A 72089-nucleotide genomic window follows, 5' to 3' on the forward strand; every position below is an offset into this window, starting at 1 on the left:
ATCCAACCATTGTCCAGATAGAAAACTCAGGTCAAGGGTGTGACCCGCCCCATGAGTCAGGCCCTGAATTACTTGGGTCAGCTCCATGGCCATCATGGAAGCCATGAACTCCCAAGCTAACTCTGACAACTCTCCCAGGGAAGGCAGGTTGAAGTCACCCAGAACTATAAGTCTGGGAAACTCCACCGCCAACCCTGAGAGGGTGTTGAGCAGCTCAGGCAGGGCCGTTGCCACACAGCTGGGCACCAGGTATGTTAGCAGCAGGCCCAACTAAACCCGAGGGCCACATCTCATGAGAAGGGACTCACTCCCGCCTATCTGGACAACGGTGGTCTCCCGCGGACATAAGGTCTCCCGTATAACCACCGCCACCCCACCGCCCCTGCCCTGAGCCCGAGGCTGGTGCAGCACACAGAAACCCGGAGGGCAAAGTTCAACCAGAGGGACACCACCCTCTGGGCCCAACCAGGTCTCCGTAATGCATGCCAGATCCACGTGTTCCTCCTCGATCAATTCCTGGACGAGGGGAGCCTTGTTCACAACGGATCTGGCATTAAAATACACCAGTCTGAGCTCAGGGTCCTGATCCCCCTCACCCCCGGATACAAGGGTACTAACCGGAGGGTCGGAACATGCCACCGCTCGGAGACAGTGGGGGCGCGGTCCTGGATATTGATACGGCCCTCTGTGTAACCGCCTGCTGCCATTCCCAATCGTTGTGGGGATTTTTAACCCCACCCCCATACCAACGGAACCAAAAGCCCACGCCCCCAACCCCATCTCACCGGGAACTATTATAGGCCCAGACTACAGGTGCAGGTGCAGAGGGAGGGGGCATTAAAGCTTGTAACAAAGACTGCTGCACCGGAGAAGCCCCCGCGCTTCTAGGAACTTTAGAGGATTTGGCAGCCATTTTCACCCACTATTGCCTACTACGCACTTTCACTTTCAAACTCCACAGAGTCCATTGAGTTAAAGATCATACTGTAAATTCACTTTCACCTGGATCTCCTGTATCGCTCTGCCTGCGTCCAGGTTCTCAAAGGTTCTTTCTTGCTGGCAGGGATGGTTGCGGACGCCCTGCTCTGCTCTAAAAACCCCGGAGCAGAGGCGCCCCGCAGTCCGGAGCAAACTCAGGCTTCGGGGGGGCTCAATCCTTCAGCCGCCAGAACTTTTAGCTCTGGCAGCCCCGGAGAGCTCTACCCCTACCTGAGTGCTCAACCCCTCCTCTTCTCCCAAGGAGGGGGCTTCCGAGCTGCCAAAACAGCTGATCGGCACTGTTTTCGGCGGCTCTACGGAGCCGGCGGGGCTGACAGCCAGAATGGCTGCCTGTGGCGACGCCTTGCCACCCGGAAGTCCCAACAGACCATGATTCTCTTTGAATGTCTCTAAATGGTTGACTTCAGCAACCAGCCCCGCCCACACCTTCCCCTTTTATTATCAGTCCCAAGGCATGGCTTCTCACTGCCTTCTCCTTTTTTCACTGAGTTTCCTCATTGATTTTCTCTGCTCTGCTCTGCTGGATTGCCTTCTGCTTCTAGCATCTCTGAACAGAATCAGCTGTGACTCCTCTGAGTCTGACACCTCTTTCTCACACAGCTGAGCCTCATGAGGAACACGATTGGAGGGGCCAGGCTGAGAGTCCTGCAGTGCATCAGAGCATCCCTTGGACACCAAAGGCTCTCCAAACCCCTCCTCCTCCTCCTCCTCAGATTCATCAGACTCAGCTGCTGGGAGCACAGGCTGACAACGAATCACAACAACATCCTGGAAACTCACTGAGACAAAACAACACTGGGCTTTGTGGGAGAAGGAAGTGTACACTGTGAGATGGTCATTACTTACGTGACGCCATTTCCTTGAAGGGAATAAAACCCCTTTTCAGCTCACACCTAAGCAAGCCTGCTGCTCCCAGCACGTTCACCACTTTTGGTTTGGTTTGGTGCAAACACTTGCTGGGGGAAAAGAACTTCCTGGGAGATGCACTGTCTCGCATGACCCAATATAACACCACGTGAGCCACCGGTTCTAAACCACTCATGCCCAAACCACAACTGGCAGTGACAGTAACCACCAGGGCCCAAGCTAAAATAAAGCCACAGCTGAGTAGCCAAACTGGAATCGAATTCCAGAAAACTTTAGAAACAGATGAATGGTTCCAGAAAAATAGACACGTGTGCATGATCAAGGACAGACTGCCATGGGCGGGGGAAAAGTTATATATACCAAACACCCAGAGGGTGGCATGATACAAAATCAGCAGGGCATTTTGAATTTGTAAAAATATTACATTTAATTAAAAGGCAATTTTGGTGGCCATCCATGAAAAAGGACACAGAAAGCTATGCGGCCAGCTGCCCAACTTGCACAGCTGCTAAGAGGTTGCAAGGGAAATCGCCCGGACTGCTACAACCAGTGGCGAATCCCTCAGCCCCCTGGAAAGAAATATCCTTCGATTTTATAGTGGAATTACCAGAAAGCAACGGAAACACTGTCATCTGGGTGGTTACGGACTTGGTTTCAAAACAATTGCACTTTATCTCTTGCCAAAAGATCTCCACCGCAAAAACCTTAGCAAAACTATTCATGCAGTACATCTACAGATTGAATGGGGCACCCCAACACATCATATCAGATAGGGGAATGCAATTTACATCAGAATTTTGGAAAGAATTTTTATCCCTCTTAGGAACCACTCAGAGACTGTCATCTAGTCATCATCCTCAGTGCAATGGATCGATGGAACGTTCGAACTCAGTACCTGAGCAATACTTAAGGTGCTTTATTAATTTCCAGCAAACAAATTGGACGGACCTACTCCCTTTTGCAGAAGTTGCTTAGAATAACGCAGTCCACTCCAGCACAGGCTACACTCCTTTTCAAGTAGCCACCGGTGAAAGTTTCAACCCTATGCCAGAATTAACCCCAAATGAACCGGCAATCCCATTGCTGAAAGAATAGATATCCCAATTACAAAACACCAGTGGTTAGGAAAGCCTTAGTCGAAGATAGACAAGCACACAAAGCAGAAGCAGATTCACTGTAGGAGAAATGGTATATTTGTCTACAAAATACCTAAAATCCCTACAGCCCTGTAAAAAACCTGGTCCAAAATATATATAGAATCATAAATCCAGTAAATTAGAACTACCCAAGAATGTCAGGCAAATACACCCAGTTTTTCACTGCAGCTTACTGAAATGAGAACAGTCGCCCTTATGGCCAAAAATCCCCAATTATGGTTGAAGGAGAACAACACTTTGAAATCCTAGATTCTAGGAAGTATCCTAGATTCTAGGAAGTATCATGGGGCAACCCAATATCTAGTACCATGGAAACACCTTCCCTCCTCACAGAACGAGTGGGTCCACAAATGTCACGTCAGAGCACCCAAACTGCTAAAGAAGTTTCATACAGAATATCCCAACAAACCAGACTAACCTCTATACCTGTTTTGTTTTCTCTACAGGTGGATCTCTCCTATTTTTAAGGGGGGCAGGATGTCAGAACCCATTCCTATTTAATTTCTATCTATCCCCTCTGACCCAAATCAAATCTCACCTCTCCCTGCATTCTGCCATACTCACAAAGGGGAGAGGGGATGTGCCCGTGAGTTTATTGCCTCTGCTTCCTCTATCTGCTACAATGTAATCTCTTGCTTTTGTTTATTACCTCTGTGTCCACTACTCCCTACAATGTAATGATTTTCTTCCTGCGTTATCTCTCTCTCTGAACTTTATCTCCCTAAACTGTCAGCTAGAACAAGCAAGGGAATAAGGAATGTATTCTCAGTGCCTGGTTTATTTCTACGCGCGCAGAGGAAGGTGTGAAGAGCCACCGACCATCGCTGCATGAACTGGAGACGGGCTGATGTTATCTCCCCTTTTCCCATGATGGACCTAACACCTGGGGATTGGCCGTCCTATAACAGCTGGGCGGGTTATGGGGTGGAGTCTTACTTGGGGATACTTTAATCTATTGTTCTGCACGGGAAATCTCAGATCCTATCTATTATGCCTGCTATCAACTGCTCTTAATAAAAGTTCCTGTTGGAAGAAATTGTTTCCAAGAGTTCTGCTTTCTTAAGATGTGGGATTGAAGTGAGTCCTGACAGTATGTATGAGCTGAAAACTGGGGCCATGTAGTATAGGGGTCCAAAAGTGGGGGCTGGCAGATGGGGTGGGCTGAAGCACCTTGTGCTTATAAATGAGATGGAGCTGCCAAGCACCAAACTTTGATCATGTGACTGTGGAGGTGCTGCAATAGTTATAGGTCTGAGGGCCAGTTATAAGTCTCTTTGTCAGCACCACCATAACTGAACAAATAGTTATATGTTGAACATTACCTGTATATGAACCTCATATGAATGAGATTCTGGAGTGGTAGAAAGTACCGTATATACTTGAGTATAAGCCGAATTTTTCAGCCCACTTTTTGGGCTGAAAAATACCACTTCGGCTTATACTCCAGTCAACAAAAAAACTTACCGAGGACTTGTGCGCAGCCGAGGCTTTGGTGCTTCCGGGATCGCGCGCACCTCTCCCAAGCCACCGCCGTCCGGAGACCTGCCGAAGTTTGGGGAGGTTTGGGGAGGTGCGCGCCTCCCCAAACCTCCCCAAACGTCGGCAGGTCTCCGGACCTCCGCGCCCTGCCTGCCTGCTTCTTTCCGCAGCGGAAAGAAGCAGGCAGGCAGGGCGTGGAGGTCCGGAGAACTGCCGACGTTTGGGGAGGTTTGGGCACCTCCCCAAACCTCCCCAAACTTCGGCAGGTCTCCGGATGGCGGCGGCTTGGGAGAGGTGCGCGCGATCCTGGAAGCACCGAAGCCTCGGCTGCGCGCAAGTCCTCGGTAAGCTCCGGGCGGTCACTTGCTTCGCGTCTCCTGAGGGAAGGGGGGGGCGACTGGAGCGGGCGTGTTTCCTCACCTGCTGGGCGCCGCGATTTGCCCGGGGAACGCGCGGGCCCCGAATGGCAGCGTGGAGCGAGGAAGCGGACAGCCAGGGCTTCCCCGAGAGCCGCGGCCACACAGGGTATTCCTGTGTATTCAGGCTTGCAAAATGGCGGATCGAGCCTCTGCTGGCGGCAGAGGCTTGCAGAGCGCGGATCCAGCCTCTGCCGGCGGCGGAGGCTTGCAGAACGGCGGATCGGCTTATACTCGAGTCAATAACTTTTTCCAGTTTTTGGGGGTGAAATTGGGGGTCTCGGCTTATACTCGACTCGGCTTATACTCAAGTATATACGGTATTTTGTGTTACACATCAAAAACAGGTATAAATGCAGTTCTTTTGGAAATAAATGCCATCTGTTACTCATCTAGTATGTTTGCTAAGAGGTTCTAAATGAAACACTACTGAATGGGAGATCCCGGTACCCACTGCTGCTTGTTTAGTTGGTGACTATGGCAAAAGTGGGATTATTTGGTCCAAAGTGACATCTTGGTCCAACTGTCCATTGCTTCTCTCTTAACCTTAATCAATGGGAATTGATAAGCATATACAACTTTGGGTCTCTTCTGAAAAATTAACTACTCCTAGAGCCAGTTCAGGATCTAGCAGTTTCTTGATTTTTTTTTTTGGAATCCTTAATCTTCTCTTTAATGTCAGAGAGTGGACCTGGAGTTTCCTTATTTTTTCTGATCTTTAGATGGTTCTTTTCCTTTTGTACTGTTAATATAATCAGAGTCACTTATATACAGTGAGATGGACAGTGTATAAATTTGATTAATATATAAATCATATGTTGCTTATATTCTATCAGAGCAATAAACTACAATAAATGATTTCACAGCAGCTGTTTGGACTCCAGCTCCAGGATGTTTCACCAAGCTTTCCAAAACTGCTTTGGTTCAGAGAGGTTTCCCCTCAGGGCATGTAGGCTTCTAAAAGCAGGCCTCCAACTCCTATGAGGAGTTGGTGAGGGGAGCCAGTAAGGGCATTGCTGCTGCTGTCTCTTCTCCCACTGTTTAAGCCCCCATATATTTGAGATTTTGCACATGCCCTCAGGCCTGAGAGGCTGGGAAGGTTGCACACTGGCCCTTAATAGACAGCTGTAAGATTGAGCTGAGCTTTTTAGCTCTCTAAAATTGAGAGTAAGAATGAATCTCCAATGATACAAACCCATGAGGATTCCCAAGAGGGAACATGGGTAATAATATATCTCAGTCCCACTACTTTCCAGTGGTGGTTCTATATTATAGTGACATTCTGGCCTTTGAGGTTTTGTTCTTTGATTGATATGCATATGAATATTAAGTACTTTAATTAACAAAGTGGAGTGTGACCTTCAGTGATTTGTGAAACACCAGTAAATCAGTATTTAATTTGTCTACCTAAAATCACCGAACAAAATATCCCTGCCTTTGGGATACAGAATTCTTTTCATTATTGCATGATTCACTAGACGTTTGCCTAACAGAAGTCTACTATGCCTAAGTATTTTTTATCACAAAATAACTGATTGTTTAAATCTTTTCAGGCATTCATACCATCTAAGCTCCGTGTCAAAATGAATGTCTACAGACATGATTCACATTTTCTTTGTACATAGTAAAACTGAAAGTAAAACAAGAAGTTATTGATCTATGTTTGGACTTATACCTTAAATGCAATTCACTGAAGTGCGTTCCTGATTTAAAACCTCTCTTTGATTTTTAATTTGTGATACCCTTAGCTAACATTAACATTTGATTTCATCATGTTTCCAGTAGTGGGGTCACTAACTACATTTCATGGATTTCTTATAGGATTACCTCAATTCTCTGCTCAAATTCTGAACCAAAACCAACCTGGTTTTAAGGAGAAACTTCCTGACAATGAGGACAATTAACCAGTGGAACAGCTTGCCCCCAGAAATCATGGGCACTCCATCACTGGAGATTTTTAAGAAGAGGCTAGTCACTTGTCTGAGATGGTATAGGTTCTCCTGCTTGAGCAGGGGGCTGGACTAGAAGACCTCCAAGGTCCCTTCCAGCTCTATTCTATTCTATTCATTGCATTATGAATAGTGCACTGCATTAGATTAAAAGGAATGTGGTTTTGGTTTAGAATTTGGTCAGAGAATTGAAATACAGTAATATCTCAACTTCTCCCTTTAATCCTCTGATTAGTAATATAAACTCCCCTCTAATAAATCAGAACCCCAATTTTCTTCAGCCTTATTCTGGCTTTCTTCATATGCCAACTAGCCTTCCATGTCAGTGCTTTTAGATCATCAGATAGATCTCCCCCTTATTATATATATTATTTGAAATAAGAAAGACCATTTAGTTGCCATTTTTTGGAAGGGCTAGCCCATTTGTATTCATTAAATCATCTCCCTATTATTCCAATTCCCCATGATTGTCCTGATATATTTATCTTCCATTCAATCTGTTCTTCTTTCTCAAAATTCTTCTGATTTATATGGTTGTAGTCAAAATTTGGGTTTGTGTATCTAAGCTGGCATCTTGTTCTTTTATGTTGGGTCTTATTTTGTCACAAGCTGAAAGAATGGTTTCATGTATTGTTTTCAACATGGAAAGAATCTTTTCCTGGTCTTCATCCACATTCTCTTAATAATGTGTTGAGGACTTTAAAATCATATGTTAAAAATAATTTTATAACTAGCTATGGGACCTCTATTTTACGTGTTTATAGGTAGTCTTTATAGTAGAAGTCGTTTGTCAAGTAAAATTTTATAGTCCAAGGTATTTCATCATCTCATATAATAACCAATGTTCCTCAAATGAAGAGATAGGAAAGCAATTCCCAAAATATAACTCTGAAAGTCAGTAAAGATTTACACTCATAGTTCAAGCAACCCAGTTATGCCACATAGAAGTTCTCTTTACAGCCGAGTTTCTCACAGGTGATATCAAGGTCGATAAGAGTTTTATCTGAAGTCTGAGCTTTAAACCAAGTCTCTTTTAGGCTATAACAAGTTGTAATACCAAACTTCACCACAAGATGTCACCGACGCTGTTTAAAACTTTTTAAATCCCCTGTTTTTATAATAGTTTTTCAAAGTTTATTTCTTTTCTTTTTAGGTAAAACTCAGCATATCCAGTAAAAATACGAATAAGAAAACTTTTAGGAAAACTTTTTAGTCCAGAAATTTCAAAAGTATATGCATCCAATTAGATTAATTGCTTTATTTAATTGCTTTAATTAGATTAATCCAATTAGATTAATTGCTTTATTTTCCCTGGGTAGTCAGTCACTGCTGATCTTAGAGGGCGGCGCAGAAATTCCCTTCCCTTTCTCCTCACAGGGGAAAAAATACTTAGAGCAGCTTTTGCAGGAAAGATATTTAGAGTCTTAAAGAGAAGATCAGATCTCACCAAGTTTCATCCATGTTGCTATAAAGGTGCTTGGTAGTAATTTTGACTTCAGCTGTCAGCAGCTTAATGACAAGCCGTATTGCTGGTGCTGGTTTTTCCCCTGCTGGTTTGGAGAGCTGCCCTGGATCAAGCGGAAGGGCTGCCACTCTCCCACAATCAAGCGGGGATCCCCTCCTCACTCGTCACCCCTACAGGGCGACTTTAAACCCTTTCCAGGGTACCCCAGTGGGATGAAATTGGATGCTGAAGATGGAGTTCGCCTCCATGTGTCCCGGGCAATCCTCTTCGTCCTCGCTGAGACAGAGAGACCTTTCCATCTCCTCCTTCCAGCCTGGTTGATGACTGCCCCGTCTGAGTGTCACCTTTCTGGCCTTCTTCTCTCAGTCTTCCTTCCTTCCAACGTCCATCAACCACTTGGGCTTGTGGTGGCATTCTGTTACCATCTCCTCTTCTGAAGAGCTTGAGGATCCGAAGCTGGAGTATTTGCAGGTCTGCTTGGTGGGAGGCTCCCCCCGCCACATGGCAGGTTCCTCTCTATTCCATTGTCTGACATGATTTGCCAAGTCCCCAAGTAAAGGCTTTCTTTCTGGGCTGACTATTACTGTAGATCCCATCTAATGTCAGGGGCCACTTCAAAACCTCATCCCAAGAAAGCAGAACTTGTTGAAGCAGTTTCTTCTAAAAGGAACTTTTATTAGGAGAAGCTGATAGCAGGCATATTAGACAGGATCTGAGGGTTTCCCACTCAGATCAATAGGTTAAAAGTGTCCCAAGCAAACCCCACTCCAATAGTTCATCTGGTCAGTTCAAATGGGCCAATCCTCACATGTTAAGTCCATTGTGGGAAAGAGCTGATAATGCTGGTCTTTCCCAGGCTTGCAGTGTTGTTCGCACCTTCTCTTCCGAAAGCAGAGATAAACCAGTTGCCCGGAGGTGCATTCCTTTCTCTTCCCCCCTTCAAGCTGACATCAAGGTGAGCAGTATACTATAAATAGATCACTATGAAGATTTTCTTAACTAAGTTCAGTAACTGCTGATGATAGAATTTCATGCTCACTGAGGATCCTCCTTTATGGTGTTCTGTCACAATCCTTTTTTGCCTTTTCAAATAAATTATGTCAGTGACAGCAGATTATGAAGGTAGCAATGACATCTATATGTCACACTTTTATTTAGAGGGCAAAGACTGTGATGGGGAGAATGTATTAAAAGTAGGGTCATCTATGATAATTAGTTACATAGGAAAGATTTCTAATTATGCTGAAGGCATTAAGACATTCTGAAAAATTGAAGCTTCCGGTTTGCCAATGCTGCCATTATGGACGCTTGGAGGATGGCTCTCATCCTCCATGTCCAGTTTTGCATCACTGGGGGATTCTAAAAGGGCTAAGAGTCGCCCTGGAGGGGCGACCAGCAAGAAAGGGCTTTTGCAGAAATGCAGGGGAGCCGCAACTCTCCCAATAGTGCCTGCATTCCCTTTGAACCAGCAGACGAAAGCCCAGCCATAGCAATTCTGCTGGTCACTAGGCTGCAGACAGCCGAAGCCACACTTACCACCAGGCTACATTAAAACAGCGTGGAAGAGACTGGGTAAGATCAACCTCTCTTATACTGCAATCTTCTTCTTTTCACCTAAATAAGCTGCTAAGTACCTTCCCCCCTGCGGAGAGGAAGGAGGGATTTCAACCCTCCATTCAGAATCAGTGGTGATTGAACCTCCAGGGGTGATTTAAAAAGAAATGTTGAAAAAAGGAATTGGACCTCAACTAGAACTTTATTCCTTAAAAAAACTTGTGGATTAAAAGCTTTTGAGTATTTATTCCTTACTTCCTATCCTTATTTGAACATTTGGCTCTGTTCTTCTAAAACAGAAGAAACAATTGAAAAGAGATTAACAGGCAGTTTCCCTAAAAGAAAAGAAAAGAATTTTCCAAGTACTTGGGAGACACCCTGTGGCTAAACCTGAAATTGCAAGCTGACACTCTTTAAAAAAAAGAGAGAGAGAGACTTGGCTGACACTTTAGAAAACAAGATAAGACTAACCTTGAACACCAGATGTGAGAGTCCACCGTGGAAGAAATACAAAAACAAATTTATGCTATGATGAAAATAACCTGCCAAACTTATCAGTTCCTTACCGCAGCCGGGGATGAAATAAGAGCTTTTGGAAAAAAACTAGAAAGTGTCTTGGATAAGCAAACGCAAATTGTGACTATAACTAACAATTTATTGGGACAGAACATAAAAGAAGAAATTGAACAATCAAATACTCTGACAGAAGATTTAACTACTCAACAAGCACAGACAAGAGAAAATTTTGAGAAAAACCTGACAAAATGGATGGAGCAAAAAATTTGTTACATAAAGCAGAAGAATTATAATGAAAACAAGAATATTATATTGTATTATTAACCTGTTGATAATGCAGGTAGATAGATAGATAGGATGTGTACCTAGATTATTAGGAATTGGAGAGAATTGTGATAAAGGGAAATGGGGTCACCTAGAAATATGAAAATGAGAAACTTCAAACATTTAACTTTAATATTAATGCAAATTAAAGCTGGGAAAATTTATAAGGTGATTGATGCCTTAAAGATGAAATGTTAAAATAAATAAAATATATAAAAGTATTGACAAATGCAAGGAAACCATTAAATAATTGATAAAATAAGTATGTTGACTTCTTTTTTTTATAAATGAATTTTATTTACATTTCGTGTTAAAAACACACCATACACCAACAAAGACAAAAAAAAACATTTACAATATACAAAAAACGAAGAAATCAAAAAATTAAAAACCATTTCAAAAATTTCACATTATATCTACTTCTAAACTAACAATTATATTCCACTCATTAAGTCTCTTATAACTATTCAACTCCAAAGCTTATTCATTAACAAAGACTATATCACTTCATTTTTGACCAACCTCCAAGCCACCCTCATTTCTTTAATCTTTTATCCATCCAAATATACCATTTATTCCATGATAGAAATGCTGGTGTCTCTTCTTTACCCTTCAACTTCTTGGTCAATGTGTCTGCTTCTGCACAATCAAGTATTCTCCTAATTATAACTTCATCCGGCGGGGTATGATTTGCCTTCCAAAATTGAGCATACCCCATCCTTGCCGCCGTTAAGATATGTAAAACCAAATACCATATTTCCTTCTTAATATTTCCAGGCCTGGAGCCAAGCAGATATGTCTCTGGTTTAAGATCAACTAAACACCCTGTGATTTCCTCTATCCATTTTTGGATCCTCATCCAATATCTAACCACTTCTGGACATGTCCACCATAAGTGATAGTATGTGCCAATCCCTTTACCACACTTCCAACAATCGGCCGACAATCCGGAGAACATTTTGGAAAGTCGTGTTGTGATTCAGGGTCAGCCTGTGGGTTCGGCAGTTGGGTCGGACGACTCAGAGGAGGAGGAGGGGAGTGTTGAAGAGCTTGCTGATGATGGCCTTAGGCTCCGCAGAGCCCTCAGCCGGGCCCCTCCCACCTGGTCACGATGGAGACCCAGCTGTGTGAGCCTGACAGCATGGATGAAGATGACCCACAGCTGGCCCTGTTCAAGGACGCCCGACGCAGGAGGCAGTCAATCAGGAGTAAACAGAGGAAGGCAATGGGGCACCTCGGAAGGAGGCAGAGAGAGGCCACGCCCTGAACTGTATTTAAGGGGAATGTGTGGGAGGGCTGGTTTGCTGAAGGCAACCGCTTGGATAGTTCCTGTTTCATAGCTCCTGTTTCATGGTTGGTGTCTTGTCTTGCTCTGTTTTATGTTAATAAATTTTGATTCTGAAAGAGATTCCCCCAGGAATTTTGAGAAAAAGGAAAGATTTTGTTTTTCTGACAGATGAATTAAAAAAACAACAGCTTCAGTTCAGATGGGAGATACCAATGGGGACTGTGGTGAATTATGCTGGAGTAAGATATTGTCTTAATACAGTCCTGAAGGCACGTGATTTTTATTCTAATGTATTGAAAGCAGGTTCACCGCCATCTTCAGAAGTTAAAGGAGGAAAAGAAGAAGTTAAAGGAGGAAAAAAAGAAGGAGAGTGACAGGTACAAGAAGTACAGCAAATTTCAGAAACTGTGCAACCCCTGGTTTTATTAGAAGAATCTAAGACTCAAAGAGTGACAAGGGCTGCATCTAGACGTAAGGAACAATAACAACAACAGAAGCAGTGTTCTATAACTACAAGTCAGGAATCTACTTCTAGTGAAGCAGTGGGAGGAGCTAGGCCAAAGAGGCAGATGTTTGTGGATCTGCAAGAAACGCTCCGAAAGCTTCAAGTCGCAAAAGATGGCGACAAAGTTTCTAACCTGGAATGTTAATGGATTAAATTCACCACAAAAGAGAAAGAAAGTATTTCAGTATTTGAAACAATTTAAAAATGATGTTATATGTTTGCAAGAAACGCATATTCGCGTATCTGATCAAAATATTTGATAAATAGAAGGCAAAAAAACGCTTCTGGTTGGATTATATGCTCCTAATCAACAACAAGCAGACTTTTATAGTTTACTACACAGCAAGATCACTCAGTTGGATTACAAATCTTTTATTTTTATGGGAGACTGGAATGTACAAATGGACAAGAGTGGATGTACAAATGGATGTACAAATGGATGTACAAATGGACAAGAGTGGTTCTTTTAGAAGTACTCCAAGTCATGCTAAATTGCCTAAATCCTTTTTTGAGATGAAAAAAAGTGTCTAAATGAGAACCTGTTTAGAAATCAGGAAAATGTGGAAGAATGTAAAAAACAGATGAAGGTTTTTTTTGAAACTAATATGAATAAGGGTACTTCTATGGAAATGGTTTGGGACGCTAGTAAGGCTTACATGAGAGGTGTGTTAATATATATGAATAATAAATACAGACATAATTTGGAATTTAGGAGGAAAGAATTAGAGAATGAAATTAGGGAAAAAGAAAAGGCCTTAATTTTGAATCCATCGGATGTGAAGATTAAAGAGGTTATTAATTTATTAAGGGGACAGTTTGATAAGTTAATGGCTGATCAGGTGGCAACTAATCTACGGTTTGCTAGACATAATACTTTTTGTAATGCCAATAAACCAGGTAGATGGTTAGCTTATATGTTAAGGAAGAAGCAAAGGGCTTCTAATATAGATAAAATAGAATACAAGGGTAAGGTAGTGTATCAACAGAACCTTATTAAGGAAACTTTTGTTGATTTTTATTCTAAATTATATGCTAGAGATAAGATTAATGAAGCAGATATTGATGTATATTTGAGGAATGCTAGTATTCCGGTTCTTACACAAGAACAAAAGGAAAAGATGAATCAATTGATAACTGAGGAAGAAATTCTTTTAGCAATTAAACAATTGAAAGTGGGTAAAGCGCCAGGAACGGATGGATTGACTGCTGTGTATTATAAAAATTTACAGTCTGAGATGATAAAGCCATTAAGGGAATTGTTTCAGACAATTCAAATGGGAGGAGGGGTGCCTCCGTCTTGGAAAACTGCTTTCATTTCTTTGATTCCGAAGGAAGATCAGGATGTCACTCAAGCAAGAAATTATAGACCACTATAACTTTTGAATACGGACTACAAGATATTTGCTAAGGTTTTAGCTAATAGATTATTGAGGGTACTGCAACAGGTAATTCATGGTGACCAAACTGGGTTTATGAGTGGTAGACAAATGAAAAATAACGTGAGGCATATAGTTGATTTGTTGGAATTTCTGGAAAGAAACAACCATATCCCTGCTGCGCTGATCTTTTTGGATGCTGAAAAAGCTTTTGATCAATTGGATTGGAAATTCTTGATGAAAGTATTAGATAAAATGAATTTTGGGGATAAATTTCTACAACCAATCAGGGCATTATATCAAAAGCAAACAGCCCGTATAATAGTAAATAATAGTTTGACCGAAGCATGTAATATTGAAAAGGGCACAAGGCAAAGGTGTCCGTTATCACCTCTATTATTTGTTTTAACATTGGAGATATTATTGATTAAAATACGGGATTCAGAAAAAATTAAGGGAATTCAAATAAGAGATCAGGATTACAGATTGAGGGCGTTTTCAGATGATCTGGTTGTTACGGTGACCCAGCCAGAAAAGTCTGTTGTAGGACTGATGGAAATAATAATGCAATATGGGAAAGTTTCTGGATTCAAGGTTAATATACAAAAAACTAAAATGCTGTATAAGAACATGACAGTATCACAAAAGGCTGTTTTAGAAGGGTTAACTGGATTTGAAATTGTTAAAAGGGTTAAATATTTGGGGGTATATTTGTCACCCTCAAATGCAAAGTTATATAAAAATAATTATGAAAAGCTATGGGGAAAAGTTCAAAAATAATTGGATAGCTGGAAAAAATTACAATTGTCTTTATTGGAAAGAATTGCAGCAGTGAAAATGAATGTCTTGCCGAAATTTCTATTTTTATTTCAAATGATACCTATTCTTAAAAAGGATTCAAACTTGGAGGAATGGCAAAAGGGTATTAATAAATTTGTTTGGGCAGGGAAAAGGCCATGAGTTAAATTTAAGATCATGCAGGACACGCGTGAAAGAGGTGGTCTCAAAATGCCCAACTTTAAATTATACTATGAAGCTGCTGCTTTGTCAGCGATAAGTGATTGGATTAATTTAACACAAGGAAGATTATTAAATCTTGAAGTTCATGATTTGTTATTTGGTTGGCATGCATATCTATTGTATGATAAGAAGGTGGATAATGTGTTTAAGGTGCATATTTTAAGACATGCTCTGTTGCGAGTTTGGAAAAAGTATAGACACAAGTTAAATTATAAGATACCTCTATGGGCAATACCGAAACACGTAATAGAAAATATAAATGTTGGGTTTAAACATGATGTGACTACATATAAGGAAATTTTAAGTTTGGAAAGGAATGTATGGCATTTGAAGCCGTATAACCTTTTACGAGAAGAAAAGATTGTTCAAACCTGGTTTCAGTATGGGCAACTACAGGCCAGGTGGAAAGAAGATCAGAAAATTGGTTTTTCAATGACTGATGAAAATTTGGTAAAGCAAATTAGAAATCAGGGTCAAGCACATATCAAACGGATATATCTTGCATTGATAGAAATTGATTCAGAGACAGAACTTGTTAAAGACTGCATGATAAAGTGGGCTCAGAATATTCAAGAAGTTATTACAATGGATACTTGGGAAAAGATTTGGGTGAGAAATGTAAAATTTATGCAAGCCCAAAATTTAAGAGAGAATTTTTATAAAATGTTTTATAGATGGCATTTAGATCCCAAAAAATTAGCAAGTATGTATCCGAACTACCAGCCTAAATGTTGGAGGTGTGGTGGTGAAGATGCAACGTATTTTCATATATGGTGGACCTGTAAAAAGGTTAAAGCTTTTTGGATCAAAATTTGGTGGAATATGCAGAAGATATTTAAGAGAAGGATAAAGTTTTCTCCGCAATTGTTCTTACTGGGTATTATTACTGATACTACTGTTGTGGACATTAAATTGATGTTGAATTTAATTACAGCAGCAAGACTTTTAGTAGGGCAATATTGGAAGAAGGAAGAACTACCGACTATAGAAGAATGGACTCTAAAAGTTTCCAACCTGGCGGAAATGGCAAAGATTTCGGCGTATTTGAAGGACCATTCGCAACAGAGATATATTGTGGAGTGGAAAAAATGGATTGATTACATCCAGAATAAATATGGGACTAAAAAGTTTCATTTAGCATTTGAATAAGTATTGATGTGATATTTATATTGCTTGTAGTCATTTTACAAGAGTTAAAGTGCGGTAGACTTAATAACTCATTGTTGTTAGCATATGGTAGATTATGATTGTTTCTACTTTTATACCTTGTATTTAGCTCTGGGAAGTCGGGGAGGGGGGAAGGGGAGGGGGAGGGTTGGGTTGGGTTGGGTTGGGAAGGGGGTGGGTGGGTTGGGAGGGGTTGTTTTGTTAAAGATAAAATGTATTGAAAAACCTTTCAATAAAAAAAAATATTTGATAAATTCTACTGGGTATACAATTTATTGCATCTGCTCCAGAGAAGAAAAATGGAGTAGTTATCTATGTAAAGAAAGACTTAACAGCTAATTTATTTGAAGATAAACAAGGAAGATATATTATAATTGAACTATTAATAGAAGGGAAGAAAACACTTTTAAATGGAGTATATGCACCTAATCAACAGCAAGGAGAATTTTATAAACTGTTACATAACAAAATAATTCAATGGGATTATAAATCGTATATTTTAAAGGGGGATTGGAATGGAGTGTTGGATACTCAGAAAGATAAAAAAGGATCTTTTAAAAATACTCCAAGCCATGCTAGATTGCCAAAATCTTTTTTTGATTTGAAAGATGACTTGGAATTGCGAGATGCCTGGAGAGAACGAAATTTGGAAGAAAAGGATTTTATTTTTTTTCTGATTGACATCAATCTTTTTCTAGGATTGATTTTGTATTAACTACTAATGCTTTTTTTCTAGGATTAAGAAGATTAAGATATGCCCAAGAACTCTATCAGATCATAGTCCAGTTTGGATTGAATTGGACAAGGGCAAGGGGGAAAGAAGATCATGGAGATTAAATGAAAATTTGTTTAGATATGAAGAAAATGTAGTAGAATGTAAAAAGCATATGCGAGAATTTTTTATTATGAATATGCATAAGGGTACTCCCATTGAAGTGGTTTGGGATGCAAGTAAAGCTTATATGAGAGGAGTTCTAATATATTTGAATAATAAACATAGATATAGATTGGAATATAAGCGTAAAGAAATAGAGGAGGAAATAAAGTTGAATGAGAAAGCTCTTATTCTGAACCCATCTGATAAGAGGTTGAAAGAAGTAATTAACTTGCTAAGAGGACAGTTTGATATGTTAATGGCAGATCAAGTGGCAACTAATTTACAATATGCCAAACATAACACTTAATAATGCTAATAACAATAATGCTAATAAGCCAGGTAGGTGGTTAGCTTATTTATTAAGGAAAAAACAAAGATCATGTAATATTGATAAGATAGAATATAAGGGTAAAGAGGTGTTCCAGCAAAATCTTATTAAAAAAGCTTTTGTTGAAATTTATTCTAAATTATATGCTAGGGATATAAAACAAGGTTTAGATATGGATAGTTATTTACAGGATGTGAATATCCCAATACTTACACAAGAGCAACAGGAAGGGATGAATCAATTGATAACTGCTGAAGAAATTATTTTAGCAATTAAACAATGAAAAGTGGGTAAGGCACCCGGTACAGATAGTTTATCAGCTATTTATTATAAAAATTTACAATCAGGAATGGTGGAGCCTTTAAAAGAATTATTTAGAACAATTCAATCTGGAGGAGAAGTGCCTCCATCGTGGAAAACAGCATTTATAACTTTGATCCCAAAGGAAGGTCAAGATCTTGTTCAACTTAAAAATTATAGGCCTATATCGCTTTTAAATAATGATTATAAAATATTTGCAAAGATTTTAGCAAATAGATTAATGAAGGTTATGCAGCAAATGATTTACTCTGATCAAACAGGATTTATAAGTGGTAGGCAAATGAAAAATAATGTGAGACATATTGTAAATTTATTAGAATATTTGGAAAGAAATAATCAAGTCCCTGCAGCGCTGATTTCTTTGGAGGCTGAAAAAGCGTTTGATCAATTGAATTGGCAATTTTTATTTAAAGTTTTGGAGAAGATGGAGTTTGGTGATAAGTTTTTACAACCTATTAGGGCAATATATCAAAAACAAACAGCTCAAATAATAATTAATGGTAGTTTAACAGAAGCTTGTAAAATTGAAAAGGGTACAAGACAGGGTTGTCCGCTGTAGCCATTATTGTTTGTTTTAACATTGGAAATATTGTTGATCAAGATACGTGATTCAAAGAAAATAAAGGGAATCAAAATTAAAGATCAAGATTATAGATTGAAAGCATTTGCGGATGACTTGGTTATTACATTAAGTCAACCAACTCAATCGGTTATAGATTTAATGGAAATAATTTTACAATATGGACAAGTTTCTGGATTTAAGGTAAATAGGCAAAAAACTAAAATATTGTCTAAAAATATGACTAAAGAACAAAAGGAAGTTTTAGGAAAACTAACGGGATTTGAAATAGTTAAGAAGATCAAATACTTGGGGGTATATCTTTCAGCTTCAAATGCAAAATTATATGAAAATAATTATGACTTGTTATGGTTAAAAATACAAAAAGAATTAGATAGTTGGAAAAAATTACAATTGTCCTCATTGGGAAGATTTGCAGCTGTGAAAATGAATGTTTTACCTAAATTCTTATTCTTGTTTCAAATGATACCTATACTTAAAAAAGACTTGAATTTGGAGGAATGGCAGAGAGGTATTAATAAATTTATTTGGGCAGGGAAGAGACTGAGAGTTAAACTTAAGATAATGCAAGATGTACGGGAAAGAGGTGGTCTTAAAATGCCCAATTTTAAATTATATTATGAGGCTACGGCATTATCATCAATTAGTAATTGGTTTAATTTAACACAAGGGAGATTATTGAATATTGAAGGATATGATTTGTTATATGGTTGGCATGCTTAATAAATAAGCATGACAAAAAAGTGGATGTTTTAAAGACACATATATTAAGATATGCCCTGTTGCGAGTTTGGAAAAAATATCATTATAAGTTGAATTTTAAAATTCCAATTTGGGCAATAACTAAACATGCGATAGAAAATATAAATGTGGGATTTAAGCATGATGTGATTACATATAAAGAAATTCTTAGATTGGAAAGAAATATAAGGCAATTAAAGCCATTTAATATTTTAAAAGAAGAAAAGATAGTACAAACTTGGTTTCAGTATGGGCAGTTACAAGCTAGATGGAAACAGGATCAGAAAATTGGTATTTCCATAGTAGATGAAAATTTGGTTAAACAAATTAGAGATCAAAGTCCTGCACATATAAGAAGGATATATAATGCATTGATAGAAATAGACTCAGAAACGGAACTTGTTAAAGATTGTATGATAAAATGGGCCCAGAATATTCAAGAACCAATAACGATGGATACTTGGGAAACAATCTGGGTCAGAAATGTAAAATTTACACAGGCACAAAATTTAAGAGAATTTTTATAAGATGTTTTATAGATGGCATTTAGATCCTAAGAAATTGGCATGTATGTATCCAAATTATCAGCCTAAATGCTGGAGGTGTGGTTGTGATGATGCAATGTATTATCATATATGGTGGACTTGTAAAAAAGTTAAAGCTTTTTGGATTAAAATTTGGTGGAATATGCAGAAGATATTTAAGAAAAAGATAAAGTTTTCTCCACAATTATTTTTGCTGGGTATTACTATAGACTGTACTGCTATAGAAAATTGATGTTGAATTTAATAACGACAGCAAGACTGGGTCGAATACAAAAAATTTAAGGGGCCCCTAGAAGTCCTAATAACCCAAGGAGACCGCACCAATTTAATAGGGCTGAACTGGTTCAGCCCTTTGGGCATCGCCATCACCGGCGTAAACTCTGTACAGGCCGCAAGCCTCGAAGCCGTCTGCAACAAATATGCAGACGTCTTCGACGGCTCGCTGGGAAAATATACAGGCCCCCCCATCTCCTTAAACCTTAACCCGACCATCCAACCTGTCAGGATTAGGGCCAGGAGGGTTCCATTCACCCTCAAGAAAAAAATTGAGGACGAGCTGGAACGCCTCGTGAAGCTGGGGGTGTTAGAACCTACAGAAGGGGGAAGCTGGGAAACCCCTATAGTAACCCCCGTTAAACCTAATGGGGAAATAAGACTATGCGCTGACTACAAAGCCACCCTAAACCTAGCGCTAAGTCCCCACACTTACCCAGTTCCAGCGGTGAGAGACGTCCTCGCCTCCATCCGCTCCGGCGCCATCTTCGCGAAACTTGACCTCACGCAGGCGTACTTGCAATTGCCTGTAACCAATGAAACCGCGGATGCACAGACGATCGTCATGCACCGCGGGGCTTTCAAAGTAAAAAGATTACAGTTTGGCATTTCGGCAGCCCCGGGAATATTCCAAGGCATAATGGAGAAAACCTTAAAGGGAATCCCCGGGGTCTGCCCATATTTTGACGATGTACTCATCGCCGGAGAAACAGAAGCCAACCTAGCTGACAGGCTGTCAGCTGTCCTGGACCGGCTCAGAGCAGCCGGTCTCAAACTAAAAAAGGAGAAGTGCTCCATAGGCGTCACTTCTACGGAATTCTTGGGTTATAGGATAGACGCCCAGGGCATCCATCCTACCAGCAAAAAACTAAAAGCCATTCAAACAGCCCCCAGCCCCAAGAACAAACAAGAACTCCAGGCGTTCTTGGGGCTATTAAACTTTTATCACGCCTTCCTACCCCACAAAGCTACAATTGCGGAGCCTCTCCACAGATTATTAGATAAGGGCACACCGTGGTCCTGGACTAGGACTCATGAGAGCAGTTTCCAATCACTCAAAAACATTATTTGCAACAGCTCGACAGTCACCCTATTTAAAGAAGAGGTCCCCGTATGCATCGCTTGCGATGCTTCTCCTTACGGAATAGGGGCAGTCTTAAGCCACCTGGACAAGGACGGCACACAAAGACCAATCACTTTTTATTCCTGTACCCTAACTAAAGCCGAAAGAAACTACGCGCAGATTGACAGGGAGGCTCTAGCTATTGTTGCAGGCGTGAAAAAGTTTCACGACTACTTATACGGCAGACCCTTCACGATCTTCACCGATCATAAACCTCTCTTAGGCATATTCACTTGGGACAAGGCAACCCCCCAAATTTTATCCCCGAGAATCCTGCGCTGGTCAACCTTTTTATCAGCACACTCTTACAAGCTGATACACAAACCGGGAAAGGAACTGGGACACGCCGATTGCCTCAGCAGGCTTCCCATACAAACAAAAGACTCAGACCCAGCCCCCGCAGGAAACATATTGGCAATTTCAGAGCTGCCAGAGTGTCCACTCTCCGCTAAAATCATAGCCAGCAACACCGCTAAGGACAAAATCCTTAGCAGAGTCCTGCATTGGGTTACCACGGGATGGCCGGCCAAATGCCCGGAACCTGATTTCCGCCCCTTTTTTACCAGACAACTAGAATTGACATCCCATTTAGGATGCCTCCTATGGGGAAACAGGGTGGTGATACCCAACAAGAACATACTACAAACACTTGACACACTACACGAAGGACACCCCGGGGTGGTAAAAATGAAATCCCTAGCGAGAAGCTATGTATGGTGGCCAGGCATTGATAAGGACATAGAAAACCATGTAGGGTGGTGCTACCCTTGCCAATCAACAAGAGGTGAACCTCCCCACGCCCCAGTCCATAAATGGGAGACCACGAGAAATCCATGGTCCCGCATCCATTTAGATTTTGCAGGACCAATTCGGGGACAAAGTTTCTTAGTAATCGTGGATAGCTACTCAAAATGGCTCGAGGTAATTCCCCTCAAGAAAACCACAACAAACTCCACCATACAGGCACTTAGAAGGGTTTTTGCCACACACGGCCTCCCAGACGTCATAGTTTCCGATAACGGACCACAATTCACTTCTCGTGAATTTCAGATGTTCGCTATGAGACTGGTCACATCGGCGCCTTTCCACCCATCGACGAACGGGATGGCAGAGATTATGGTTCATTCCACCAAAGAAGCATTAAAAAAGTTTATAAAGGGGGACTGGCACCGACGACTCAGCCAATTCCTCATGGCCCAACATACCACACCATGCACCACAACCGGCAAAACACCAGCAGAACTCAGGTGGGGCAGGAGGCTGATAACAAGACTGGACAGGCTGCACCCCGACAGAGTCGACACTGACCCAGAACTAACCCCCCACCACAAACATTTACACCAGGCCAACTCGTCTGGGCCAGGAGCTACTCCAGAGGCAACAAATGGGTCCAAGGGGTCATAATACATCAAACAGGACCCATCTCTTACTTAATACACACCACCTCAGAAGGAAACCTACGTCGGCATGTAGACCAGCTCCGCCCCAGAAAACCGGAAAATGCACCAGACCAACATGCCCACCCTACAGCCAATGACACAACTCCACCCTTCGAGGACATACTGCCTACACTACCGCAGGGGGAAGGGGAGCCGGAAAATGAAACGCCCCCACGACGCTCCAACCGCACCAGGAAAGCACCTGCCTACCTCCAGGACTACGAATGGGCAGGAAGCAACAACCAACAACAGGGGGGTGGAGGCAATCCAGGGGAAGGGTAAGGGGTGTATTATATGTAAATAAGTTATTACTATTGTTAAACCTGTTAAAGTTATGAGGTAAGCCGTCTGACAGAAGAACACGCGGGAATTTTGACAGCTGTCAAAATTCCCCGGCAGAGCGCAAGCGCAAACCGGTTGACATCTCACGGCTGTCAAAACAACGCAGAACAGCCCAGCCACGAGGAGAAAGAACTGTCAGAGGCGGCCGAGACGATTGGAGGAGAGAACAGTGGCGCGAAAAGACTAAACCCTGATTGGACCGGCCGGCCGGCTGCCGGCTATAAAAGCCGAGCCAGCTTGTACCTTTTTGCTTTTGCTCTAAATAAACCTCATTAATGAGCCAGCTGTCACTGAGTGGTCCTTCAGCCACTTCACCCTGGATGCCCTGCCCTTGCATCTTGCCATGGGACTACTCACCCTGGCCGACTTGCCAAGTGGGACAATTGGCCATGCAGAAAATTTGCCAAATGCCAGAGGCAAGGAAGAACCTCCTACTCCTTTCTCTCCCTCCTCTTAAAAGTTTATCTCTCACCCTTTCTCATTAGCACAAAGGGGGAAGAGGCAGCATGTTGTTGTCCCTCATTTCCTGCCCAAATGTTTACAGAAATAGAGTATTCTTCTCTAAGGGGAAGGAAGTCTCTACACCCTTTCCTCCCTCCCCTCCATTTACCCACTGGATCTCTTCCCCAAGTTTATCTTGGCTCTTAGCAAGTGTGGAGGGGCGGGGGGGGGAGGGGAGTCCCATCCAAAGACTAATCTGTTTAGATTTCAGGTCATGGGTCTTCTCGTGGTGTCCCCACTGAGGACAAACCTGCTTATCTTCCACTTCCTGGATCTCCCTGTTGTGTCCCATCCAAGAATCTAGATGGTTGCTTGCTATTCTTAGCACTGATTCTATACTGGTATTACACAAACATGAACCTTAATTTTCTACAACAGGGACACACAATTGGTAGCCTAACAAAGCCTGGAGTGTAGCTTACAAATTTTCCCCAAAACAAAATTTTAATGTGATAGAAGGAAAACATTGTATCAAAAGCATCATGTTAACTGAACTTATTTTGTTTTGTAGTATTTTGCTCTAATGGCAGAAAGTGAAGAGGAACTAAAGAGCCTCTTGTTGCGAGTGAAGAAGGAGAGTGCAAAAGTTGGGTTGAAACTAAACATTAAGAAAACCAAGATCATGGCATCTGGCCCTCTCAATTCCTGGCAAATAGATGGGGAAGAAATGGAGGTAGTGACAGATTTTATTTTCCTGGGCTCCAAGATCACTGCAGATGGGGACTGTAGCCAAGAAATTAAAAGACGCTTGCTCCTGGGGAGGAAAGCCATGGCAAATCTAGACAGCACACTAAAAAGCAGAGACATCACCCTGTCAACAAAAGTGCGTATAGTCAAGGCTATGGTCTTCCCAGTTGCAATGTATGGCAGTGAAAGTTGGACCATAAGAAAGGCTGAGCGCCAAAGAATTGAAGCCTTTGAACTCTGGTGCTGGAGAAGACTCCTGCGAGTCCCTTGGACTGCAAGGCGATCAAACCGGTCAGTCCTAGAGGAGATCAACCCTGACTGCTCTTTAGAAGGCCAGATCCTGAAGCTAAAACTCAAATACTTTGGCCACCTAATGAGAAGGAAGGACTCACTGGAGAAGAGCCTAATGCTGGGAAAGATTGAGGGCAATAGAAGAACGGGACGTCAGAGAATGAGGTGGCTGGATGGAGTCACTGAAGCAGTAGGCGTGAGCTTAAATGGACTCCAGAAGATGGTAGAGGACAGGAAGGCCTGGAGGAACATTGTCCATAGGGTCGCGATGGGTCGGACACGACTTCGCAACTAACAACAACAACATTTTGCTTTGTTTTACAGTAATTAAGTTTCTTTCTTAACAAGATGGCAGTGCCTGGATTGGCTGCAGCTGCATTAGCTCTCGAAGGTGAAAGGTTTTTGGAGGGATATAAGGGATATAGGCCTCATGGTCAGGAAAGTGTTTGAGCAAGGTAGTGAGACTAAGCTAACATACAACCAACAATCTTTGCTGGCACGGTGAGTTTTTAGCTGACCAGCTGGCCACTGTTCTCACAGACATCCTCAATATCTCATTGTATCAGGCCATGATTCCATCATGTTTTAAGACTGCAATTATTGTACCACATGCCTTAATGATTACCATCAAGTTGCACTCACTTCCATTATGATGAAATGTTTTGAGACTGGTAAAGGACTATATGGATTCACGCCTTCCCCCTACATTTCACTCATTACAGTTTGCCTATTGGAAGAAATGCTCTGTAGAAGATGCACTTTCCTGCATGCTTCACTTTAGCTTGGTGCACCTGGAGGGGAAGAATACTCATGTGCGAATGCTGTTTGTTGATTTTAGTTCAGCATTCAACACTATCATTCTTCAGTATCTGGTGAACAAACTGGGCCTATTAGGTTTTAATACTCCTTTATATAATTGGACACTTGATTTCCTCATTGAAAGGCCCCAGTTTGTGCAAGTTGGAAAGAAAGTTTCCAACTCCGTCTCCTTGAGTACAGGTTCCCCACAGGTTCTCCTGCTTGAGTCTCTTCTTATAAAGCTCCAGTGATGGAGCATCCACGATTTCTAAAGGCAAGCTGTTCCACTGGTTAATTGTCCTCACTGTTAGGAAGTTTCTCCTTAATTTCAGGTTGCTTCTCTCTTTCATGAGTTTTCAACCACTGTTTCTTGTCCTGCCCTCTGGTGCTTTGGAGAATAGCATGACCCCCTCTCCTGACAGTGAGACAATTAACCAGTGGAATAGCTTGCCCCCAGAAATCGTGCATGCTCCATCACTGGAGATTTTTTAAAAGAGGCTAGAGTGTCACTTGTCTGAGATGGTATAGGTTCTCCTGCTTGAGCAGGGGGCTCAACTAGAAGACCTCCAAGGCCCCTTCCAGCTCTATTCTATTCTAAATACTGGAATACTTATGTCACCCCTATTTCTTCTTTTCTTTAGACAAGCCAAACCCAAGTCCTGCAGCTGTTCTTCATATGTTTTAGTCTCCAGGCCCTGAACTTTTTCCAAGGTCTCAACGTCTTTTTTTGTAGTATGGTGACCAAAATTGGTTGCAGTATTCCAGGTGTGATCTTGATTCTATGCCTCTGTTTATGCAACCCAGGATTGTATTAGCTTTTTTGGCTGCTGCACCTGCACATTGCTGGCTCATAGTAAAGTGATCATCCACTAGGTCCCTCTTACTGTTTTTGAGCCAGGTCTCACCTAATCTGTACTTATATCTTTGATTTTTCCTGCCTAAATGTAAAACTTTGTTTTTCTCCACCTTGAAACTAATTTTGTTGGATAGGGCCCATTGTTCAAGTTTGTCAAGAATTTTTTGAATCTTGAGCTTGTCTTCTGGGGTGTTGGCTATTCCTGCCAGTTTAGTATCATCTGCAAATATGATGAGTTCCCCTTCTATTCCCTCATCTAAATCATTGATGAAGATTTTGAAGAATATCTTCATGCAGCTGTAGAGGTGGTCAACAGTATTAAGTATCTGGTGATGCAGATATCTAAGAATCTGAATTAGTCTCTCCACATCTCATCTTTAGTGAAGTGTGCAAACCAGCATCTGCATTTCCTGCATCAGATGAGGAAAGGACATTTCTCTCCTCCTCTCCTGGCTACTTTTTACAGAGGCACGATTGAGAGCATTTTAACAAATTTCATCATTGTCTGGTTTGGTGGTGACAGTGCCTCAGACAGAAAGTCCATACAGAGATTGGTAAGGATAGCTGAGGAGATCATAGGAAGCTCACTTCCTGGTATTCAGGATGCTACTTATAACTACTATGTGCTTAAAGCTCAAAGCATTGTTAGATTCCCCACACACCCACTTAATGGTCTGTTTCTGTTCCTACCCTCTGGGAGGAGGTTTTGAAGTATTTCTAGCAGGACTACCCAATTCTGTAATAGCTTTTTTCACAAGATTTGTTTTTCTCGCCATGCACATGTACACATAATCCGAACTAGACTGTGTTGTTTCTCTGTGTCATATAATATATGTGGGTATACCCATAATTCTATATGTATGTATGTATGCATGTAAAGTATATTGGAGGTGGTGACCCTTTGAGAGCTGTATGCAAGGAAATTTCATTTTAATGTATGCCAATTAGTGTACATTCAAAGTGACAATCAAGCTATTCTATTCTATTCTATTCTATTCTATTCTATTCTATTCTATTCTATTCTATTCTATTCTATTCTATTCTATTCTATTCCTTGTTCTGATTTCTGCCACCACTCCTGAAAGTTCTGCACACTTCTGTTAGAAATTTGCCCTTATATGGTGGTGGGTACAAACTTTCATCCATTATTTAGAAACACAGGACTGGAGGGAACCTTGGAAATCTAATCTAACCCCCTGTCCAAGGCAGAAGATCTAATTCATCCCAGACAAATGACTTTTCTTTAAAGACTTCCAGCGATGGAGCATCCACGACTCTGGGAGGCAATATATTCCATTGAAATCAGAATTTCATCATTTGCTGCAAACTAAGGCCTGCATTTTTATAGATTTTTAAAAATGAATTGATACATTTCTATGAAGGCAAGACAAGAACTAACAGATGGAAGCTTAACAAAGAGAGATCCTACCTAGAATTAAGGAGAAATTTCCTGTGAGTGAGAACAATTAATCAATGCAACAGCTTGCCTCCAGAAATTGTGGGTGTTCCATCAACAGAATTTTTAAAGAAGATATTGGACAGCCATTTTTCTGGAATGGTAAAGGGTTTTCTGCTTGAGCAAGGGGTTGCACTGGAAGACCTCCAACATCCTTTCCAACTCTGATATTCTGTATTCTGCCTTTAAAAACACTGTCACAGGATTAGATTAACAGGACTGTACATTTGGAAACTGGAGTAGTGTTTTTAGCTCCCTACAGAAATTGCCAATGTGGTTGTCATAACCACAAACATGTTTAAACCTTGAATTATTTATAAAAATAATAAGAGTGGAAATATTTACGTAAATGCTTGAGAAAAAGTAATAAATACATTTTTTAAAAAATGCTTTCCTGATCTTCTCTTTAATACTTAGTAAATTGCTAGAATTTACCTTAATTTTCTTCATCTAGGCTACAAAAGATTGAAGTATGTCCTTCACTTGTATCATGACGTCATTTATTGGCCTTGTAAAATGACACAGCAAAAACAATAACAAAACCCAAGTATAGCTTCAGTACATTTAGCGTGCTGTAAACTTTATAGATTTGGAGATAAGGCCTCTATTTTCAAATATTATGATTATACTAAGGTTGTGTTAGGATAATATGAAATTGACCTGATCTGTGTCCAGATCCTAAACTCCTAAACTGCCTGGAGTCTATACTCCCTAGCGAGTCGCACCCAGGCCTAGAAGCGCAACGCCCCTGGTCAGGGTGAGGCTCTGCAACCGCGCGCGTCAGAGCGGGCAGGCCGGCGAGTGGAGGAGAACCCTGCAAAGAGCTCTGCCGGCATCTTTGGAAGCTTTGGGAAAGTTTAGCTGGGGTTTTCCCATCCAGGGGACAGGATGCAGGTGATCGTGCCACGCACGTAGATATCGGGGGAGGGGGGGGGGGAGAAACGCAACTCGCTTCTTCGGCGCTGCTCCGTGCAAGCTCCTGGGCGGCAACAGCAGCAGGAGTTGATTAGCCGAGCTGCCATCTAGAGGCGTCTCTTCGAAGCGAGTCCTATATAACTGGCGAGGGAGCGGGTCAGAGGAGGCAGTCGCTTGCCAAGCCAACCGCGAGAGGAGGAGCAGCTCCCTGCGCTGGAGAGGAAGGAAAAAAGCGATTCCGCGGTAAGACAATTGCTGGGGCCTCCAGGGCAAGAAGCGCGCTGAGCCAGCCAAGATGCCGGGCGGCGAAGTGGGGCTAAGCCGCGCTAACCGTCTCGGTGAAGACGACAAGAGGCTCAAGGCTTTGGGCAGGCGGGCGAGCGAGCGAACAAAAGCCTCCCAGGAGGCCAGCATTCCTGGCTGTTTTTGTATCTGGGGAGGAGAGGTCCACTTTTCGGCAGATCCATTTTCATGATCTTTGTCAGTTTTGGACGCTGCCCATTTCGAAGTCGAGTCTTGGTCGCCTCTGTCGGGATTAAGAAGTCCCGCTTTCGAAAAGAGATCCTTAGCCCTTGACCTCCCTTTCTTCTATAGGGCTCCCGTGGCAGTAAAGGGGCGCCTTCGCTTGTTCCGGGGCGAATGCCGTGACTTGCTCAAATGGCCAGACTTGTCTGAATCGTTCTTTTCAAGATATTTTATTAATTTATTTACTATTCCTTCCCCCCCCTACTCTTCATTTAGCTCTACAAGCAGTTTATGGGCATATTTATTGCTTTTCAAGTTCTCTCTGTCTTTCAGTATCTTAAGCAAGCTATTCCTTACTTGACCGTTCGCAGTTCTGCAGCCTGACCCCAAGTGAGTTACAGCACTTGCTTAATTCAGACTTTATGGTGCAGTGGAATGCAGGCATGCTTTTGGAATTACAATTTTATAGGGATGCACTGTTAAATGAATGCTCCTATAACTGTTAAAATAGGATTTACTTTAGAATTGCATTTGGTCAGGCTACCCAACTTCATTGCTAAGCTTACATATTGAAGAATTGTGCACATTAAATATGCTGAAACTTTTGACCAAACTTTTTTGACCAAGTTTTCTTGAAATGTCACTGAATGTTTAAATAAAAGGAATCTGACAGAGGGCAGCCATAGCAAATATCTTTTTATTCTCTGTGCAAGTTTGGCCAATTCTTATAACTTTCTTAATAACATAGTTATGTCAGTGATCCAATAGTTTAGTTTAGTCAAATGGTAGAAAATCAGCCCCATCACAATTCTGAAATCCCAGGCAGCACTACCAAGAGAAGTTCTGCTGAAGATCTTGGAGCTGATGTCAAACCAAAAATGCATTTAAATCAGATCACAGACATTTGACAAGTGAGAAACCACCTTTGCCTATGCCCTGCAAACCCCCAGTATCTACCAAAAAAGAAGATCCAGGTTTGCGCTGTCATCTGCTGGGACAGGCATTCCTTGCTGACAAAGCATTCAATCACAACAGGAGTAGAAAGGGTAATAAACAGTTTCCCATGCAACTTGGAGCAGTAATGAGAGTTGTAAAGTTATTCTGTTAGTTGTTAAAAGCAGAATAATAACAGTTTTTAAACAGAATAGAGTAGCTCATTAAATGGTTTATGGTATTTTGAAACTATTTGGGGATATTCCCCAAAAACTTTATTCTACAAAATTATAGGGTTAGTTATCGGAATGTTGGATTTCTTTAATAAGTTGGATGCAGTCGTTACGTTTATAGAACAAGTGACATTTGTGCAAGAAGAAAATTACCCAGAGAAATGTTCCTCTCTCCTGAACTTGCTATCAGCAGATGCTGAGTTACTGATCTCTGGAACAGCCTTTTTTCCATGGAAAAAGAAAGGGAGTCCATTCGTACACTGCATACTGCAAATGATTGTTAGCCTTCTGAGCTACAATTAATAAGCTATATAAATGAAATCCATGCATGAAAAATATCACTTCATTTTTGTAAGAACACTTTTTCTTTTATAAGCCAATATATAGTTTTAAACTAACAGGATATTAATTATAGTTAATGACACCATATAAAGAATGGAGAAGCACCACTATTTTAAAACATCTAATGCCATTTATTAATAGCCATCAGCACTGCCTATAAATATTTTATAATATCTTAATAGTATCATTTGGGACACAGGTCTCTTTGTTACTCCTATTTTCATTTGCAGAACCAAAATCTGGATGCAGTTAGTTTGATTGCTCTGAGAGCAAAAAGTGTTGAAGGAATTAACTTAAGAGGTTCGTGGTTAATACTTTGGTTTTGTGCATGCTTGTTTATTTAGAAGATACTGAGCAGTTCTCTAGCTTGCTGTTTAGCTAAGCTGTATGTTTTCTGGCAACATGGTAGAATTCCAAAACAGACTTAATGTGCAGGATGTGCTGGACTATATTTTGTAATCTCCTTTGTGAAACTTTTTTCCAAGATGATTAGTGCAACCTCTGGGTATATAAGCAAATGTTGCTATTATTACTTTTGATTTCTCCAGAATTATTATACAATAAATCTAGTGCTGCTTCTCTGCTAAAATATTATTGCTTTTAATTCAAAGGTGCAAAAAGAGCAGATAAACCAAGATATTTCAAAGCTATTATCTTTTAAAAATGATTTTGTGATAATGGATTGAACTCTGATTATGATACATTCTGAAGTTTCAAATATTAAAAATATTACTAAAATCCAATCAAAATTAAATGGCAGTTAAAATTCATTTATGGCATGGATTGAACAAAGTGTGCTCAATTCTGCATATTTAAAACCAGTGATATTTAATGTTTACCTTTGACAGAACTCGTATCATTCACATCACCTCTTGACCAGTATTTTGTCTTTTTATATTTTCTCCTTCCACCAGTTAAGAATTTAAAAGCTATAACAACAAAAGCTATCCTGATAGCATTTTGAGTTGGGAGCTGCCCCAATAGCATTTTGAAATTCTCTTTTTATGTGCCAAGTACTGGACTATCTAATTAGTGTTAGTGCATCAACAAATGTTTTGTGAAGCATTTGTCAAGCATGTCCCGTATGAAATATTTGTGTGCAGTCAATTGAGCTAGATGTGTCTGTACATTTAGTAAAGAAGGCAGAAAGAATGGTATATTCCTTTCTGGAATGCAGCGTTTTGCACAACATTGGAAATGATTATCCATAATGTTTAGAGTGGTTTGAATTTGTCAGGATAAAGTTATGTAATCTAAAAAGAATATTCCAGAAGTATTTTAAATTTGTTAGCCAGGTATTATCAGATCAGGTCATCCCTACACTTTATTTAATAACATATCAAGATGGACAAGGTGAGTTATTTAACTACTGTATACAATTTGGTGAGGGCAGTAGCCTCCAGGTTCAGTAGTATAATTTCTATCTGTAGAAAAAGAAGAGGGAGAGAAGCAGGTGAGGTGCAAAGTAACTTTATGAGCCAGCAAGGACTGATGTGTCTGGAGAAGGAAATCAAGGAAGATGGGAAAAAAATACGGTAGGTATGTAACTTTCTTTAGAGATCCTGACACAATAATTCAGCAACCTGACTTTTTCTGGTTATTCAGCTCTTTTGTTTCTTTAAATACAGCCATACACCAGTACTTCCTGCCATTTTCTCCCAATTTTTCTAAAAAGGAACTTGAACACAGAAAAGTAAAATAGGCTTCACTGCCCCAGCCAGATACCTGGCTCTGATTTCTTGAATAATCCCAGACAATAGCTAGACTAGAATTCTACTTCAGTAATGGCTGTCATTGATCTTACATGTTGATAGCTAATCCCCCTGACAATCGGAATATCTCATTTTTCTGGCTGTGGACATTTTTCACTGGCATGCAAACCATATTTGTGGATTTGAATGTTCAAGTATGTCTAGAATTAAAGCAGGCTAGGCAATGCAGGAGGATGTAGTGATAATGTGAACCTCCCAGTCCCACAGGAGTTACAATTGCATTGCATTCTGTTTAGCTGGATCACTGAACTAGGCTTTTTTGCTATTTTTGAGATGAGCCCAAACCAGTTTATATTCTCATCTTTTAAAAGTTCCTCTTCTGTTCCATTGATGGGAAGAGAGGCATGTAGTTTGCTAGAACATAGAAATTCATTTAATTATTGATTTCACTGACTGTCGCTCCTGATGGCACCATTGATCAGCCCAAGGACTTTTCTGAACACATTTGTTAATATTCACTCTGCAGTTCTCTTACATCAGTAGGAATGGGATGCTTTTAAAGGACACTTTAAATGTAATGATCTGTTGATTCCACATTAATAAACCAAGTTAAGTGTTAAATGTGCTTGACTAAATTGGATTATTAATTTTCAGTTTCTATTTCAGTTATGATGACAACCTAGTTCTGCCAGCTGCACTAAATCAGTTTGTGCAAATCAAAAGATAAATGATAAGTCAAATATACATTCAGATTCCATTTTAAATGTTTAAATTTAATTAAAAATAAATAGAATATCGAAGGGGAAAAAACTTACAAATACTAAAAGCAAAGAATATGAGGAAATGAAACCTTGGGATGTAACTTTTAAGAGAACCAAAAATATTAACATCTATGTAGAATATTATTAGTCTAGTGCAGGGGTAGGCAACCTCGGCTCTTTTATGACTCATGGACTTCAACTCCCAGAATTCCTGAGTCAGCTATTCTGAGAGTTGAAGTCCATGAGTCATAAAAGAGCCGAGGTTGCCTACCCCTGGTCTAGTGTAATAAAATTAACTGACTTTTCCCCCTTATACCTTTCCTTTCCCCAGATGTTAAAGCTGTATGTAAGCAAGTAGAATAACAGAATTGGAAGGGTCAATTTAGGTCAGCTAAACCCACCACCACCTGTTCAATGCAGGAATTCATGTTTTTCCTAACATTCAACTGGAATGTGGTGAAATTTATACTTCTGTGTTCTGCCCTTTGGGATGATAGAGAACAGACCTTGGTCTTTTCTTTCTTGTGTTTATAATATACCTATAATCTTTTATAGATTACAATATGCCAATAATCTTTATTAAAATCTTTTCAAGGCTAAATATGCCAAACTCCTTCAATCTTTCTTTGTGGGACTTAATTTTTAATCACTTGATAATCTTTAATTGGTCCATCTTTTTTAACAATTACTATTGTAAAGCTAGATATCTCCCATTCACTACATGTATGTTTTCTTTATTTCTTAAATGAACCACCTTACATTCACCTTTGTTAAATTTCATTTTGGTGTTCTCAACCTTTTGCTCTACCCTATCAAGATTGTTTTGTATTTTATTTCTTTTTTTCTGGGGTACGGGCTACCTACGGAATGTACTGTTATATGTAAGATTGATAAGCATTCTCTTCACCTCCTAACCTAAGTCATTAATAAAACTATTTGATCAGTAGAGGCTCCAGAGTGTGGTACCCTGATCAATGTCTCCTTTTAGTGTGATGAGGAACTATTGAGGAGCATTGTTTGAATATTATTTTTGAGCCAGCAATATATTCACTCGGTTTTTATGCCATTCAATGCATAGATAATTAGCTTGTTGATAGGAATGTCATGGGATCCTTTATGAAATGTGTATTATGTCAGTAGCATAATAGACATAATACAGTAGCTTAATACGCATGAGTTTAGTCTGATGAGACCTTTCTTGAGAAATCTATTCTAACCTCTAATAATTAGAGCATTAAGTTAGATCTTTTTCTATTTGAAGAGAAAAATAACCCTCTTTCAGATGTGTCTTCTTCAAGTTTTCCTTTAAAAAAACATTTGGTTCCTCCTGGAACCTTCAGATGTATACAATTATTAGTTCTTTTTTGACTGGAGAAAAAGGTAGACTACTCAAAGTAGAACACCAGGGACAGCAGCACCTTTTTTAACTAAGGAAATTTTAATTCAGCAAATACTAGATGACTAATACTATATGTAAACTTATCATGAGTTCCTCAGAAAAAGAAGAGAGTAAAAATAAATACTCTTTTTTTCAGTCTTTTTTCACTGTTAATAGGATTACAAATTTAATAGGTGGGATTGTTGGCAAAGAAATTATTTCTTATGGTTATAGCTATGAAGTATTATAGCCTCCCTGATTCTGGGATTATAAATTATGTCTTTGTTTTTTGCCAAGCCTCCAGAGTTATTACAACTGATGTCATACAAATGGATATTACATAAATATGATTTTCTAGTGTCAACATTAGATTTTGTAGAAAGCATAATGATATTGTTTCTGACTACCAGACATGGATATATGATTTAAATATCCAAACCAAAAGGCATTAGCTGATTTTAAATTATATTCTCTGAGTTTCAGGCCTCCTCAGTTTGACATATCTATCACTAGAGTATAACACTAATCCTGGCTTTAATGTTGGTAAATAGGATAAATAATAATAATAATAATAATAATAATAATAATAATAATAATAATAATAATAATAATAATAATAATAATAATAATAATATGATGATGATGATGATGATGATGATGATGATGATGATGATGTTGAAAGGGTCCTTGGAGGTCATCTAGTCCAACCCCCTGTTCAGGCAGGAAAGAGCCGAGGTTGCCTACCCCTGGTCTAGTGTAATAAAATTAAAAGACAAATGGCTGTCCAGTCTTCTTAAAAACTTCCACATTTACAGCTTCTGGAGGCAGGTTGTTCCATTGGTTAATTGTTCTAACTGTCAGAAAATTTCTCCTTAGTTCTAGGTTGCTTCTCTCTTTGGTTAGTTTCCATCCAATGCTTCTTGTCCTGCCTTCAGGTGCTTTGGAGAATAGCTTGACTCCCTCTTCTTTGTGGCAGCCCCTGAGATATTGGAACACTGCTATCATATCACTCCTTGTCCTTCTCTTCATTAGACTATATATACCCAATTCCAGCAACCGTTCCTTATATGTTTTGACCTCCAGTCCCCTGATCATCTTAGTTGCTTTTCTCTGTACTCTTTCTAGAGTCTCAACATCTTTTGACATCATGGTGACCAAAACTGGATGCAGTATTCCAAATGTGGCCTTACCAAGGCATTGTAAAGTGGTATTAACACTTCATGTGATCTTGATTCTATCCCTCTGTTAATGTTGACTCCTGGGTAGAATCTAATGATAGGCAGATATACATATACATACATACACACACACACACACACACACACACACACACACACACACACACACAAATAATAATAATAATATAATAGTAGTAGTAGTAGTAGTAATCTGGAAACACGGATCATGAGACTAAAACTTTTTATTAAAACTGAGCTTTTGTCAGCACCTGCTGATGTCGCCAGAGTGTAAGCCAGGATTGGGAAGCTCGTTTTTTTAGTCCCTGAGAAGTTTAGCTAATGAATGCATTACGGGTCTATTTAGCCCCCACCCTCCTGCAATCAATTCCATTGATCCTATTTCCATCGGGCTGGCTGACGTCTGTTTAAATTTTGGCGGTCTGTCCCTCTCCACTCGCCCCATCCGCTGGGAGTGTCCATCCTGTCGCACGCAATTGCCCTGCTGCCCAGGTGATTCTTCTGCATGCTCTGTCACTGTCTCAGCTCACTGCTGCTCTGACCTGCTGGCACCACTGTTCTTGTTGGTCAGATATCTTCTCTTGAAGTCCATGGGTCCAGTCTGCTTCCTCGTCGTCTCTTTCTGTGTTGATGTATCAGCTGGTGAGCGGTTATGATCCTCTGTTCTGTTCGCACAGGGAGGAAGTGATCATTGGTTCATCCATTCAATCTTCCTACATGATGATTCATGTTGGTGCAACATCTGGTAAGCCGGTAATAACTCAATATGCCGGTTAACGGAGTGTTGATTGGATAGCCAAGCCTCCTTTAGCAGGCGGCCACCCTTCATTGTATTGTAGGCACTAAGTCTGGCCCCCGCAAAATTGAAGGTATGGTTATAATCAATAGTGTGAGCTCATACCTGAGATAGTTGTTCATTGCGATTAACGGCCAGTTTGTGCTCATGCAACCTTGTCTGGAGAAAGAAGGACTCTTGGAGACAAGGTTGTCCAAAGAGGAACTTTTACTAAGAAATAGAAGATAGCGGATACAATAGACAGGATCTGAGAAATCCCTTCACAGATCAATATTTTTAAATGTCCCCAAGCAAGCCCCACCCCACAGTTCATTCAGTCAGTTCCAGATCAGCCAAATTCCAGGTGGTAAGCCCCTCATGGGAAGAGGAGAAACATCAGTCCATTCATAGCAGAATCATTTCCACTCCCTCACATTCCATCCAGAGAAACAAATCAGATTCCGGAGGGTTTCATTCCACCCCCTTTCTTAGTTGCCCATAAGATGACAGGGAAAATGCCTAGTGAGAGAGTAATTGATCTTACGGTGATGGATAGCAGGCAGTTGGAATAAACAATTACATTTGAGGAAGGAAGTGAAAGCAATAAAAACCCATGCTTGTTCCCTCTCCTCCTTGGGAATGGCAGAATACACACACACAAACACACACACACACATACACACACACACACATATACACATACACATTCACATACATATACATATACATTTATAGTAAAGGTGAAGGTAAAGGTTCCCCCGCACATGCGTGCTAGTCGTTTCCAACTCTAGGGGCCGGTGCTCATCTCCGTTTCAAAGCCGAAGAGCCAGCGCTTGTCCGAGGATGTCTCCGTGGTCATGTGGCCAGCATGACTAGACGCCAAAGGTACACGGAACGCTGTTACCTTCCCACCGTAGTGGTCCCTATTTTTCTACTTGCATTTTTACGTGCTTTAGCAGGCGGCCACCCTTCATTGTATTGTAGGCAATAAGTCTGGCCCCCGCAAAATTGAAGGTATGGTTATGCGGCACTCGGGATTCAACCCGCCAAACTGCCAACCTTCTGATCGACAAGCTTAGCATCCTAACCCACTCAGCCACCACGCCCCTCATATATATATCTATATCTATATATCTATATATCTATCTATCTATATATATATATATATACACACACACACACACATACACATATACACGTATACATATACATATACATATACATATATATGTATATAGAAAGGAATCAAGCACCAGGATACAAATATAAACACAACTGTTTAATATACAAATCCACTTAGCTTTCGTCAGCTAACTGCCATCGTCAGAGTGAAAATGGGAGTTCTTGGAGTTTGCTTATGTAGTTTTTGTTTTTGCGCCCTGCTCATTGAGAGGGTCACCAGTCTACCCGCCCCGATCGACCGCAATGTTCCTAATTGTCCCGTACCTGTCTGCATGTTTGCAGATTCGAGAGTTGTTTTTTTGCTTGTAGTCGCTCACCTGGCGCACGTGCAAACGTCCAAGGGCCGGTTGTCTGGCCGCTCTTGTTTTGTGACCCCCCTTTTTTTAGCCGAACCCGAACGCCTGTCCCAAGATCTAATTCGGTACACTGGGGATTCATTCTTCCTGGGGATTGCAGTTGTTTCACCTGTAGCTAGGCCATTCTGATCCTGCAAGGAGTGGACTCGTTGTGCCCGTCATGAGTCATAGCGCTTTTCCTCCCACCCCCTAGCTCCTGATAAGCAGGTAAGAGGTCTATATGACGATTGATTGAATTTTCATCAGACAGCCAGGCCTCCTTGAGCAATCAGCCGCCCTTGGTGGCATCTCAGGCTCTGGCTTCAGCGTTGGCAAGATCAAACATGGTCATGACTGGCCATATGCGCCCATACTTGTGAGCATTGCTCTTGTCTTCTGATCGCCAACTCATGCTCGTGGATCCTGGTTTTGAGCCTTTTAGTTGTTTCCCCAACGTAATTGCATTGGCAATTCTTGCACTTGATTCTGTATATTATTGAAGATCTTTCCTCGTTGGGGAGCAGCTCTTTGGGATGCCTTATCATGGCACTCAGTGTTCGGTCTGGTCTGTGGCAACATTGATTTTGAAGGGAGCTAGCAACCGTGCAGTTGCCTTGGACACACCATTAATATATGGGAGCGTCGTTTGTGTACTCAGTGTTGTTGGTATGCCAATGGTGTGGACTACCACGGGGTTCGTATGGTCTGCTGTACCTCCTAACGAACTCAACCAGATAGCCGTTGTACCTGCAAATATGGTAAAGATGGTTCTTCTCCTCAATCCTGGCCCTACCTGTGTTGCAGTGTGAGCTGACCCACTTAAACAATGTCCTGATGCAACTGATCTTATGTGCCACGGGATGGTTGCTCCTATAATGTAAAGTTCTATCAGGGTATCTCACAGATATTCTGGCATAACCTGTTCAGTCTAGCTTTGCTTTAGACTGAGGAGTCTAGGCCAGGGCTTTTCAACCTTATCACAGATTGTACCACTTTTAGGACATGACAATATTTGAGTATCACCAGTGCTTAGCAAGGTGTCAAAAACTTGATGGCTTAAAAAAAGGGGGGGATTTTGGGTTTTACTGATTAGATTCATTTGTTGTTATAGAAATGGCTAGTTTATAATATTATGGAAAAGTAAAAAGTTGAGGTTCAATGTTAATACTTCCTTCTACTGCAACAGAGGAAGTCTGTTCTTTTTCTCTTCACCTCACTTTCCCCCCATTTTTCCTCCCCACTATGTCCTAGTATTTGCTTTTGTATTTTTGTATTTTATTCTGTAATCTAATAAAATATTACAAACTGTAGAAAAAAAGGAAAAAGATACCAGTGTTAATTTCTTTGGCTGTTCCTTTGTTGAATCACTTTCCCTTTGCACTGATAAATGTATGATGAGTTTGTCCATTTTTATTAATATGCACCACTGCCAGCTATCTCAGGGGTCTTCAAACTTGGCACTTTTAAAACTTGTGGATGTCAACTCCCAGAATTCCTCAGCCATCATGGCTGGATGAGGAATTCTGGGAGTTGAAGTCAACAGGTCTTAAAGTTTCTAAGTTTGTAGACTCCTGAGGTAGCTGGTTGGCCCTTCTTAGTTCTCCCTCCACAGTATAGTAAGAATGCACACACACACACACACACACACACACACACACACACACACACACCATCCCTTCCCTGTACCCTTAAAGACACAGGAATCAAGTGCAAAGCAAGAAAGGTTCACAAAATAAACACATAAACTCTGGGTTTTTTTTCTTTAAGCTGTCTCAGGTGTGTCACAATGTTGCAATCCCAGAGGAAAAGCTTTAGCTTTAAAATTAAACCTGTTTACCTTCATAGAAAACTTTCTAAAAGCCATAGACAGACTCAAGATAAGGGGGTAAAACTAATTACATTTGTTTAAAGGGATTAAACCTATGGAAGTCAACACTTTGTACTCATTGCTAGCCTAAAATACAGGCTAAAATATTCCAATAACCAAAGCACACAAAGGAACCTCTGAATTACAAAACACTGTAAAAACTGTACAAAAATCCTTATGGTAACCCAATCAAGCTGCCAGCTGATCCAGAACTAAATAAACCCACCTTCTTTCTGACATGCTGGCTTTTCATTTCATCATGCTATTTACATTCTCCTAGCTGGAGAAAATCAACCGGGGTGCCTTTTCTTCCAGCAATAGCTGCTGCTTCTGTGTCCCTGTTTCCTTCCTGCCGGCCTCTCCTCTTTCCCCCCCTCTTTTCTTCAGTTCACCTCCAGTTCCTGCTGCTTCCAGCAGCACCAATCAGCTGGAGCCAATCAGCTTGAGCCCTGGCCAGCTCCTGGGGCTTCTGCCAGAGCCCAAACAGCTCATTCCCCTCCCCTGCTACACTTGGCTAGCAGTCACGTACCACCTGCCACGTGGCAAAGTACCATAGGTGGTACACATACCACCAGTTGAAAAGCCCTGGTCTAGGCTGCCTCAAATTTTTTAGGATAAGGCATAAGTAAACATGCACAAATCTCGTGGACAGGTCTTTATTATAGATTTTGTACAATTATTCATGTTGAATATACACTATGGCTTCTGTCCAGGGTCCTGAGCCTGATGTATAACACTGCCTCACCAAATGGCTGGAGGGCAGAAAACTAAGTGAATTGTTTCAGGGCCAAATTCATATGAAAGCAAGCAACCTTTTCTCCAAATTTAAGAGCAAAAAAAGCATGAGGGACAAAACCATGGAGCCTTCTCACAGGTCACTTATTTTCTTATTGCTTCTATCCTTGGTTTTCTCTTGAGTATATTTCCATCTGAGGAGAATTGAACCTCAGGAAATAAACCAACAGTGCTGCAAGTGCTCCAGCTGTGTAAATGTATAGTTCAGACTAGATTGTGTCAGGGTTTGGTTCAAACACATTTTTCTCCTATTTCTACTTTTGCTCCTCGGATAGAACCAATAATACAAAAAAAACCATTTGAAATCTCCACACTTTATTTACTTATTTATTTGGAGAGATGGAGGGAAACCTTGGGAATTGTGTGCAGTTCTAGTCATCTTACAAAATAGATGAGTTACAGTTGAGTAGTGGTTTTAAAAATTACAAGATGCAATCTTTTTATGCTCAAAGTTGAATTGGGTGGAAGTATATTTTAAAATATAATCACTGATTAAATTAATCAATTTAAAGCTACAATATAAATATATTGTAAAGTTGAAGTAGGGTAAAGTAGATTGAGATGGGTAGCTGTAGAAATTGAGTAAACAAACGAACATGTATTTATGTCCAATAAATACAATGTGCAATTAATCCTAGTCCACGGAACAATTCAATCAACAATCAGCTCAGCAGTCCAAAGTTTTATAGAAGAGTTGTTTTGATAAACTCCTTGATAGAAAAAGGAAACTGGCTGGATGTGTCTCCTTTAGTTAGGAAAAGATACTGCCACTAAAGAAGTCTTGGGCTGTCAACCTTTTTATCAGGTAACATTCCTAGTAGGACAATTCCCTGATAAGAAGGAGCTCCTTCCTGACTACATAAGACCTTTAACAATTAAAGCCACCACTTTACATTTAGCTTAAGATTTCTTTCATTGCCAAAGTACTGCTTTAAATATTGCTACTGCAAAAACATTAATTAAGCCCTTGTACTGTAGTTTGCATTATTGGCACTTTCTCAACCTGTTGGAAGGCTGATCACAGCTTGAACTAAGACATGGTTAATTATTTCCATCTCTTTTTAGCAGGATGTCACAGAGGAAATAGATATTTCATACGATTCAATTAACTTGAAGATAAGAAGGTTGATTCTGTAATTTTATGAATTATGGTAGGAAGCAAAAGAAAATGGCTGGTGTTGTTTGGAGTTTATTCCTCCTAACTACCCACCTCCAACCAGCTATCCATCAACTTGTTTGTACTTTTCCTGTTTGAGTCAAAAGATTCTTACTTGGTTTAAATATTGCTTAGATCCCTCCCCCCATCCACCAACCCAGAACATATACATTTGTAGCAAGGTATTATTATAAACAGTGTTTATAATTATTATATTTATTATATAATTATATATTATTATAATTATAACAGCGTTCCGTGCGCCTTTGGCGTCTAGTCATGCCGGCCACATGACCACGGAGATGTCCTCAGACAAGCGCTGGCTCTTCGGCTTTGAAACCGAGATGAGCACCGGCCCCTAGAGTCGGAAACGACTAGCACGCATGTGCGGGGGAACCTTTACCTTTCCCTTTATTATTATAAACACATAACACAGTCATTCAGAACTCTTTCTGAAATCTGGAATCTCCTAGCCACTTAAAAAGCCTAAGGCTTTTAAATGGTCCCAATTTCCTTTTTCATCAAGTGACAAGAGAAAGCTATTTTAGAATCTGCACTGTTAGTGCAAATCCAGCACTGAAGTAACGATAGATTTTTTTTTATTTCAGTAACTACAGTGAAGACAGTATATGGGAAATAAGAGAACCAAATTATTGTGTGTGTTATGTATAGCAACCATTAGTCTGCAAACAAGGAAATAGAGGACAGAAATGTGAACAAAAGTGAAAGCACACAACTGCAGAACACTTCTGAAAAGAAACACTCTCCCCTTTTATGCTTCTGCTTGTGCTTTCTCTGCTGGTTTTTCTCTTCTGGTTCAGCTCCTCCTGAGCTTTTGAGTAGAGGACCTGAGTCACAGACCTATTCTATATTCAGGACCTAGGGTCATCTAACTGCAGAAAAAGTGACCTCTAGCTGCTTCTTGCAATCTGAATCACAAGGCTACTTCTCATTGGAAGAGGACAGTATCTTTATAAAACCATTGGATATTTAAAATCACCATTAGGCCTGCAGGTTTATCACTATATAATACTGCTTTGAATTCACATAATTGTAACCCTTTGATACCGACAGTATAAAATGGGGTGTTTGAGCTAATGAATAATTTTCTTTGTTTTCTAGATTTTTGCTAGAAACATAGTTAATAATCAAGGCTGAATTTCCATTATGACAGACCAACATTTGTGTAGGAATTCAGAAATGATTAATTTTGGGGCTAGAAATGTGTGTTTACTCAGGGCTTGCCATATTAGAACTGCAAACATCTGGGCATTGTGTTTAATCATCATTGACCATATGTGTTTAAAGAGAAAAAATAGTTGCTAACATTCCAGTGAATACAATAAGCTGCTTTCTATATGCCAAGGAAGAATGATGATTTGGAATTCATGCTTGCAAGGATTGTTGAGCGTGGATAAATGGTAAGGGGCAATGTGCTATAAATATTTGAAAGGTAGTACATTGCCTGGTTTTGGTCTGTAAGATCATCATGCCTAAGCTGTCTGTAACAGGAATGGTTTGTAATTTAAAGATCTAAAGGTAATGTCTTTTCTTTTGAAGAACAATGGAAATCCCAGGCTGTAGTTCAAACAGGGAAATAAAAAGTGCCACATTGTCAAAAAGTTGCCTGCCATGCAGCTTAATTTCAGGAGTGCAGGGGGGATTTGAAACTTGGACTGCAAATATAGGTAGCCCTCGACATACACCAGTTCATTTAGTGACCATTCAAAGTTATAATGTCATTGACTTATCATTTTTCACACTTATGACCTTAGTAGCATCCCTATGATCATGTGATCAAAATTCAGATACTTAGCAACTGATTCATGACCATTGCTGTGTCCCAAGGTCATGTGATCACCTTTTGCAACCTTTTGACAGGCAAAATCAATGGGGAAGCCAGATTCACTTAACAACAATATTACTAACTTATCAGTTTTGATGATTCACTTAACAACTGTGGCAAGAAAACTTGTAAAATCGAGCAAACACTAACAAATGTCTCACTTAACAACATGAAGTTTGGGCTCAATTGTGGTTGTAAGATGAGGACTACCTGTATCTGGAAACCCATCACACAGCAGGAAATAGTTTTCTACATCTCTGCCACCACCTGGTGCCATCTGAATTTCTGCAGCTCAAGTATCTTTCTAGAAATCCCCGTCCAGCACACCAGATATTTTCCTGTCTCCAACACATCTTTCCTGATTCTTTCTCAAATAAACATTAAACTTTCCTGATGTAATCTCCAATTTATTTCAACATTTGACAGTAAAAAATCTTAGCAAATACTACACACATGCCTTGAAATATGCTGGCTACCAAATGGAAGTTTAATAGGTGAAAATGAGAGACATTATCAGCTAAAGATGGAAAATTATTTTAGCTTATGGTATAAAGAAGGAAGCTCTTGTCTGACATTATACCACTGCATGCCCCTTTCCACAACTTTGGAAATGTCATCCTTTGGAAATGTGCACAGGAGGCCACAATAAGAGCTGGCCTGCAGGAACAGCTTGTTGAAGACTCTTGATCTTCTAGTAATTCAAATAGTTTACATTTGATACATAACATAGTTTGGGTCTTCTGTGGGCATAAGATGAAATAAGTGGCATACTTTGAAAGTCACTATAGTGACTATAGTGTCAGTCTCTACTTCCAAGACTTTTTTTATTAAAAAATTAAAAATTTCTAAAAATTAAGTATTTCTCCTGTTGTGAAGTATAAGTTTATAATAGTTTACAAGAATTCTTTGTCTTTTGTTGTCTGTCTTGAAAGATTCATCACTCTCTTCCCTGTTTTGAAGTGTCTATTATTTTTTCTCTTGGATCATTAAGAATTTAAACATTTCTAAAGAATTAAAATAAGTAAACTTTTTTCAATTTTTTAATTGAAAAAGAAATTGAAAATTGAAAAAAAATGAAAATTGAAAAGGATTTTAAAAATTTAAAAAATAAAATTAAAAATGATATTTAAGATTTGAAAAAATTAAAATTTGAAAAAAATTGGAAAAAGAAATTTAAAAAAAATAAAAGGTTTTTTAAAAAAAGGAATTCAGAGATTTTAAAAATTTAAGAATTTAAAAAGGTCTTGCCCCTTTATGAAGTAATACACATTTCTTTTTAGTTGGAAATCTCAGGCTGTTTTCTAGGATATGCTTTGCTCTTCACCCTCTACTCCCTGCCTTGAAAGTTTATTCCTTTACCTGTCCACAATTGTTTTGTACTTATCCTTTTTCTCCCTGCTCTCTTTGGTTGCCTGGCCACTACCTTGGTTTTCCGGTACAATGTGCTGATGTGGGTACTCTGCTCCACTTAGCTGGTCCTCCACGCTGCTCTCAGCTGCTGCTGGTCTGCTGCACCGCTCTCAGCTGCTGCTATGGGTGCTGCTACTCCCATGGTCCACAGCTCTGTTCTCAGCCACTGCTAGTCTACCGTGTTGCTCTTAGTCAATGCTCTGGGTGCTTCATTCCTCTGCCACTTAGCTTCTGCACCACTGGAATTTTCTTAAAATCAATTACATTTAAATATCTAAAACATTTCCTTTATATTGATCATCCCAAACATTTTTTAATTTCTCATATCAAAAAACAAAATCGGATAGGTATTCTCTTACCATTTTCTTGCTTATTTTAATTTTTGTTTCTAGTTTGTCTTTCGCAGTAATTTTTTTGGTATGTTGTGCTATAATTTCTTTTTGTGTGAAGACTGATGCAAAGAATGAGTTAAGCAGCTCTGCTTTCTCCCGATTGCTTGTTACTTTCTTGCCATCTTCTCTATTTACTGGACCTACAGTTTCCTTGACCTTTTTCTTGTTATTATTATCCTCGATTTCTGTTGTAAGACTTTGTTCATTCTGAGCCTTTGATTTCCTGACTTCATCTTTGCATGTTCTGGCTGTCTGCTGGTAATCAGCCTTAGTTATATGTCCCTCCTTCCATTTTTTTGTACTTGTCCTTTTTGTCTTTCAGTTTGTCAGAGAGAGCTGTGTGCAGCCATGTTGGTTTCTTCTTGACTTTCTTGTTTTCCTTTTCAGTGGTATTGTGCTGGATTGGGCTTTTATGATAAAAATTTTTAGTTTCCTATGCTTCTTGAGTTGTTTTCCCCTTTAGGGAAATATGAAGTAGTAATATGAAATAGAGAGAAAGCAGGATTTTCATCCATGGAAATCAATCCATGGAATCTTTCCTAGGTTCTCTCTGAATTTGTTAAAATCAGCCTTTTTGAAGTTTGAGACACTAATTGAATTATTTTCTATTACTAGTGTTTGCATTATATTTAATTCCAGTATGACATCGTCACTTTCCCCCCATGGTTCTGGCAACTTCAACTCCTTCCATCACTTCTTCTCTATTAGTAAGAATTAGGTCCAGTATAGCTTTACTTCTAGTTCCATCCTCTATCTTTTGGATGACAAAGTTGTCAGCTAGGTTGGTTAGGAATCTGTTTGATCTCCCACTCGCTGCAGAGTTTGTCTCCCAGCTGATATTTGGGTAGTTGAAGTCTCCCATTACTATTGTGGTATGCTTCCTATGTACTTTTGTTAACTGGTTGGCAAAGAGTCCATCTATTTCTTCTGATTGGTTGGGTGGCCTGTAGTATACCCCTATGGCAAGGTCACTTTTTTCCCTTTTATATTGACCCATATACATTCTGGAGGGATTTTATCTTTGATCATGTACATTTCTCTAAATATAGAGTAGTCTCTTACATATAGTGCAACTCCCCCTCCTCTTTTTGTAGATCTATTTCTTCTAAACAATTTGTACCCATCCATCAGTCTATTCCAGTTGTGTACTATTGCTTCTAGTTCACCCTGTTTGTTCCCCAAGCTTTTAGCATTAGTATATAAACATTTAAGACTTTTATGCCGTGGGTATGTTTCATGGATCTCCTGATTGTTGTTTGATTTTTTTTCTTTTTTCTAATCACTTCCTACCTCTTTCTTTGATTTGTTTTCTTGGGATTTATGTTTGGTTTTGTGTTCTGGAGATTCTAAAGTTTGGTCACCCTTCCCCCTCAATTTTAGTTTAAAGCCCTCCTGATGAGTTGGGCCAGTCTTTTTTCAAGTACATTTTTCCCTGTTTTCGTGAGGTGCAGCCCATTCGTTGCCAAGAGTCCTTCGCATAGGAAATGCAGTCCATGGCCCAGGAAACCAAAGTTTAAACCAACACTTTAGCCAGTGATTTTTGCTCTAGGGAGACAACGTACCTCCCTGGATTGTATGTCCATTCTGCAGATGGCTGAGTCTGTTCCTTTGAGAATAGAATCTCCTATCACCAACACTTGTCTTCTTTTTTAGGGGGGCGGTCTAGTCTGAGGTGCTTTTCTGTTTGACTCTGTTTATTACTATGTCAAGAGCATTTTGCTGGTCTACTAATTTGGTCATTGTGTCAAAGAATGAACTAAGATTGGTTTGGCATGATTTCTTTTTAGTAAACCCATGCTGACTTGTAGTTATAACTTTATTTGTTTCTAGATTTTCGGAGATCTGTTTTCTGATTATCTTTTCTTTCCAGGTATTGATACTGATTGGCCTGTAGTTTCCTGCATCTGTGTTGTTGTTGTTTTTTTTCTTTTTTGAAGAAGGGAACCACATCAGCTCTTTTCCAATCTTCAAGTAATTCTCCGGTGTTCCAAGAATTTTGAAAGAGATGGTACAATGGTTCTGAGATAACATCTGCCAGCTCCTTCAGAACTCTAGAATGTAAACTATCAGGTCCCAGCGATTTATATTCATCAAGATCAGATAGGTATTCTCTAACTATTTTCTTGTGTATTTTAATTTTTATTCCTGTCTTTTACAGTTGTGTTTTTGGTAGGCTGGGCTATAGTTTCTTTTTGTGTGAAGACTGATGCAAAGAATGAGTTAAACAGCTCTGCTTTCTCTCTACTTCATATTACTTCCTTGCTCTCTTCTCTCTTAAGTGGATCTACTGTTTCCCTGACATTTGTTCTTGTTATTTTATGTTGAAAGAAACTTTATTATTATTATTATTTTAGACTTTTGTTGCAAGTCTTTGTTCATTCTGAGCCTTACCTTTCCTGACTTCATCTTTGCAGATTTGGGCTATATGCTGGTATTCTGCCTTAATTATGTGTTCCTCTTTCCATTTTTTATTTGTTCTTTTTGTCTTTCAGTTTATCAGAGAGATCATTGTGCAACTATGCTGGTTTCTTTTTGGATTTCTTGTTATTCTTTTTTAGTGGTATTGTGCTGGAATTGGGCTTTTATGATAATATTTTTCAGAGTTTCCTACGCTTCTTGTGTTGTTTCCCCATTCAGGGTTTTCATCAATGGAATTTTTCTTACGTTCTCTCTGAGTTTGTTAAAATCAGCCCTTTCAAAGTTTAAGACACTGGCTGTATTATGTTGTATTGCTCATGTTTATTATATTGAATTCCAATATGACATGGTGACTTTTGCCCAAAGTTCCAGCAATTTCAACTCCCCCTATCATCTCTGTTAGTAAGAATTAGGTCTAGTATAGCTTTTCCTCTATTTCCCTCCTCTACCTTTTGGATGACAATGTTGTCAGCTAAGTTGGTTAAGAATTGTTTGATCTCCCACTTGCTGCAGAGTTTGTTTCCCAGTTGATATCAGGATAATTAAAGTCTTCCATTACTACTGTGGTATATTTCCTACATACATTTATTAATTGTTTAGCAAAGAGTTCATCTATTTCTTCTGCTTGGTTGGGTGGCCTGTAGTATATGCCTATAGCAATATCATTCATTTTTCCTTTTATATTGACCCAAATGGATTCTAGGAGGTTTTCATCCTTGGTTTTGTGTATTTCTGTAGAGATGTAGTGATCTTTTATATATAATACAACTCCACCTTCTCTTTTGTTGTTCTATTTCTTTTGAATAGTTTGTATCCTTCCATCAGTACTTTCTAGTCATGAATTTCATCCCACTATGTTTCAGTAATGGCAACTGTATAATATTTATCTTCATGTACTAGTATTTCAAGTTCACCCTGTTTTTCCCCTAAACTTTGAGTGTTCATGTATAGGCATTTGAGTCCTTTATGGATCTTGGGTATGTTTCTTATATCTCCTACTTTGCTTCTGGGTTTTCCATCCTTTCCATCACTGTCTACTTCACTGGGTTTTCCCTTTTTCTTCTTCTTTCTCTTTACTCCCTATCTCCTTATGTGATTGGTTATTTAGTGATTTTTGCTTGGAATCAGGTTCTAAATGTCTTCAAGGTTGCCCCCCCCATTTTATTTTAAACTCTTGTAATAAGATGAGCCAGTTGTTTTACGAATATATTCCTTCCGGTTCTTGTGAGGTTCACTCCATCCCTTGGCAGTAGCCCTTAATGCAGACCATGGTCTAGAAAACTGAAATTATCTTGATGACACCAGTTTTTAAGCCAGTGGTTCATTTCTAAAATCCTTTGCTCCCTCATTGTATGTTGGCGTTTTAGAAGTATAGATGAAAACAACACTTGAGCTACTAATTCTTTAACTGTCTTCCCTAGCTGTTCATAATCTGTTGTTATTGTTTTTAGATTCATTGTTGTGCCATTGGTCCCTACATTTAGGAGAAGAAAGGGGTAATAATCCATGGAGTTGGATTATTTTAGTAAGTTTCTCAGTTACATTTTTGCTCCCTAGGTTGACTGCCTGGTCGACAGACAATAGTTTTTGTTCCCCAAAGAATTGAATCTCCTATCACCAATATTAGGTTTTTTCCCCCTTGGGGAGTATGGGATACTATTTTTCCTGTCACAGGAATGCTGGGTTGGGTCTCATTTTTCTAAACTATTGATGACTGCTCTTTTATAGGTTTCAGCATATTTTCTTCCAGGGGGAGACTATGAATGTAATTGTTCAGTTCCAGAGGGGCTTCACTGAATACTAGGGTAGATAATAGGGGCTTTGCTCTTGTTTGCTGTTTTATTCTAAAAGTGACGTATTTCCATTGGTTTTCTTCTTTGTTCATATAAGGGGTCATTTTTTAAGAAGCTGTTTGCTCTCTATTGTGTTTAATTTTGGTGTAATCTTGCTTGGATTGGGGATTCTCGCTTTGTTCATTGAGTTCAAAGTGGCTAGAGTTGCTTCTAGACTCTTTACATTTTCTTCTAGTAATTCATATGATTTACATTAGATACAGATATAGTTTAGGTCTTCTGTGGGCATAAACTCAAACATATGACATATTTTGCAAGTTACTTTAATGTCAGTCTCTATGTCCATGATATTGTTTGTTAAAATTGACAATTGAAAAATTTCTCATTATCTTCCCTGTTTTAAGTGTGTCTCTTTTTCAGTGATTTTTTATTTTTTTTCTCTTAGATCCTTAAGAATGTAAAAGTTTCTAAAGAATTAAAATAAGTAAACTTATTTTTTTCAAATGTTTAGTTGAAAAAAGAATTTTATATAAAAAAATTGAAAAAAGAATTTTAAATTGAAAATTTAAAAATTTTAAATGTAATTTAAAGTTAAAGAGAAATTTAAAAGTTGAAAAAAGATCTAAAAATTGAAAAATAAAAATTGAAAAAAGCAACTGAAAATTGTAAAAAAAAGAATTTTAAAATTTGATAAAAAATTTAAAAAATACTTCAGAAATTTTAAAAATTTAAGAAATTATAATAGTTCTTGGCCTTTTATGAAATGTTATGCACTTTTTTATGTTGGGAATCTCATTCATTTTTCTAGGAAAATGCTTAGCTTTTAACCCTCTACACCTCTCTGTATGCAGGTGTTATGTAGTTATCCTTTTCCTCCCTGCCTTCTTTCCCTTCAGTTGCCTGGCCACTGGTGGGGTTTTCAGATACGATGTGCTGATCTGGGTGCTTAGCCTCTGCTCAGCTGCTCTACTGTGCTGTTCTCAGCCACTGCTGTGGGCACTACAGCCTGCTATCAAGCTCTGCTTGACCGCTGTTCACTGGTCTGCTATGCTGCTGTCAGTTGCTGCTGTGGGTACTCCACTTCTCTGCACAGCTGCTGCTTAGGGTCCACCATGCTGCTCTTAGCCACTGGTTGTCTGCTACCTAGCTCCATTTCACCTCTGCTCAGTGGCCTCCATTTGCACTTCACTGCCTCCACTCAGCTGCCAGGCTGGGTTACTGGCCTTCTCTCCATCTTTCAGCTGGGCTGCAAAGCTATTCTATTCTATTCTATTCTATTCTATTCTATTCTATTCTATTCTATTCTATTCTATTCTATTCTATTCTATTCTATTCTATTCTATTCTATTCTATTCTATTCTATTCTATTCTATTCTATTCTATTGACTGTAATCATTATAAATCCTTATAAATATGCAGAGGGGAAAAAACAACCTTGCAAATAGATTTGTACCTAATTGATTGGGGGGGGACGAAAACACTCTTGCAAATCTGTTTATAATTCATTTTACAATTCTGTCTGTGTAGGTTTGCACTATTAATGGTAAAAAGAACTATGCAGTCAATATGGAAGAAAATCAGTACAGTCTATATAGAGAAAACTATCTCCATGCTAAGATGATGGGCTGACTATTCAGCAAAAATAAAGGAAGATGTAGACAGAATTCAGCAGAACTCACTAGATAAACTTTGCATTCAAATAAATGTTTGATTTCAAAGTTTTCTCTTCTCTCCAAGTCCAGTCTTTCCCTCCATTCACTTTTTTTCTCAGCTTAAAAGAAAAAAATGGTGTGTCTCAGCTGAGAGTAAAAAAATGAAATATCAGCTTGTTAATGTAAAAAAAGATTATACAAATATATGTGTAGTATAAAAAGATAATACAAGCTAATCCACAAAAATCCACAAAATATTTAGAAGTATTTAAAAATTTTAAAATATTGTAGAAAAATATTGTAGTCTCTGACTATTTGTAATCCACAAAAAAGATAGAATGATTTTGCAACTCAGGGCAATAAAAGCTTGACATCTAGTCAATAAAAATTTATGATATGGCAGTAAAATGTTTACAGTAGTTGTGTAGTGGGACTGGCTGAAGGGCTTTGCAGGAGCCTGGCCGGGGAGAGGGAAGCTCAGACAGCTGCTGCTGATTTTGGGCACGGCAGGCATGCATCAGGTGGAAGGAAAGAAAAAGGAGGAAAGAAGTGGGGGGAGGTTGTTTGTTGCTGTTTGTCGGAGAGGGACCAGGTGAAGTTGAAGAGGGGTTGCAGGTTTTAAGTTGGTCCCTTTCTGTGAAGGAGGGGGGAAGAGGGGAGTGAGAGTGAGTGAGAAGGTGGAATTTTACTGCTTTCTTTCACAGGGGATATCCCAAGCGGAGGCAAGGGAGAGAGTGAGGAGAGAGAAAGTTGCTGGGGTTGCTAAACTCAGATTTTAATAATAAAGAAGGGGGGGTTGACACCAATGAGACCTGAGGCTGCAAGCAACAACAGAAGGGGGCTAGGGGCTGGCAATCTTTGTTCCTAAAAGCCCCCTTTTGATGCCAAGAGTCTGCCACATCCTCACTTCATGTGAGCTTCTCCTAGAAGAGACACTTTACTAACACCTAGAGAGCGCAGCTGCAGAGCTCCACGGAGGGGTGCGGGGCTGGGAGGGCCTGGGCTTTGGCGGCCTCTGAGGAGGTAACGCTGCAGTTGTAAACAACTTTTTAAAATGGTCACTACATTTTCTCAGGATCATTCAATATATATATAAATGTATTCAGTTCATGATTATTTAGTTAATAAAGACTGGAATCCTTATAAATATGCAGAGAGAGAAAAGAAAAAAAACACCCTTGCAAACAGATCTGCACTTACTTAATGGGTGGGGGGGGGAAGAACACTCATGCAAACAGATCTGTATCTAATTCATTTGGCAATTATGTCTATATAAGTATGCTCTGCTAATGGTAAAAAGAACTATGCAGAAAAACTGTTCAGTCTATTTAAAGAAAATTTTCTCAATGCTGAAAAACTTTCTCAGTGCTGATATTTTCTCAATGTCATCAGGAGAATAAAGGAACAAAGGAAACTGTAGTCTTATCACGCTACACAGCAGAACTCATCAGAATAAACTTTGTGTCCAAATAAATGTTTGATTTCCAAGATCTCTCCAAGTCCAGTCTTTTCCTCCATTCACTTTTTTTTCCTGTGGTTGCAATTCTGGACATGTTTAGGTTTTTTCCCCTCTAGGCTTTTAATTAGATTATTCAGGAGAGCATGTCTGCTCTCTCTGCTCTCACCCAGTTGATTCAAAACAAAACAAAGAAGACTCATAAATTCCTATTGTTTGAATACTAAAACCTGTGGGTAAATGCTTACAAAAGTTTTTGGACTGAAATCAATTATGTAAGAGTGATGCCAAAGGAGGCACAACAAAAGAGAAGCTTATGATCTTGATCAAGTTTCAAAAATGAAAAGTATAAACAAGGAATTCCTAAGGCTGTAGACTAGGCTGGGAATTTTACAAAAAACTTTCCAGAAGACAATTGGAAATTACTGTATGGTTTGCCAAGAAACAAGGGTGTGTCCATATAATCACTTGGATTTCAGCTTGACTCAGGGATGATTGTACTGTTTTGTTCTGAAATTCCCCCTTCCCTTCACAATCTCCATTTTTACCCCAGTAAAATAGAAAAAGCTGCTAGCACTATAAGTCAGTGGTGATTGCCCTGACCAATTTAAAATAGTGTTTCTTGCCAAGGAATGAGAATGCCTCATAACCTTACCTTACCTTTCCTGATAAGAATAGGACTATTAGTGTTGTTGTTTCTTCTGCATACAACTTACAGTTTTGGTTCTTCCTTATTCCATACTGTATCTACAGTTTGTTGAAATTAAAATTATTTACACAATGATATGTATAAAATTCTGCCTAGCCAAAGCCTGGAGTACTTTTGTGGAATTCTTAAGTTATTTGATATAAAAGCAATTGCAAATAATGTCTATTCTTCAACTAAATTGCTCATGCTGTCTGTTTTGCTCTTTCTTTTTTCAGACTCATTTCATCAAAAAATAATCTGCAATGAATACTATTGACATGCCTCCAATATTCGATCTTGTGGAAGTGGAGAATCTCAATGAAACCAATGTAACCTGCAACAATGGAGAATGTATCACTGTGGACTCCTTGTCATGCCCAAATGTGCTTAACAAAAGTGCTCTGCTCTATACCCTCTCCTTTTTGTATATTTTTATTTTTATGATTGGCTTAGTGGCCAATTTTGTGGTTGTCTGGATGAATTTTCAAGCAAAAATTACTGGTTATGAAACTCACTTATACATCTTCAACCTTGCTGTTGCTGACCTCTGTGTGATCATCACTCTTCCCATCTGGGTAGTCTCCTTTGTTCAACACAGCCAGTGGAACATGGGGGAAATCTCATGCAAGATAGCTCACCTTGTGTTCTCCATCAATTTATATGGCAGCATCTTCTTCCTGACATGTATGAGTGTGGATCGGTACCTCTCAGTTTCTTTCTTCAAACCTGCCAGCAGTGTTAAAAAGAAAAGACTCCGTTGTTGCATTTGCATCTTGGTATGGCTCTTTGCCTTCTTTGCAGCCCTTCCTGATACCTATTACCTTAAGACAGTTTCCTCCAACAATGAAACCTATTGTCGTCCTGTCTATCCAGAAGAGACTGCCAAGGAGTGGCTAGCTGGCATAGAGCTAGCCTCTGTTATTTTAGGTTTTGTCATTCCTTTTCCTGTCATTGCTATTTTCTATTGTCTTTTAGCTGCAGCTGTATCAGCCTCTAATGATCAAGAGAGGAGGAGTAATGTGAAAATTATTTTTTCCTATGTCCTCGTGTTTCTTGTCTGTTGGCTGCCATATCACATAGTTGTCTTGCTTGACTTCTTCTTGGCCTTCCATTTTATACCATTCAGTTGCCAAATGGAGAACGTCCTTTATGCAGCCCTTCACATTACTCAGTGCTTCTCTCTAGTTCATTGTTGCATCAATCCCATCCTTTATAGCTTCATCAATCGAAACTACAAGTATGAACTCATGAAGGCATTTATCTTTAAATACTCGGCTAAAACTGGCCTTACAAAGCTGATTGATACTTCCAAGGTTTCAGAAATGGAGTACTCTGCTTTGGAGCAAAATGCTAAATGATGATTGTGTTGCAAAAGACATTGCTGGGGAAACAGATTACTCCTTCCCTGGTTACTGAACCTTGTCTACGCAATATGCATTTTACAGTATATATTTTTACAAAACATACTTTGCAGTTGCACTGGAAGATAAATATATTTAACCATGGATTTGAACAAGATTGTGAGAGTATAAAAACTGTAGTTTTAATATTAGATCTTCATTCAGTTTCCTATTGTAAGAGTAAACTGCATAACAAATGAAAATTATATGTATTTTAAGTTGGTCTTCACAGAGATTTTGTGACAACATAATTGGAATATATTTTTAAATATTCATTATTGCATGTTAATATGTTTCATAATCTTTGTCTATTTGTTTCTTTCAGTGCTTCATCCTCCTATTTGTAAGTTATTTTTCAAATACTACCTTGGAAAATAAGATGCAAGCAATACAGTATGCTATTTGTGTGTGGAGGGGAGGGCAGATGTACCTGTTATTTAATTTAAAATTCTCTTTTGAGTCAATCACAAGTATTCTTGGTGACTCCACTATCGTTTTGTAGACAACTCTACAGTTGTCTACAGTTCTCTTCTTCAATTCCTTTTCTACAGAGAATATATATAACCTGATATTCCCTGGAAGTCTTCCAGTAGCAATCAGAACAGATTCCTACTCAGCCAAAATAGTATACAGTATAGATTTAGAGCTAAATCACAAAATAAGGTTTGCTTGCAGCAGGGGTCCCCAAACCCCAGTTCCCCAGCCCAGTGCTGGGCTGCAGCCCATTGGGAACTGGGCCGTGGAAGTGGTAGGCATGCGTTTGCAAACTTGCAGTTGTGAAAGTGGTGCATGTGCATGTGAAACCATCCCCTCTTCCCCTTCCCCACTGCTGCCAACAGTCCGCTGAGCCAGAAAGGTTAGGGATTGCTGGCTTACAGTATCCTGCTTGTGACATACCTGCATCAGCTAATTATGAATGGATTCAAAATACTGATGAACAGAGTACCTCCAAAGTAGTTTTTATCAGCAATTTTCTTGTCACAACCATATAGACTTATGTGTATGTTTATGTGTGCACGCATGTATATGCTTCCAAATGTAATTGCTCTCTGTAGTCCATTTGCGTTCTTTTTCTGATCCTAAAAATATCCAATAAACAGGCAACATGTTAAGAAAGTTTTGTCTCCTCAAGTAAGATACTTTTTTGTTTTCATTATGTTGTAATTTATTTTGGGATAACCTAGGTTTGGAAGATGGCATATATGTTTTAAAAAGATTTTTTATATAAAGAAATGTTTAAAAGTGAACAGCAAATAATATTGCAATTACACATAGACTTACAGCAAAATAGATTGTTTACTTAAGAGTGCCTTGAAATCAGAACTCAGTTTCACTGAGGAACTAAGAAATTTTGGAACCTTTTAGTGTTTTTGGACAATTCAGGAGTGGCACAGTATATTTGTGCACATTAAAACTACTTGGAAAGGCTTCCGGTTTTGTGCAGTAATGCAAGTAGCTGAGGGATCATGGGGCTTTGTACCCTGCAGCTGATTCTTTTCTGTTTTGGGACCCTAAATGGGCCTAAAGTCGCCCAGGAGAGGCAACAAAGAAGGGAAGCCCCGCCGATCATGGAGAGATGGCAGTCAATCCAGTTGTTTGGGGAAAGCCCTCCAGAAACCAACAGGAGAAAGGCTAGCTTCACTCCAGAGTCCAGTCCAAGCTACAAGCAGCCAAAGCCCCAAAGCACTATTTTAAGCTGTCTGTAAACAACGTGCTTGGAACTGGGTAAGAATTTTGATTTTCTCTCTTCTACTTGATAATTGATTTCCTGGGGAAAAAACCCAAGAAGCAAAAAGCCTCCGAAAGTGAGAAGGAGGGGAATTTTTCTCCTACAGACACAAGCGGCAAATTAAACTTTTTATGGGGGACAGAAATTTATTGAAATGAAATGAATATAAGACCTAAATGTGAATTAATTTGAAATTGGTAAAATTTGTTAAGATTTTTTTTTTTATTGAAAAGTTTTAACATACAATTTTCCTTTAAAACCCCCCTCCCCCTCCCTTCACCCCCCCTACCTCTCCCCCCTCCCCCCCTCCCCCCCCCCGACTTCCCAGAGCTAAATACAAGGTATATATATAAAAAGCAATCATAAACAATCATATACTAACAACTATAAACTCTTAAATCCAAAACTCTCTAGCTTATATAGGATAAAACAAGCCTTAGTAATATTAAATATATATAGAAAAACTAAAAGAAAAAAAGAAAAAAAAGAAAGAAGACTTATTCAAATGCTACATGAAACTTCTTAACCCTATACTTGTTCTGGATAAACTCAATCCATTTTCTCCATTCCATAATATAGCGTTCTTGCGAGTGATCTTTCAAATAGGCCGAAATCTTTGCCATCTCTGCCAGGTCGGAAACCTTTAAAGTCCACTCTTCTATGGTCGGCAGATCCTCTTTCTTCCAATACTGACCTATCAAAAGTCTTGCTGCCGTAATTAAATGCAACATCAGCTTGGTGTCCACAACTGTAGCATCTGTAATTATTCCCAACAAAAAAAGTTGCAGACAAAACTTTATCCTCTGTTTAAAAATCTTCTGCATGTTCCACCAGACTTTTATCCAAAAAGCCTTAACCTTTTTACATGTCCACCATATGTGAAAATATGTTGCATCTTCATCACCGCACCTCCAACATTTAGGCTGATAATTCGGATACATACTTGCAAGCTTTTTAGGATCTAAATGCCATCTGTAAAACATTTTGTAAAAATTCTCTCTTAAATTTTGAGCTTGTGTAAATTTTACGTTCCTCACCCAAATCTTTTCCCACGTGTCCATTGTGATAACTTCCTGGATGTTTTGGGCCCATTTTATCATACAATCCTTAACAAGCTCTGTTTCTGAGTCAATCTCTATCAATGCAAGATATATCCGTTTGATATGTGCAGGACCCTGATTTCTAATTTGCTTTATCAAATTTTCATCAGTCATTGTAAAACCATTTTTCTGGTCTTCTTTCCACCTGGCCCGTAACTGAGTATATTGAAACCAATTTTGAACAACCTTCTCTTCTCGCAAGAGGCTATATGATTTCAAACACCAGACATTTCTTTCCAAACTTAGGATCTCCTTGTACGTAGTCACATCATGTTTGAAACCAGCATGTATATTTTCTATTGCATGCTTTGGAATTGCCCACAATGGTATCTTACAATCTAACTTATGTCTATACTTCTTCCAAACTCTCAGCAATGCCTGTCTTAAAATATGCACTCTAAACACATTGTCTACCTTCTTATCATACAACAAATATGCATGCCAGCCAAACAACAAATCATGGCCCTCAAGATTTAATAATCTCTCTTGTGTCAAATTAATCCAATCACTTATTCCTACTAATGCAGCAGCTTCATAATATAGTTTAAAATTAGGCATTTTAAGGCCACCTCTCTCACGAGTATCCTGCATAATCTTAAGTTTAACTCGTGGCTTTTTCCCTGCCCAGACAAATTTATTGATACCTCGCTGCCATTCCTCCAAATTAGAGTCTTTCTTAAGAATAGGTATCATTTGAAATAAAAATAAAAATTTAGGCAGGACATTCATTTTCACTGCTGCAATCCGTCCCAACAAAGACAATTGCAATTTTTCCCAACTCTCCAATTCTTTTTGAATTTTCCCCCATAGTTTTTCATAATTATTTTTATATAACTTTGTATTAGAGGGCGACAAGAGCACCCCCAAATATTTAACCCTTTTAACAATCTCAAATCCAGTTAATCCTTCTAAGAGAGCCTTTTGCGAAACTGTCATATTTCTGGCCAAAATTTTGGTTTTCTGTGTATTAACTTTGAATCCAGAAACCTTCCCATATTGTGTTATTATCTCCATCAGGTCCACAACAGAGTTCTCTGGCTGGGTGACTGTAACAACCAGATCATCTGCGAATGCTCTCAATCTATAATCCTGATCTCTAATTTGTATCCCCTTAATTTTTTCCGAATTCCGTATTTTAACCAATAATATCTCTAATGTTAACACAAATAACAAGGGCGATAACGGACACCCTTGCCTTGTGCCCTTCTCGATATTACATGCCTCTGTCAGGCTATTATTAACTATAATTCGGGCAGTTTGTTTTTGATATAATGCCCTAATCGGTTGCAAAAAATTTTCCCCAAAATCCATTTTGTCTAAAACTTTCAACAAAAATTGCCAATTCAATTGATCAAAAGCTTTTTCAGCATCTAGAAAAATTAGCGCCGCAGAGATCTGGTTGTTCCTTTCCAAAAACTCTAACACATCAACTATATGCCTCACATTATTTTTCATTTGCCTACCACTAATAAACCCCGTTTGGTCCCCATGAATCACCTGTTGCAGAACCCTCATCAGTCTATTAGCCAAAACCTTAGCAAATATCTTGTAATCTGTATTTAAAAGCGATATCGGTCTGTAATTTTTAACTTGAGTAGCATCTTGGTCTTCCTTCGGAATCAGGGAAATAAAAGCTGTTCTCCAAGACGGTGGCACCTTTCCCCCCCTCTGGATTGTCTGGAACAGTTCCTTTAACGGTTTTATCATCTCTAATTGCAAATTTTTATAATAGGCCGCAGTCAAACCATCCGTACCTGGTGCTTTATCCACCTTCAGTTCCTTAATTGTTGTAAAAATTTCTTCTTCTGTAATCAATTGGTTAATCCCCTCTTTTTGTACTTGCGTAAGAACCGGGATGCTAGCATTCTCCAAATATATATCAATGTCTTTCTCATTAATTTTCTCCTTAGCATATAATTTAGAATAAAAATCCACAAATGCATCCTTGATAAGGTCCTGTTGAAACACAACCCTTCCTTTATGCTCAATCTTATCAATATTAGAAGCCCTTTGTTTTTCCCTCAATCTATAAGCTAACCATCTACCTGGTTTATTAGCGTTGCAAAAAGTATTATGCCTGGCAAACCGCAAATTGGTTGCCACTTGGTCAGCCATTAGTTTATCAAATTGTCCTCTTAACAATTTAATAGCCTCCTTAATCTTCACATCCTCTGGGTTCAAAATCAAAGCCTTTTCTTTTTCCTTTATTTCATTCTCCAATTCTTTCCTTCTAGCTTCCACAGCACGTCTACTGTATGTTTATTATTCATATATATCAATACCCCTCTCATGTAGGCCTTGCTAGCATCCCAAACCATATCCATAGAGGTACCCTTGTTCATATTAATTTCAAAAAAATCCTTCATCCGCTGTTTACACTCTTCCACATTTCTCTGATTTCTAAATAAGTTCTCATTTACACGCCAGGAGCGCCTGTCCCTTTTCTCTTTATCAATCTCTAACCAAATTGGGCTATGATCAGAGATAATTCTTGCGCAAATCTTCACCTTTTTAGTCCTCAAAAAAAAATCATTAGTCAACAAAATAAAATCAATCCTCGAAAAAGATTGATGTCTATCAGAATAAAAAGTATAATCCTTTTCCTGCAGATGTCTCTCACGCCAAATATCTCGCAGTTCCAAATCATCCTTCATTTCAAAAAAAGATTTAGGCAGTCTAGCATGACTTGGAATGCGCTTAAAAGCTCCAGCCTTGTCCATCTGTACATCCAAAACACCATTCCAATTCCCCATAAAAATAAAAGATTTATAATCCAACTGGGTAAGCTTTGTATGAAGATTTTCTTTTTAAATCATGGAAGCAGAAGAAAGCAATTGTTTATTTTGAAAACTGAAAAACAAACTGGTGCTGACATCTAGTGGTGGATGAAAATATACAGTAATAGTTGCTCCAATAACTACAACAAAAAAACTCAGAAAATGAAAATAGAGAGCAGATTTTTTATTTATTTATTTATTATTGGGACTTATATGCCGCCCTATCTCCCGAAGGACTCAGAGCGGCTAACAACAATAAAACACAATAATACAAATGTTAAAAAAAGATTAAACTAACAAGCCCCAGTGATAAAATATTAAAAACATTTTTTAAAAAAACCCCTATCATCAGTCCAGGTCAGCCTGATGGAAAAGAAATGTTTTGAGGTCGCGACGAAAGGACCGGAGATCCGGGGCCATCCGGAGCTCAAGGGGAAGCTGATTCCACAGGGCAGGCGCTCCCACAGAGAAGGCCCTCCCCCTGGGGGTCGCCAGCCAACATTGTCTAGCCAACAGCACCCTGAGGGGGCCCTCCCTGTGTGAGCGCACCGGGCGATGGGAAGTCGTTCCTGGCAGCAGATGGTCCTGCAAATATCCCGGGCCTAAGCCATGTAGGGCTTTATAGGTAAGAACCAGCACCTTAAATCTCACCCGGAGGGCAACCGGTAACCAATGCAGCTCACGCAGGAGGGGTGTAATATGGGAGTATCGGGATACTCCCATCACAACCCGCGCAGCTGCATTCTGCACCAGCTGGAGCCTCCGGGTGGTCTTCAAGGGCAGCCCCATGTAGAGAGCATTGCAGTAATCTATAGGGAGGTAACGAGCGCATGAGTGACCGTACATAGAGCATCTCGGTCCAGATAGGGGCGCACCAGGCGAACCTGGGCAAAAGCCCCCCTGGCCACAACTCCTATATGAACTTCAAAACTTAGTCATGTATCCAGGAGGACGCCTAAGTTGCGCGCCCTATCAACAGGAGGTAACACCTCTCTTCCCATAACCAAAGATGGAACCTCTTGGACTAAATGAGATGCCGGTAAGTAGAGCCACTCGGTCTTGGCCGGGTTGAGCTGGAGCCTGTTCTTCCCCATCCAGATTTGTACCACTTCCAGGCAGCGGGACATCACATCGAGGGCATCACTGGGTTGGTTTGGGGTGGAGATGAAAAGCTGGGTATCATCAGCATATTGATGATACCTCACCCCAAAACCACAGATGACCTCACCCAGTGGCTTCATATAGATGTTGAACAGGAGGGGAGAGAGGATTGATCCCTGGGGCACCCCACAACTAAGGGGCTTTGGGGTTGACCTCTGCCCTCCTGCCAACACCGTCTGCGAATGGCCCGAGAGGTAGGAGGAGAACCACTGTAAAATGGTGCCTCCCACTCCCAACCCCCAAGACATCACAGCAAGATACCATGGGTGATGGTATCAAAAGCCGCTGAGAGATCTAATAGGACCAGGACAGAGAAATAACCCCTATCCCGGGCCCGCCAGAGATCATCCACCAGCGCGACCAATGCCATCTCCGTGCTGTACCTGGGCCTGAAACCCGATTGGTACGGATCCAGATACTCAGTTTCCTCCAGGACCAAAGGGAGCTGCTGTGCCACCACGCTCTCAACAACCTTCGCAAGAAAGCGAAGATTGGAGACAGGACGAAAGCTATTTAAAATAGCTGGATCCAAGGCAGGTTTCTTGAGGGGCCTCACCACCGCCTCCTTCAAGGCAGCAGGGAAGCACCCCTTACTCAAGGAAGCATTAATAACTGCCAGGAGCCAGCCTTGTGTAACCTCCCGAGCCGCATAAACCAGCTAGGAGGGACACAGATCCAAAAGACATGTGGCAGCACTTAATCTCCCCATGATCCTGTCCACTTCATCTGGAGTCACAGGATCAAACTCCTCCCAAATATTATCGGCCAAACCCGTCGCTTCCCCCTCGTCAGATACTGCCCAGTCGGAGTCCAGACCAGCCCGAATCTGAGCGATTTTATCCAGCAGATGCTGATTAAACTCCTCAGCCCGTCCCCGCAAGGGGTCCTCCCCGTCCCCTGATTTAAAAGGGAACGGGTCACCCTAAACAGGGTGGCCGGGGAGTTATCTGCGGACGCAATGAGGGCGACGAAGTGAGCACGCTTCGCCACCTCCATTGCCACAAGGTAAGATCTAGTAAAGGATCTTAACTGTGTTTGGTCAGATTCGGACCGACTTGGACCTCCAAATGCTCTCTAGGCCCCTCCTCCGGCGCTTCATCTCCCGCAGGTCCATGGAGAACCAAGGGGCCAACCGGGACCCGCGCCTGGTCAGAGGCCACAAAGGCACAACACGGTCGAGAGCCTCAGAAGCAGCCCATTGCCAGGCGTCAACTAAGGTCTCGACCGGGCTGTGGGAAAGGGAGGTAGGAATCAGTCCAAGCGCTGTCTGGAACCTATCCGGGTCCATCAGGCGCCTGGGGCTCCACCACCCAGCAGCAGGAGGTGGCATAACGGAGGCCCAGCAGCAGGAGATAATGGTCTGTCCATGAAAGGGGTTGAGAGATTGGAGAAACCCCACCCAGACCATTAAGCCACTGCCCAGAGATAAAAATAAGGTTGGGTGTGTTTCCCCCCTCATGAGTCAGACCCTGAATAATCTGGGTCAGGTCCATGGCCATCATGGTATCTGAGCTCAGGCTGGTCTATTTGAATGCCAGGTCTGTGGTGAATAAAGCTCCCCTCATCCAGGATCTGATCGAGGAGGAAGGCACAGACCTGGCATGCATTACAGAAACTTAGTTGGGCCCAGAAGGAGGAGTCCCTTTGATTGAGTTATGCCCACCAGGTTTCTGTGTGCTTCACCAGCCTCGGGCTCAGGGTAGGGGCGGTGGGGTGGCAGTTATTAAGGAGACCCTTTGTCCGTGGAAGGCCACTGCCCCTCAGATAGACGGATGTGAGTCCCTCCTCCTGAGGTGGGGCCTTGGGGGTCAGTTGGGCCTGTTGCTTGCATACCTTTCTCCCAGATGCGTGGCAACAGCCCTGCCCGGGCTTCTCGACGCTCTCTTGGGGTTGGCGATTGAGTTTCCCAGACTTATGGTTCTGGGGGATTTTAACTTGCCCTCCCTGGGGGGGGGTGTCGGGGGTGGCCCAAGAGTTCATGGCTTTCATGATTGGCAGAGAGGAAGATCCTGCTGAGGTTTCCTTTGCTGGGAATTTATTGCTCCACAGCAGGAAAAAGTAATTTACTTCACAGGCAGGGCCATCTTAACAGAAATCAGCCATAGGCAACCCTGTTGTCAGACTTGTCCCAATTCAGTCCCCTAGGAAAGAAAAGCCTTCAATTCTATTTAGTTAAAGCAAAGGGTTCCTTTACTAAGAGTGATGGTTTCAGTAAATTCAAGCCAGCTCTGAAATCACCACACTTGCTGGATATAAAAATAAGGTGTAGGTTTACCCCCATCCCATCTCTCCCCTGTGACCATTCCATTTCCAGCCAATCAGAGCTTGCCAGGATGTTTTGAGAACTTGTGAGATACTTCTCAAGATGCCTGGCCATGGGATGCTGATACAGATAGGATCCAGCTGCTCTGGTGCTTCTCACCTGTCATTCCCCCCCTCCCAATTTCCTATCAGGGACACACAAAGTTCTATTGCCTTTTTATCTTTTCCTCTTTCTTCCTTCCACTCCCTTCTTTTTATGGCAAGAGGCCTGTGAGACACCCGCCCCCCCAAGCTGAACCAGGAGATCTGATATTCTGCCCCCCTTGATAGAGACGTTAGTCCTGCAAAAAAGAGAGAGGAGGGAGAGACACAAAATTTCCCAATTAGTAAACAGTTCAATGGGGCTTATCTGGGTAGTGGTGGTGGAATTTTTAAAGTAGTTTGGGAGCTTTAATATGTTGGGAGTTGACCCATTCAATTTCTGAGGGGAAAATGTCTTTCTAGGCTACTAAATACTGAGTTTTTCCCCAATGTATGCAAGAGTCCAACATGTCTTTGACTTGAAAGTGCTGCTCTCCCTTGATCAATGGTCTGGAGGTGGTTGCAATTCGGGAAGCAAAGAAGATTTGATTTTTAGTTTCAGTAGGAGTGAACCCAGTGCTACTGTGCACTGAGTTATTGTAGGTGACCTCTGTGAAAGGGAGGAGATCCATCCAACTGTCCTGTTGATAATTAATGTAGCATCTGAGGTACTGCTGCAGGATGCCATTGGCTCTCTCAACCCCCCCCCCCATTAGTAGCTGGATGATGCAAGGAGCTGAGCCCCTGAGTGGTCCCCAAAACTTTTAGGAACTCCTGTCAAAGCCATGAAGTGAATTGGACTCCACAATCTAAGATTATTCTTTCTGGAGCACCATGCAGCCGAAAGATGTGCTGCACGAATAGTTTAGCCAAAGCACATGCTGAAGGAGAACAGATCGGTTACCACCTAGATCACCGTATTCCCCAACCTTTTGGGCAGTTCTACAATAATGTCCATTGATATCTCTTTGCATGGGGCTTTGGACTCTACCACTGGCTGGAGAAGTCTGGGTGTTTTCCCTTGTCGTGTCTCAGCAGAGGCACAAATAGGGCAATTAGCCACATAGCTCTCTATGTCCTTTTTCAGTGGCAGCCACCAAAATTTCTTCTTGATTAGGTGCAGGGTTTTTACAAGGCCAAAGTGCCCCACCAATTTTGAATCATGGCTTTTTTGTAGACCCATTAATCATTGGCTTTGTGGGACATATAGTTTAACTCCCACCCAAGCTTGACCATCTTGCATTGTACATTTTCCCTTGTGCATTTGGAATCATCTTCTTCCAAAGCTGCCTTTAGGATACCTTTAAATCATCAGCTAGTTGGGTTTTCATTTTGGCTTGTGCCCAGGTGATGACTGGGACCACCAGTTGCCTTGAGGGGATGACCAGTTTAATCACCTCTGTCTTTAAACTTTTGTATTGTGGTAGCCTGGATAAAGCATCTGTTAGAACGTTTGTCCCTCTGGGAGGTACTTTAAGGTGAAGTTGAATTGGTTAAAGTACTGGGCCCAGTGAGCCTGTTTAGGAGATAGTCTCTAGGGGTTTTTCAATGCTTCTAAATTTTTATGGTTAGTCCATACTTCAAAAGAGGTTTTCCCACCTTCTAAAAAATGCCTCCAGAAGGAAGCGCACCACATAGGCTTCCTTCTCCCAGATTGCCCATCTCTGCTCTGTCTCATTTAGCTTTTTAATTTTTTTAATGTTTTATTGGTTTTTCAGTTAAAATCTACATATTTAGAAAGCAACATGATGACTGGATAATCAGAGATTCAGTAACAGAGTTTTCAGTACATAATTCAGGTTACATTATCAAAACATCCTTCTCAATTTTCCTTAACATTTCATACAACCAGTTTAAACTAATAAATTTCTAGAAGTAGCATGGTCAGTTGAAAAAATTGTCAATTCAACTTCATTGAGATATATCTATGTCCTGTTATTAAAGTTTACCTAATTTTAATTTTAATTATATTATTCAAATTTAGCCTTTAACATCCCAAATAATATTCACAACCCAAATTTCCCTTATTTCATTACAGCAAAAACTATAGCATCTAACATGTACACAGTGGCTGAGTAGCTATGTTCTACCTAATAAATATCATCTGTTTCACATCCTAATACATCACACGTTACTGATGGGACCACAGCCTGTTTATCAATCTAGAACTATTTATACACAACCAGATTCTGTTTTAAATTTTAGCTAATTCTTAAGTCTTGAATAGAATAATCAAACGTCTTTTAACATTAAATGTGGGATCTATAAACCAAATTTCCATTATGTCAGTGCACAAATTATAATGTCTAAAATAAGCCTATTAAATACATAAACACATTCTAGTTCTATCTCATAAACATTTTCTATTTTAGATCCTGATAGATCACTGATTACTAAAAGGATAACCTTTAATGGTTCTCTAAGAACTCACTTTTTAAATCTAACTCGGGCTTTCTTTTTTTTGCCAATCAGGTTTCCAGACCAAGGCCTTTGAATAGCCAGATAGTTCTCCCTTTGCTCCAATACATATTATTTGAATTGAAGGAGGCCATCTAGACTCAGTGGTCCATCAGGACCATCAGTAGTCCACAAAAACCAAATCATTTGTAATCATCATGTTGTTGCCCTGTTAGTTCTAGTCTCTGTATTTGCTCTAAAAACTTTATCTTCAGTTTGGTCTGGATTCCTCTTCCATCTGGGTTCATCTGCTTTAAGTAAAGAGTCTTATCCAATTTTGTAATTAATGCTTGGCTATCCAGGCTTTCAGGAAACTGTCTTTGTTGATCTTCCATGTCCTCTATGTTAACATCACTATCTTGCACATTAAGTTTTCCCCTTAGTATGTTGTTGGTCCTTAAGGTTATTTGCCATAGTGATAGTTCCTTGTAATTTTAAAGTTCCTTGTACTTTTAAAGTTGTCGGTTCTTTGGATAGTTGTTGCTTATATTCCAATTAGTAATAATATAGTAATATCTTCCAATTTTATTGTATTCTGAAGTGTAGATTCTTTAGTTGCAGTCTGGGTTTCAATTTGTGACTTAAGGTTGGCATGTAAATTATTAAGTCTGGAGATAGACATCTCAGTGACTCTGTAGATTGTTTCAAGTATGAGGTTATAATCAAGCAAAGTTTGTGGCTGATCCTTCTCCATTTTGTAATAATTATAAATAGTCCTTGGTGGAGGCTATTTTTCAAACAAAAATCAGTATGAGTCCACCTCCACAAGTCTAAGCCAAATTCATGTCCAGCTGTTTCAGGTTTTTATCTTAATGCCAAGATCAGTCCAAAATGTAAGCAAGCTTGTTTGCCAATAATATTCACTAGATATCCTCAGAGTACTTCAAAAGACAGTATCTTTTTATTTATTTATTTATTTATTTTGTGCCCTTTTTAGACTAATAGGTAAAATAGTCCATTTCTGTAAATATAGGAACTTTGGGCCAAAAGTAGAAAGGCAGTAAGTCCAATAAATCAGTACAACTTAGTAGAAGGCTGTTTCTTTTCTCTCCAGTGTAGACAAAGGAGGGTGGAGGGAAAACACTGGGGCAGCCACCCTTGATCTGGTGGATTGGATGAATCCACGCTTCAGGTTTTGTTTATAAAAGTCTGCAATTCCTCCTCCAGTTCCCTAGGGGTCATAGAATACAATTTAGTGTAGTTGGCCAGTATCTGGATCAAGGCAGGTCAATTTCCACCTCCTCTGCTAGGACATACTGTACAAGCCATGAAGGTTGGCAGGGGCACCTCTGAAATTGCAGGTGTTGTAGACTTTGTCACTTATCCCATCTCAGAAGCATCCAGTCAAGATGTCTTCTGGCCAGTTGGACAGTCAGCAGGCCAGATCTCAAAACTCCTGGGTATACTTGGGGTATACTTGGCCATCCCCCTGCATCCTTGGCTGACGGGTTTTATGTCCCATATATTTCAGCTTATGCCTACAGAAGACCCAAACTATGTATGTATCAAATATAAACAACTTGAATTACTAGAAGAAAAAGTAAACAGTCTAGGTCTAACCAACCTAGTCGACAACTTTGTCATCCAAAAGGTAGAGGAGAGAACTAGAAGTAAAGCTTAATTCTTACTAATAGAGAAGAAGTGATAGAGGGAGTTGAAGTTGCCGAAACCTTGGGGGAAAGTGACTACATCATACTGGAATTCGATATAATGCAAACACAAACAATAGAAAATAATTCAACCAATGTCTTAAATTCCAAAAGAACCTAGGAAAGATTCCATGGATGAAAATCCTAAAGGGAAAAACAACTCATGAAGCATCGGAAACTCTGAAAAATGCCCAGTCCAGCACAATACCACGAAAAAGAAAAACAAGAAAGTCAAGAAGAAACCAGCATGGCTGCACAAAGATCTCTCAGACAAACTGAAAGACAAAAAGGACAAGTACAAAAAATGGAAAGCGGGACACATAACTAAAGCTGATTATCAGCAGACAGCCAGAACATGGAAAGATGAAGTTAGGAAAGCTAAGGCTCAGAAGGAACAAAGACGTGCAACAGAAATCAAGGATAATAAAAAAAAATCTTCCAACATATTAATAACAAGAAAAAGTCAAGGAAACTAAAGAGAGAAGATGGCAAGGAAGTAACAAGCAATAGGGAGAAAGCAGAGCTGCTTAACTCATTTTTTGCATCAGTCTTCACACAAAAACAAATTATAGCACAATATACCCCCCCAAAAAAAGACTGCAGGGGTTCCAGTTTGGCGCAGTAATGCAAGTAGTTGAGGGGTTGCAGGGCTCCACACCCTATAGCTGATTCTTTTCTATTTGAGGACCCTAAATGGGCCTAAAGTTGCCTCGGAGAGGCAACAAAAAAGGAGGGAAGCCCTGCCGATTGTGGAGAGACGGCAGTCAATCCAGTCATTTGGGAAAAGAAACCAACAGAAGAAAGGCTAGCTTCACTCCAGAGTCTAGACCAAGCTACAAGAAGCCAAAGCCAAAAAGCACTAATTTAAGCTTGATTGTAAACAATGTGTTGGGAACTGGGTAAGAATATTGATTTTCTCTCTTCTACTTGATATTTGATTTCCCCCCAAGAAGCAAAAATCCTCTGAAAGTGAGAAGGAGAGGGATTCTTGCCCCACCCTCCCACAGAAGGAAGTGGCAAATTAAACTTTTATGAGGGACAGAAATATACTGAAATGAAATGAATATAAGACTTAAATCTGGATAAGTTGAAATTGGTGGAATTTGTTAAGATTTTCTTTTCAAAAGATTATTGATGAAAACAAAAAAAGTATTTTTTTTCCACTTTACAATGCTTTGGTAAGGCCACACCTGGAATACTGCATCCAGTTTTGGTCACCACGATGTAAAAAAGATGTCAAGACTCTAGAAAGGGTACAGAGAAGAGCAACAAAGATGATTGGGGGATTGGAGGCTAAAACATATAGGGAACGGTTGCTGGAATTGGGTATGTGTAGTTTAATGAAGAGAAGAGTGAGGGGTGACATGATAGCAGTGTTCCAATATCTCAGGGGCTGCCACAAAGAAGAGGGAGTCAAGCTATTCTCCAAAGCACCTGAAAGCAGGACAAGAAACAATGGATGGAAACTAGTCAAGGAGAGAAGCAACTTAGAACTAAGGAGAAACTTCCTGACAGTTAGAACAATTAACCAGTGGAACAACCTGCCTCCAGAGGTGGTGAATGCTCCAACACTGGAGGCTTTTAAGAAGAGACTGGACAGCCATTTGCCTGAAATGGTATAGGGTTTCCTGCCTGAGCAGGGGGTTGGACTAGATGACCTCCAAGGTCCCTTCCAACTTATTATTATTATTGTTTTGAAAACTGAAACAATGAACTGATGCTGACATCTAGTGGTGGATGAAAATATACAACTGTAGTTGCTCTAATTCAGGAACTGACAGAAAGCCCAGTAAAAGATAACTTGTTTTTGTGACCTTCAATGTCTTAAGTAACAGAGAACAGCTGCAACAAAAAGAAAACATTTTGAGCTATTTACAAGGCAAGAACTATAAACTTTAGTGAAAAAAAATGACTTTCCTGGATTATAAATACTTATACAGCATTAATCCCCTTAAAATCCATGCAGAGCCTAAGAGACCCATCTTTCTTTTCCTTGAACAACACATCTTTTCTGATGGGGTCAGGGCACCTCCTAACTGAGGAAATGGAATGGGACAAACAGTGGCTCTGGATCCCTAATGGCCACACCTAAAGCAATTGATTGTCGGGCCAGTAGATGGCTTAGGACAGTGATGGTGAACCTTTTAGAGACTGAGTGCCCAAACAGCAACCCAAAACCCACTTATGTATTGCTGAGTGCTGGATGGGCATGGACCACTGAGTGGACGTGGCTATGGTAGTCATGGTAGACTGGGTGGGCATGGCCAGGTTGGGTGTGGCCACCTCAATGTTGCTCCTGGGGAGGGATGCCTGTGGGGGCCATGTTGGGGAGTTCCAGGGGGTCTCTGGTGGGTGGGGCAGTGGGCAAGAGGCTCATCCTGCAGGGTGAGGCAAGGCAAGGGAGGGGGCAGAGTGCGGGTGCCATTGCCAAGGGGCAAGGCAAGGCAAGGCAGGGGCCAGGGCAGGGGCTGGTTGCAGACAAAGGGGGGCTCCAGTGAAGAGGAGGTGGAGAAAGAGGGTTTAAGCAAGCTTAGCAACCGGAGTGAGGATCCCCCCCCAAAAAAAACAAACATGCTTCGTGGGTAACCTCAAAGCATGACAGAAGAGACCAAAACCTGCTGCAACCACCCAGCAGGTGGGAGGGAAATAAAAACAAAACAACACCCCCCCACACCAATCCTCAACAGAAATGCTCATGACAACAAAAGCTTTGGACAAGGGGAAGAGCACGGGCAGGCGGGCGTCTTACTCAGCTGATGGCTTGGGCGGGAAGGGGGCAGCTACACCCCCTCCCAAATGCTGCCCTCTCATGAAAGCAGGATGAAAACTCCAAAAAGCGACAAGGAAAAACAGAAGAGTGTCTCACAATGGTTTTCTTCCCCTTCTAGCTGCAATTTAAATATGTAAAGACCACAAAAGAAAAAGCTTGGCTTTCTCTCATTTTAATTCAAAAGGAAGGAATGGGAGGATTGGGGGGCAGGGTTTGTTTGTTTCAAAGGAAGGGAAAGAGAGGGGCTGGGGGACTGTGGCAGGCGAACGGTGATGGTGCAAGGCTTCTGGCTATGCAGAGGGGCATTGGGGGCATGTTCCCTTTAAAAGAGCAAAATGAGGCAAAAAGTAAAAATCCCCCACTCACTCCACCTCCGAAAAACACAATGACAGAGCTTTCAATGATACAAACAACTTTTTACTTGAAAAGTAAAAGTTTGCATTTGGTATGCTTTTGAAGAATTAATGTGATTTTTGCTGTTGTATGCATGCTGATAATTTTTCTAACCTTGGCTCATATTTTGTAAGTTTGAGAGCAACAAAAGCAGCACTCAGGTCATCTGTTAGTCTGTTTCTGGTGTCAGATTTGATATAATTCAAAGCTGAAAACAGCTGCTCACAAGCATAAGATGATACAAACAAAGTAAGGAAAGCAATCCCAAGTGCTTTCATTGACTTAAAATTATTTGGCAGAGAATTCCACACTTTAAGGATTTCATTTTCAGAACTAAGTGTGCTGTCCTTTGTCATCCCTTATATGTTCTCAATTGTTTCACACAGGTCACAGAACTTATTTTTCCAGATAGAGTTTTCTTGAAATTCCAGTAGCTCCATTTCCAGATTTCCTAAATTTAACTAGTGTAAGCAGGAAAGATCAAGTTCTTCAAATTTGGTAAGAAAACACAGGGTTGTCTCCATCTTACGGAACTGTGAAAATGTGTTACTAAAATTTACCTTTATAGCTGCTACAATGATAAAAAATTCCTTGTAGATTTCCTGATGGTTTGTAGGATTGTTTTCAAACATTGTAGAAGTTTCTAAATGCATTTTTAGATTTGGAAAATATTTCAGCTGCCCACTTTCAAGGTCTCTTTCAAAAACCTGCAGTTTTCTCTCAAATGTTTTGATAAAACATCCTTTCTACTGTTTTCCCTACACCTTGTAATTGTTTGTTCAGTACATTGAAGTGTACTGTAAAATCTATATTAAAAAATGAGGTTGGTAAGCCAGGCCATATCAGTGAGGTGTGGATATTCTTGCCCTTTCTCATTCATAAACAGCCTAAATTCATCCAAGCAGGCTACAAATTTCTCCAGGACTCATCCTCTGTTCAGCCACCGGACATTATTATACATAAATAACAATCATACAGTGCCTGAACCTCCTCAAGAAGTGCTTGAAACTGTCGACAATTCAGAGCACGAGCCATGATGTAATTCACTATTTTTGTGACACCTTTGAGGACATTGTCCAATTTTTTGTTGCTTTCCCTGGAGTTTTGTTTCTTTAACAAACAACTGTATGAAACCAGATGTTGCCCCCACCATAGAAGGTGCTCCATCACTAGTAATTGAAATCACTTTTTCTGGTCTTATGTCTTGTGACAAAAATGCCTCCTTCACAGCATTGTACAGTAGATATCTACTCCTTGTGTTCTTTCAGGCAAAGACACCAGTTTCACCAGCATTTCTCTCATGATATCACCAACAGCGTAACCAGTGCTTTTTTTGTAAAAAAAAAAAAAAGGTGCTGGAACTCACACAC

At 40.1% G+C, this 72089-nt stretch overlaps 1 protein-coding gene across 8 annotated transcripts; it reads left to right on the forward strand.

Annotated features, from left to right (window-relative positions):
* Window positions 1–28307: 28307 nt before the first annotated feature.
* On the forward strand, window positions 28308–55450 carry ACKR3 (atypical chemokine receptor 3). Of its 8 annotated transcripts, none has more exons than XM_081314195.1 (4): window positions 28308–28398; window positions 31559–31663; window positions 46804–47037; window positions 53177–55450. In XM_081314195.1, the coding sequence occupies exon 4, from the start codon at window positions 53204–53206 to the stop codon at window positions 54296–54298; it is 1095 nt and encodes a 364-aa protein (XP_081170321.1). In that variant the 5' UTR covers window positions 28308–28398; window positions 31559–31663; window positions 46804–47037; window positions 53177–53203; the 3' UTR covers window positions 54299–55450. The 8 variants fall into 8 exon arrangements, with proteins under 8 accessions (XP_081170321.1, XP_081170322.1, XP_081170320.1 ...); XM_081314196.1 differs by lacking the exon at window positions 46804–47037 and adding an exon at window positions 48803–48876; XM_081314194.1 differs by lacking the exon at window positions 46804–47037 and having other exon boundaries at window positions 31559–31667.
* Window positions 55451–72089: the final 16639 nt, after the last annotated feature.

This window comes from Vipera berus (genome assembly GCF_964194415.1).
Source record: "Vipera berus genome assembly, chromosome: 1".
Classification (NCBI taxonomy): domain Eukaryota; kingdom Metazoa; phylum Chordata; class Lepidosauria; order Squamata; family Viperidae; genus Vipera; species Vipera berus.

Excerpts from the sequence above, each read along its gene's own strand:
- ACKR3 (XM_081314194.1), top strand. The coding sequence starts at position 53,204 with ATGAATACTATTGACATGCCTCCAATATTCGATCTTGTGGAAGTGGAG.